Source organism: Peromyscus leucopus, chromosome 11, assembly GCF_004664715.2.
Source record: "Peromyscus leucopus breed LL Stock chromosome 11, UCI_PerLeu_2.1, whole genome shotgun sequence".
NCBI classification, from domain to species: domain Eukaryota; kingdom Metazoa; phylum Chordata; class Mammalia; order Rodentia; family Cricetidae; genus Peromyscus; species Peromyscus leucopus.
This window is the reverse complement of record NC_051072.1, coordinates 35242981-35315069: the sequence shown is the minus strand read 5'-3', so window position 1 is coordinate 35315069 and position 72089 is coordinate 35242981. Positions and strand designations below refer to the sequence as shown.

The following is a 72089-nucleotide window of genomic DNA, read 5'->3' as shown; positions in this document are numbered from 1 at the left end:
GATATTTTAGGCCATTGAGCCTAAGTAATTTGTTACAACAGCAATTAAAAGCTAATATTCTGCATAAAAATTATTCATCTTTAGAAGTAAAAATATGGAAAAATGTATGCTTCCAATAATAAGAAAATAGAAAGTGATTAATGTCACATGAGTAAATATATGTAATCAAGAGATACTTGATTTTTTAAATTGTGGAATATTGATGAGAAAACATGAAATTAAAAACCAAATATGCATACAAATATATACATATATATAAAAACACACACACACACACACACACACACACAATCTGCTTATCAGAGTTTTGCTTCAGAAAAGATGAGCTCCTCAAGCTGTTTCAAACAGAAAGGGTAGTATTAAAAAAGAATCAAATCCACACAGGATCATGGGAAACTGACCCTGGAGGAACGGCTCTACCTTGGTTAAAAAAATGGAGGGTCCGGTAGTCGCCAGCCCGAGGACACACATCGGACAAGGAATAGAGATGCGGTATCTCCCTCGTCCAATGCCCCTTCTCCCAGTCACCACAGTGTACTCGCTGGCATTTAAGTCTGACTACTACATTTTTTTCCTGCTGCCGTGTATGTAACATATTTCAAAGAAAACCTGAGGGAAATGCCCAAAAATACACCGCCGTTAAGAACAAAGGCGCTGAGGTTACACTACCTACATGTTAAATCCACCTCTACCTCACCGCTTGCTTCCTACTGTGACCTGTAAATCATTCTTAGTACTCAACAGCAGTGAGTGCTATTCCCTCCTCCCAAAGGGTGTCTGAGGACTGCGAGACATTGGAGGCCATGTAATCAGCAGGGGTGTGTGTGTGTGTGTGTGTGTGTGTGTGTGTGTGTGTGTGTATGTCATGAACAAAAAATAACTTAACACCAGATTGTTTTTACCTCGCCTTCCTGTACTTACCAAGTATTACTTACCATGTACTAATTTCCTCATTTAAAAAAAAAAAAAATGGGCTGGAGAGATGGATCAGCGGTTAAGAGCACTGACTGCTTTTCCAGAGAGGCCCCAGGTTCAATTCCCAGCACCGACATGGCAGCTCACAACTTTAACTCCAAGATCTTCGCATAGACATACATGCAGGCAAAATAGCAATGCAAATAAAATAAAAGTAAATATTTTTTTTTTAAAATCTCCCTTTAGAACAATCCAAACAGGTTGCTAACTTCATCCCTCCAAGTAAAATAATCATGATATGATGAAAATTTTTAAATTTTAGAACTCATTGCTCTCTATATCAGCAGTCATATATCTGCTTCCTGTTAAGAGGACTAATAAAGATAGACAATCTCCACATGAAAAGTCAGGAGTCCAAAGGCCCTGGGTATTTGTGTTCTGAAACCATTAATACATCTATACAGTAGACAGAACTGTCACTCTATTGCATTAACAACACTGCCAAGGCTTGACAACAATAAGATGGGACCCCAAAAGTTCTGGGGCATAAAATGAAACATTTATGATAATTAAAGGGGTGGTAGAGAAGAGAAGTCTTCAGTGAATTTGGTCAGCTAGCTTGACCCTTGAATGGTGTCATCTAAACCCACTCGCCCTTAGCGATGACTGCAGTTTATAGTTTGGTCCTTTTAGGAACACGAACTTCCCTGAAGGAATCAGTTTGACAGTTTGTCACTCAGTGCCCAGTTTCCCTTTGGAATGAGCAGCTGTGGATCTGGTGGCTTGTGCTGTTTTCATTGTCCCTTGCCGCACGGGGGACTCAGTTTCAGAGTGTCCCAAAGTGATAGAGTTTATAACGACCACCACCCTTTCCCAACCAGTTGGAAAACTTCCATACTGTCCGTCGGGTCTTGTTTCAAGTCTTCAGCCAGTTTGTAGGTTGGAAATACATCCATCAGCAAATGGTAATTCCACAGCAAACTACCGTTTTTTGGGTTTTTTGTTTTGTTTTCTCTTCTCCCCAGAGAGGAGAAAACCAGCCAAACACATGACCCTTTCAGGGTCATCAGTATAAAGCCCAATAGGAAGTGATTGTACTTTTGTTCTCAGATTCTACACACAAGAGTAAAGGAAGTGAGACCATTAATTTAGCAAGCATTAGAGATAAGGATCAAGCAGGAAATGACTTTTCATATGATGTCATCCAGGGCCGAGTAGGAGGAGAAGCAGACGGGGCATGTCCTTCGTCTGATCTCTAACAGATCTGCCCCAGCCTTCTGAGCGAAAGACGCCATGGTGGAGATAAGGAAATTATAAGTCACCTTGACACAGGTGGCTCCGCTGTGTGACTGTGGTTCAGGCAGTGCTCTAGACTGCCAGCAAGAAGGAATGGGAAAGGAAGAAGGGCAGGGAAGAGAGAGGAGAAAGGAAGAACTTCTTTTTAGTACCATGAACTTCAGCTGTAGATGCTGAATATTTCCGAGGCCTTTACATTCTGAATGAATAAGCTTGTGGTGTTTTGTTGTTGTGGGGAGGAGTCTTTTTCTTTGTGGTGTTTGGTAGAGCCTTTGTTGTTGTTTTGAGACAAGTTCTAACCATGTAGCCCAGACTGGCCTGAAACTCACAGTCCTCCACCCTCCTACCTCAGCCTCCTGAGTACTGAGGTCAGGAGTACTGAGTACTGAGCATATGAATCACCACGCTCCACTCTGGGAATCATCTTTTTGTTGTTGTTCTTAAGACAAGGTCCATTTATCGAAGACTGGACTCAAACTCACTAAGCCGCCAAGGCTGCCCTTGAACTTCTGATCCTCCTTCCCACCCCTTACCTCCTAAGTACCTGGGTTACAGGCATGCACCAACAGGACCAGCTCAATTTTAATGTGGTTATTTCTAGCGTAGAGACTATGAAGGGGGATATTCAGTGTAAATCAGTCGGGTGCCTCTGGGTATTAGGCATGAGAACACAGGAGAAAAGTGAATTGGGCTCAAATTCTACTTTGTGACTAGACAGGTATGGAGCCTTCTTCATCTACAAAATAGGTCAATTAATATCTAACCCACAAGTTTGGGTGAGTACTAGGCAGGCAGGGCATAGATGTGTCTAACGAAGATGGTACTTAAGTGTTTACAGTAACTTCCTTCATGACTGCTTACAAGAGAGTATTTTAAAAGATTTTAAAGGGTGGTATATACACAACGTGCAATTCTTACTATCTCATTCCTTTTCAAGTCTGTAGCTAAGTAACATTAAGTGAATTAATACTGCTATGTAACCAACACCCAGCCTCTTGCAAAACTGAAACCCTAAAGATCTCTGCCCATCAACAGTTCTTCTGACCTCCAGCCCCAGCAATTATTAGCTTCCTTCCTGTGCCTATAGATCAGACCAGTCTCGATACTTTATGTTACTCGCTGAAACTGCGTGATTGGCTTATTTCAGATAGCCTACTTTGGAGACTACTCTTAGAGGTTTGATAAAATTTTGTACTCAGGCAAAAGTTCAGGCTACTATGCTTTATATTGCATAATCATCTATTTGCTTAAAAACATAGACTAAAGGTGGCCTGTTATAACAGGACAGTATACAGCTGCAATGGGTGGATTTTCTACAAATATAACCATCAGCTCTTAACCACATGCTGTGTACTGGCACTTGTGTCTTAGCCCTTTTAATGATTCGTTAAGTTCCTGGATGGCAGGAAATGCCTAGCATGAGTAAGGTGTATGTTAAATATGAATGTACAAATCAGTAAATTAAAAAAATCAATGATTCAAATCCCAGTATGTATTGCTAGCAAAAACATTATCATAAACTATTCCCTAATCCTTGATTCCGTATATCTTTACTCATCAGCTGTTGGTACTCATACCATGTGAATTTAAATAAGTGTTAACTGAAGCAAAACACAGTCCTTTGAAAGACAAACACCGTTGACTTTGGGATCCTGGAGACATCTGTGCTCCATCAGCTTTTAGGGACACGGATGCATCAGATCTTATTAGTTTTCATATTCTGGGGCACTAAGTTACTCTTAACAGTACAAGTGACAGTGAATCAATGCCCACCTGGAGGGAAACAGGAATGGGACAGGGTGGCAGAGCTCTAGACCTTCATGAAAGCAACAGAAACTTCTGTGCCAATCTCCCACGGTTCTGCAAGTTCATTTCTAGTTGATTTATTTTTACAGAGAGCATCATACAAACATTCAAAGATTATGGTAAACTGAGTAATGACATCCCCAAAGATGTTTACATCCTAAACCTGAGAACCTGTGAATCTGTTACATTCACGGCAGGCAGCCACAAAGGTTGCCTGAGCAATAAGGGTTGCCCACCAGCTGACCTTACTAAGAGTCTCCTAGAGTATGTCTGTTGAGCCCAGTGTAGCCCAAGGGTCTTCTAAACGTGAACAACGATGACAGAAGGGACTGTGTCACAGCGATTCAAAATAGGAAAGACTCAGTCAGCCTGGGCTGTCAAGACAGAAGAGGTTTGGCACCAAGAAATGACGGCAGCATCACGACCCTACCGAAGCCAAAGAGCAGTGCCATCTTGTTGACACCTTGACCTCCATGGTAACTATTTTGGACGTGTGACATCCAGAACAATAAAGTACTGCATTTCTGTTTGTTTATGTAACTGAATTTGTGATCATTTTGTTATAGCAACAGTAGGCAACTAATGTAATGAGTAAGGCTCTTCACTGAGGCATCATTTGAAACAACAGCAACAAAAAAACTATAAGTAACTGTATTAGTTGTTTTCTATTGTCCTAACAAAGATGTTAGGCGTTTTGGAAGGAAACAGTTTGAGAGAATGAATATCCAAGTTTGGGCCACCCCGTCTGTTCCACTGCTGGTGAGGGACTGGTGATAAACAGCATCACGGTGGCAGAGACATATGTAGAAGGTCACTGGTGGAACAAGGAGCCAGAGAGAGCTGTAGAGCCAGGCTCACTTTCTTCAGAACAACTGCTCCCATGGAACCCAGTTGCTCCCAAGAACTAGAGTATGCCTTTTCAGAGATGGTGCCCCCACTGATCTACCCACCTTCTACTAGACCTCACTCATCTCTTACAGGTTCCACCCCTTTCCAACACCACAATGAGGACCACGCCTCCGGCACACTCAAGGCAGATCTGAACCACAGCGGTGGCTGGAAACCCCCCCAAACACACACACACACACACACACACACACACACACACACACACACACACACACACACACAGGAGCCTGCTAAAGCACTGTGCGGTGACAATGGATGCCGAGGACTTTGTACTTTGCTCAAGGGAGGGAGTAGCTCTTCGGGCCAACCAATTTGACCCAGAAGGGAGGGAGAGGAAGAAGGCTGCTGAGCTGTTCAGTCATTCTGCTTGGAACTCCATGGCAAATCGAACCTAACCGTGGATCTGTAGAACTTCTGAATCAACCCAGACTTGATTTCATTCTTACGGTAAGTCAATACGCCAGGCACTGTGCTAAACACGGGGAAATAAAGAGCAAAGGAGCAACATGAACCGAGGGGGAGAGAGTAGGGAAGAGATTATAAATGTGACAAATGTCAAAGCAGAGTAAAAGCTCTGGGGACAAGAGGAGGGACATCTAACCAAGTGAGACTGGGAAGACGGGCCAGGGACAGCTGCCAGTGGGAGGTAGTGCCTGAACCCCATCGCGAAGGAGGAGCAGGATCCAGCCAGACAAAGAGGACTTGGAAGGCCAGCACAGCAGAGGAAACCGCTTACAAAAGGCCAGCTGGCATGAGGTCCAATGTGGCCAGATGGGTGGGGTCGCACAAGGAGACCAGGAAATTCGACAAAGCTGCATGAAGGACCAGTACATATTATCGACTTCGTAAAACTCCCAGCAGCCCTCAGTCGTCCTCCTTTGTAATAAGAGAAGCACGGAACCCCCCATTGGGGGAGGGGTAAGAGAACATTCCAGAAAAAAAAAAAAAAAAAAAAACCATGATCCAACTTTTGGAAATCTCTGTCTTCCTGGCTATGTCTACTCTCCCCAAAGTCCCCACTTCCCAGGCAGGCTGGGGCTGCTTCTAGACTATGAAAACCCCCAAAGCATTAAAGAACGAGAAACATTTTGTGATGCGTAGAAATCATTCATTGTTAACAAATCACCTCCTCCAACCATGAACACAAACTGTAACACATAATTGTGCTATTCAGAACAGATCATAGACTAGACCACATTAACTCACAGTGTACTCCAGACATTGGGTCCTGGTCATAGAATGGAGAGTTAAATTTATATACTGAATGTTTTCTTCTTCTAATCCCTTCCCTGGCCAACTCTCTGTAAGGCCTCGCCCAGAGAGAACCTTGGAGCTGTAGAGAATGAGAAGGCCAAACAGTTTGTGGGGCCTGGCCCTGCTCATATTTATTTAAGGAAAATGAAGTTGTATTCAGAATTATTTGGGAGCTTTTTATAGTACACTGATGCCCAAGCCCACCCTCAAGTTACTGCCCTGATTGGTCTAGGTATCATAATATTTTTGAAAAGACTTTATTGTTTTTTAATTATGTATATGTGCATGTGTATCTGTGCACATGAGTGTACATGCCTGTGGAAGATCGACCATTCAGATTCCCCTTGAGCTGGAGTTACAGGCAGTTGTGAGCCTCCCAATGTTGGGTTCTAGGAACTGAACTCAGGTTCTCTACAAGAGCGAGCAGTGGACCATCTTAATCATTGAGCCATCCCTCCAGTCCAACAAAACAGCGTTTTGAAAGGTCCCGGTGATGTTGATGTAAAACTGGGTTCCAAAAATGACCACATCCAGAAGAGGGCACAAGAAAAAAGTGTAGTTTTGTTAGCCCGTTTGCAGGGTAAGTGATGAAAAAAAAAAAAATAGATGAACCAAAAGTACAAAGAGAGGTACAAGGAGTCACACAAAGGTTCACTTGGAGGAAACATACAGCCCAATAAGCAAGCAAACAGCCAAGGCCTCAATGCTACAGATAGCTGGGAAGCCAATGTCTGTGCACTGGGCAGTGGTAAGGAATCCAAGCAATCCTCAGTCTGTCCAAGTTGGCTAATTCAGTTTGCATTGTCAAGTGACAGCATCCTGACCAGGCAGTTATGAAGTCCTCAGAGTCGATGAGCAGGCCTGGACCTGCCATGGAGATCCCAGGGCTGACCAGAGTTTGGCACCTATGACAACTAGGCTGACCCAATTGCACCCAGAAGCAAGATTCTCAGGAAACTCAATCGAAAACTGAAAATAGATGTGGCACCCGGAAGGCTGGAAGGCAGTTTTCTGGGGTCAGGGCATTGTATTCGGAGACAGTGGTGAGGTGGTTCCAGAACTTATGAATAAGATGACCCTCCAGGAGCTGACTTATAAAGGCAGTGCCTAAGAGATCCTATCTAAGGGAATAAATGACTCACTGGACAAGGCAGTCAATAAATCACAACTAAATCAACAAAGGCTGGTGGTCACCAGTGATAACTCAGAGAGACAGGAAATATGCCCCAGCCTGCCAAGGAACTAAGGACATGGTACCCGGTCTAGGGACTCAACCCAGCTGCCCTCAGCTTCCCCGCTACACTCTTGGTATGGACCACCCCCACATTTGGAGGATCACAAAGCTTTCTGCCGGGTCTCCATCTTCCTGCCTTCGTCCACAGGCTCAGTGGCCATTGTTCCTGTTGCGCTAACCTTTCCCACTGAATCTTCAGAGCTCCCCATCTTATAGAGGGGATGCACTGAGCATCCCGACGGCTATTGCCCACTCTGCTCTTTCCTCACTCACCTCTAGGCTGACTCCTTCACTCAACCCTGCAAGACTGCCTGCCCCACCTCACCCCTCCTTCCTCACAATAACCACACAGGACCCCCCCACACACACACCATGCCCTGCCATCCTCCAATCATGCCAGGTGTGCACCTGCCCCAGGGCTTCTGCTTCTGCTGTACATGGTCTGCTGCAACATTCTGTCTCTGGTTATCCATGTGGCAAGCTCTCTAATCCTTCATTCAAGTTGGAAGTCCCGTCCTGACCAGCTCATAACAAAACCCTCACTACTCATCCTCTGTCTCTTCACTTCATGTTTTCCCTGGAACACGTGCCCTTTTCTAAATAGTGCCATTTATTTCACTAACAAATCCCCCCCGCCTCCACATACTAGGATGTCCAGTCTGGTGAGTTTTGCTCACTGCTGCATTCCCAATGCCCAGGACAGCACCCATAACACAATAGGTAGTCCATTATGTTGAATGAATAAAGTGCTTTTCCTCCACCCACGTGCAGGATATCTCTACTGTGTAGACAGATACCTTCATAAGCTTTTGAAACTAATTTACTTGAATGTGTGGTCCATGGGGGTAAACGTCCTTGATGAAATGATGGTTTCCCAAAGGGTTTGTCTACGGCATGTTGGTCTGAAGTCTTTTATATTAAGTTTGTTTATTAAGCAAAATAAGCAGCATGGCCAAGTGACTGTTTTTCAGGGAATTTGGGGGCTTCCAACTCCAGCAGCTCTGCTGATGCTGTTTCCCTGGGCCCCTTCTCAGAGGCTGGCTTCCCTCCTGATTCCTTAAGCCTCCCCGCCAGCTCTACAGAGTAGCAGCTTAGCAGACAAGGATTTGACAGTCAAAACCCAACAGCCATTCATGCATGGCTCAAAAGGGTGTGATGTGTGAGGGATCTGTCACTCTGCAGGGTCACAAATCTGCATCGGCAGGCAGGCTGGTGCACAGAGGCAGTACCCTGCGAAACAAAGCGCCTCTGTGGCCAGCCGGCCCACCATTCTCCTGGAAGCCGAACAGAGGTCTGTCTTTGTGAAAGATGGCCCTCACAGGAAGGCAACTGTGTGCTGGCAATGCTGGTGCCCAGGGCTCAAATGTCTCCATTTCATTTGTTCCCTAAAGTGCCATTTAGTATCATTCACCAACCTGGGGGGTCACTTGGGTTTTCTGTGATTAAGGCTGCCCATGCCTGCATCTACTGGCTTGTGTACAGCTGGGGTCTCGGGCAAGTACAAGACAGGGACAGGGGAAAGACTTGTCTTCAAGACAAGAACACGTCCTCCCTGGCATGTTGCATAGGCTCACCCGGAGCTTTCAGGTAAGTAGACAAGTGATTTAGACGGCTTTGTGAGCTGTGGCATCAGGTGGCTCATGTTCAAATCTCAGCTCTGCCTCTTTCTAGATCTCTTCTTTTCTAGGGGTGACAATAAGGCCCGGCTTCCTTGATCAAATTGTTTAGAAGGAAGAGTCCTATAGACAAAACTTGGAGGTAATGGCAGGAAGAAGAATCATGTCCATAGCAGACACCCCACATTCAGGTGGTAAGAAAAAGGACCCCTGGATCCACAGGTAAATGTTACATGCCATCATTGAAGTGTTAGTGCAGAGAAGGGGCCAGGCACTAAAGAAAGCATCATGAAAGGATCCACAGGATAGGAGCCAGGAGGGAATTTGATTAGAAAGACAAGTGGATAGCTCAGAGTATATAAAACAAGAGGCCATGGCCTGATCACAGCTGTCTTTACAGGCTGTGGTCCAGCTACTCCACCTGTGGCTAGGTCTCAACAAGAGGAAACCCAGCCAACAGATTAGCTTCTAGGTCTCAAAGGCGTTGGCATTGGGATGTAGCCCCATCCACCTCTTGGACATCCCTCTAAAATTTTTTTTTTTTTTTTGGTTTTTCGAGACAGGGTTTCTCTGTGTAGCTTTGCGCCTTTCCTGGAACTCACTTGGTAGACCAGGCTGGCCTCGAACTCAGAGATCCACCTGCCTCTGCCTCCCGAGTGCTGGGATTAAAGGCGTGTGCCACCACCGCCCGGCCCCTCTTAAATTTTGCTAGTCCCTCTGTTAACTTCAAATCTTATCTCCATCTATTTTTTCAAACACCAAACAAGTCAGTCATTCAAACACAAAAGATCCAACAGACCATACAATGAACAGTGTCTCCCATATTTGCCCCACGTCCTTGGCCCCAGAAGCAAATATGTTACCATTTTGGAGGCATTTATGAAATAATCTACACATGTATAATCATTTGTTTTACTTGTTGGAATAGCATGTGGAACATTGTCTGCCTCTATTTATTTATGTATTTATTATTATTTATTTATTTTACTTATTTACTTATTTATTTCCAGGGGAGATTGCTCTCTTATTTCACTTAATTTTCTTGGGAAATTCTATACTGGCATATAGGTTTCCTCTTATTTATTTGAGACAGGATTTCCTTATGTAGCCCCAGATGGCCTGGTGCTCTGTAGATGGGGCTAGCTTAGAATTTAGCAATCCCTCAACCTCTACCTCTTGATTACAGCCATGCTCCATCATCCTCTTTTTAAAATGACTGATACCTACATAGGTTTCGGTACTTTAGATACTGTGGAATTATATCATGAGATCATGTCAATGTAAGTATCTGAAAAGGTCAAGCTTTCCGTGGACTCTAGACTAACAGCCACTAACATTTCAATAAGCCTCTTTGCTCTAGAATCCCAGGTCTTACTTTCCCAAAAGCCCTGTGATTTATCCAAACAGATGTATGGAGTTAAGACCATACAGCCTTTGACTGCATGTTAGCACCTAGCCACTCCAGCTGGCTTGGAAGAGAATTCCCAGATGGGCCAGGTGACAGAAAACTGGTTTAAAATATTCTGTAACAAGCACACAGAGTCAATATTAGTTTTAGGTTGAACCTGATTTGCTAAATATCCTTGAATGTAGTTCAATTTTTTTTTAAGATTTTTTGTTCTCAGGGGAACTATTTTAAGTACAAAACAATTTTCTAAAACAGTAGGGCTGGACAACAGTAGAGCAACTATGTTACGTGATCTAACCTGATCTACACTAACACTGACCTTACCGAGGTACCAAGAAATCAGCTCCTTGGAGAAAGGCACTGCCCATCCAAATGCCTGGGTAGTGATGAGGTCAGTCAGGTACTGACACCGAGCAGGCTGCTCCTTTGGGTCTCAAGTTCATGCTGTGAGATGTAGAAGAGCACCTGCATGGGACCACTATTGATTTGGCAAGTCAAAACAGAATTCTGAGCTGCCTTCTACGTTTTTCTCCTGGCTAGAGCTATGGGACAACTTCCTAAGTACACTGGCACTCAGCTCTTAGAAAGCCAGGGGACGTGTACCGAAAGGGTGAAGGAGGAGTTGGACTCCAGCCCCCTTCATCAGTTCAGTGGGTCTGAGAGCGGTGGGAGTCAGGTTTGCAACTCATGGTTGCATCTATGAAGTTCAAGTTCAAGGACTGTCCAAGGGAGTTGCAAAAGTATCTCATCGAGTCTTGAGTAAGTTTGTGATCTTGTTCTGAGACCCATTCACAGCTATTCTGGGCACATGAGGCTATAGGGTACAGGCTAGATGCACTTCCTAGCTCAGGGTCATGTGATGATGTCCATCACCTAATTCTGGAATCAGTTGTCACTTCCCATGTCTGTTTAGAGGACAATTGCAAAATGACTAGGACTTTCCACAGTGGTCTTAACCAATAGGCTCCCAATGCCATGAATTCTAAGGAGGCCTAAAGCACAACTCAGGGCAAGGATAGGTTGGCCAACTGTCTGAGGTCATATGGGGTCTGGGGAATCCAGGAGTTGACCCAGGCCTCTGGCTCCAAAGTGTCATTCTTCAGATGTGCTGGTTCAGCTTGCACAGAGGCCTGTTAGCCCAGCTACCATGCGGGCCTGAGCGTCATTCCCTGGAGTGAATGAAACTGTGAGGCACAGGGGAAATATAACCACTTCAACCTCAGAGACCATTTCTGAGTGGACTAGTAAGTCACAAAGCAACAGAACACCCTCTCTTGAGTGCTTAAAGCCCCCTCAAAGGTAACTTCACAGGGACAGTTAATCTCGTCTTTAATGCGTGACTCAAATACTTGACCAGTGAGGACTGACTGTCCTTTAAGGCAGGTAGCTTTAGGACTGCCACAGGAAAGATGGCACACGGACATTAGGGATCAGTGCCTACTTAGAACTTGTGACCTCCATGAAGTTTACGGCCACAAACCAATCCTGATTAACTTCCCTGCGCCTCAGAGGCCTGGGACAAGTCAAACAGGCCTTCCTGTTTCCACTGTGGGTTTTTCCCACACAGCATCATCCTTCCATGGTCTATTTCTCAGTCACCAAAACTTATCACTAGAATGCTCTGTTGTTCCCACCTCTGTGACTAAGTAGTTAACTCACACTCTGACCATCTGGGATCAAATATCTAACCCACACTCAACCAAGGCCATTCTTATGGCATGTTGTGTCTATGCGGCAGGAGTGGGTGACATCAGTAAGCTCTGACTCGCTTCCCAGTCAGTCAAGACTTTAGTCAGTCAGTCCCGTCCACTAAGACAAAGCTGCTCCATACACACTTACCCTTCCCCGGCAGGAAAGGAGCAAAGTAGATTCTAAATGTTTCTTCTGCACGTTTATGTCATGGCCAAAGAATGCTAGGATTCTTATTCATCCAGCATTGGAGAGCTTGCAAGGCTTATAGAGAATGTTAAAAAGCTGAGAAATGTCACCTATTGAAACCAGTTAACATTAACAGCTTGAGCCAGATCCCAGGATGAGAGTCAATAGCAGCATCCCTCGGTTTATGTGATCTTGGAAAAGACCTCACCAGGGCTTTAAAGCACACGTAAACGGGACAGATGGACTCTTCCTCAGAGGCTTGCTGTGACAACCATCAGATGCAGCTCATGGTGAGAGGAGCCGGCCATGTCCTCCCTCCCCTTGCTGGAGTTTAAGAAAGGCAGGCTGGCATGGTGAGGGAAGGCAGGTTTAATGTGCAGACTACACATCACCAAGTCCCAAAGGAGCAAGCATAATCTCGGGCCTCAACCCGCCAGGTCCTTTGCACGCTGTTGTCTGGCTCGGGCAGGTCTGAGTTTGCCGCTTTCCAGTAACTAATGGAGACAGTTTGTAAGGCTTTTACTTCAACGCCTGTATGTTCAGTGTGGGATCCAAGTTATCTATCACCTCAAAGACCTCAGTTTACTGACAACACTCAGTGAGACCGCCTGAATGGCACATGGCTTGAAGTTAGTCCAATTAGAGTTCCATGAACAATCCAAGTGGCAAGTATCCTTGAAAGCTGAGGATGGAGAGCACATTCCAGTTTCTCCGTGTCTCATGTTAGTGAGAGCTTCCTTGATGGAGAAGAAAACACTTCCTATTAAAGTTGAGAATGAAGTAACCTTTGTTTATTTTTTGAAAGATAAACTGTCTGATCCGCACTATTCATAACATTCCGAGGTAAACAATATCTAACATTTCTCATCTAAATATAAATAATACCACATTGGACTTACTGGGTTAACCAAAGTCAAAGTTGGAAATGAGGAAAGTGGATAATGCCTGTGGCATTAAAGGCTCAGATAAGGTATTTGATTCTAAGAAAATTATAACCAACGGGGATGGAAATGCCTAGCAAGGAACTCAGTAGAGACTAACATGTAAAGGCTTACATATAAATGCTTACATGTTTGATTTGACACACTGAAATATTTTTCAGGTCCTTAGTTATGCAAGACATATAATGTAAGACAATTAAAAACCAGCATTTGAGAGTCTGCTGTATTGTTAGGAATAAACGCAAGACCATAATAGTAGCAGGGAAGCCTGGGAAAATCTCGTCACTACACTGTTCCAGCCAAAGTGCTCTGATTTGTTTCACTTGTGTGAACTGTGCCTTCAGATACAACTGCCTAGACACCTGTGCATGGCTGTACTACCCGTCTCACTGCGCCATGGCTACAGCCCATAAACAACTCACTGCCGGCAGTTAAAACAGTAAACCAGGCTCCAGGGCGCACGCCTCTGTGCTCTACACAATTACATATCAGGATTTCAAACTCAAAAGAGAAATAAAGACAAATGAGGGTTCGAAGGGCATGATAGTTTATTTAAAAAACAAAAACAACAAACAAAACAAAACAACAACAACAAAAAAGGTACCACACTGATCATGACGACCAGCATACACATAATGGCTTTTCTCTTGGGTATTAACATCGCAGTATTTTTAGATACTGAAATGTTTCAATAGGACCAAGAACGTTAGAGAATAAGAATCTTGGATGAATACGGACACTAATAACTCCTGTGCTTTACCCCACAGAAACCATTTAAAGTCCCATGAGTCAGTGGCATTATGCTATGTGGTTAGGACACAAACGTTCTCTTAGAAGGAGGCAGCGTGAACTTATACTTCCTTTACTTTAAGCTTTAGTTTTTGTCATTTAAGCTATGTCCACCCTGACTAAAGCACAACCACACAAGACACCTCAGGTAATTTCCTTGCTACTATTGCACAAGTTTAGTAATTTACTTAAAAAAAAAAAAATCAAACCACCATCAAAACAGAAAGGGAAATAAATGTGACTTTCAAATCATGTGAAAAGCAGAGAACGTACTTGTCCAGTACCAACTCAAACTTAAATTAAATGCTATCGTTATAACCTCCAAACTTCTGCAATAAAATTAATTTTTAAATACATATGGGCTTTCTTTATCTAACTGTACTTTGCAATCAACAAGAGGAAGTTGTTTTTTAAAAGAACACGGCTTCTGGTGACGGCCCCACGCGACTGTGGTAAAGACAACACCACGTGATGCCATGTCCAGCTCTAAGTTCCGAAGTGTAAGAATTTGACCAGAGATCAAAATTATCATAATCTGTTCTTAATAACTCAAACCATATGTGATTACTTCGTAGAGAATAAATGTGCTGTTGAGTAATTATCCCAGTAGCCTTTCCTTTCTTGACCTTTCTGCAAGCTGACCCTTTCATGTCAACGGCTCACCCCTTGGAGATTGGCCTCTGTACCCCATGTTGACATTTCAGTACCAGGGATTCTGGGGTAGCGTTAAGTGTAGTTCACAGGGACAGTAGATAATGGGTGCTTCAACCTTCAGTGACAGCTTTTACATCTGTAAACTCAAGAATCACATTATTTAGCTCAGCAACTACAAAATACATTGAGATTTGGGCACTTCAAGCCAGAATCTCCTTGTGCTTTTTAAACAAAGCTGCTTTTGAACTTTTTTTTTTTTTTTTTTTTTTGGTATTTATCAGTCATTTGTAGTTCCCTTATAATAATAAAAGACTATATTTAAAATAATTTTTAAGGTTAAATGTTCTGAGGGGGGCTTTATCAATATTTAGTTTTTAAAAACACAGTATAAATCAGTATTTCTTTTTCTTCAGTACTGGAATAGGAGAAATTATTTCTGGTCCCTCCTTAAATCAACCAACACATCTCATCGCGTAGAACACTGAAATTTACAGACATCCCTGAAATTTTTTGATTAAGTAAACGAGTGAATCACAGTGGAGTCTCATTCAGTTAACAGTGTAGATCCATTTAGAAACAAAACAAAAAGCTGAACATTAGAAGAAAATGTCAAGCTAAAAAAAAAAAAAAAAAAAAAAAAAAAAAAAGAAAAGACAGAAGGAAGCCCTCCCAAGAACTAAGAGTGGGTGTGCTGTCTGTCACTGTTTCTATACTTTATCTCCAACTGATCGGATTCCTCCTTCTCCATGTGCTCAGGGCATCTGCTGAAATCCGCGTGCCCAGTGTGCGGGACCCTTGAGTCGAGAGGCCATGCTACGACAGGCGTGAGAGGCCATGGGACACTGCCTCTCTCCCCATGAGACTTCACATCCACAGACGGCATCGCGTCTCTCTCCTCCGTGGCTGCCGGCGTCTTACCGGACGATGCTTCCTGTGATGGCCACGGAGTCTTCTGCCCGCCCGCCCGCCCCGAGAAACAGGAGATTTTCAACAGTTTGTCACCAACGCGCCGGCCTGTCACTCTCCATCAGAAAGGTGGGGGCTTCAACAGGGGTGGGACAGAAATGAAAACAACCAGTCTAAAGGCACAAAGTCGCATAGCTGCTCTAGTTGGAGTCTGTAAACAGAGAATAGGTTGAATTTAGGTAATCTCGATCTATGAGAATGAAAAGGCATCCACAGCAGGCTTTTATCCAGCCAGCTTCTTTGAGACTCTTCATGGGTTTTGAGGTCTACAAAGTATACACTGATATACCCATACTTCAGAAAGCAATAAGGCAAATAGTATAATCATTATCCAAAAGTTACAATGGTAGTGTAGGCATACATAGTATAATTTAGTTACAAAGTGTGGTACTGTTTCTGCTACATAGCCATATTAACTGTTTCTTTCCTACATAGTTATATATCCAGCTGGGGTTCAGTGGAACACAAATCCATCCCTGTACCACCACCTAGAGTTCGAAACAGCTCTTCTGATTCCGCTGCAGAAACTATCCTTGGACTGGAAACAAGGGCAAAGTCCTGTGTCCAGCCTCTAGACGCTGTCGTATTTGTGAAGAGCTTCTTCCAACTTCTGGGTCACTTTTTGGAAAAATATTATTTGTTGTTGTAAAAAATGCTGCATCTGTGATTTAAAGTCTCTCACTCGAATCTGATGGAAGTGATGAATCTCGGCCAACGTGGCGAAAGAAATGGTGTTACAGCGGTCTTGGATGCCGTCAGCTTTCTGGACTTCCATCTTGCCCTCTTCCACATGTCGCCTACTCTCCTTCACTTTGGTAAGAGCTCCTGCAGTCAGAGAGAGTAATAATTAAATACAGAGATGCACACGAACCCCAGTGACATCTAAGTATCGCACAGGAACTTAGGTCCTGTCAGTACTTGTCTGAACTATTTCAACATCCTTTGGAAAAAAAGTGGTCACTGTAAATACCAATTTAAAAAGCAGCCTGGCTTCTGGAAGCTATACCACGGCTCCAACTCCACTTTCCCAGCCAATGTCTTCCACACTGAGCAAGCCTCTGTCATACTTCGTGAGATGCTATACCTAACAAAAAGGTGTGACAAGCTGTTCTTTTACAGAAAAACCCCGAAGCTGCAGTGTTCAAGTTTACAATGTATGAGACTAAACACTCATGCCAAACCACACCTCAGAAAGGATGAAATCCCCTCTCCTGAGAAGAGCTCCCTAATGAGTTATTCTGTGGCGTCAGAACCCGTCCCTGAAGTATGTCAGTGCCAACTCAAGCTGGCTCTGGAAATCAAGCCCCGGTCGGGGAGGGGCTGGGGAGTGTTGCCAGTGGACAGTGAGGCTGTAGGGCACCTAAGCCCGTGCCGGGGTTCACCCAGAGACCGTGCCTGACAACAGGGTGATAATACGCATGTGTGCATATCCTGGAGCACCTTCTCCTGGAGACTACACATGGGCCACCAGCATCTCCAATGATTAGAATGTTACATCTTCTCCAGACTACTGGGCCAGCGGGTTTTCTGTTTGCTCTGATGACCGCTTCAGAAGGTCAACAAAAGAACCACAGCTTTTTATCTAAAAAACTTCTCCAGAGTGCTGCGGGGGGTGGGGTGGGGGTGGGGTAGGATCAGTCATTTTGGCAGGTGTCACACATGGGTGGACTCTTCCCCCAGAAACACGGGCCACACAGAAGGCGGGGGAGACAGGAAATGACGGTATCCACTGGTTCCCAGGCTTAAACAATGTCGACGCTCACATGGCCTGGACACGTTTTAGCAGCTGAAGAATGGAGATGGTCAAAGGCATCTAGAAAGCACGCTGCTGCTAAACACTCCAAGAGGCCGAGACTACAGGGTATGGGAGCCAGGAGCGGGAGCCAGCAACCTGTGACTGGGACACCTGGGGAGAAAGGCAGCCTATTCAGAGTGAGGGAGCTCACTTTTACCCTAGGAGACCATCCCTGCTTCTTAAGTCCTTCAAATCTGCAAATTAACAAAGCAAACTAGTATGAAACAAAGATTAAACAGTGTGCTTTTCAAAAAAATGCCATGCTAAAAATATTTGTGGAATAAAACCCAGGACCTCACATATACCAGGCAAATGATCCACCGCTGAGCTCCTGTGTGCCTCCCCCCCACCCCGCCCCCCACTTCAGCACTATACAAAGATGGGAAATGAAAAAATAAAAAAAAAAAACCACCAACAGCAAATTTTATGCAGAGAAATGCATGTCTGTGGAGGAATGCACATACCCACGTGTTTTTCATGTATTCATTCTAAATGAGATCTTTCACTGAAATGGGCAGAGGCCCAGAGCAGCAGGGCATTGCGCAGCAGGGGCAGACATCCATGCCTGAATCATCTGGCCCTGCCATGGGCATCATTCTGCCCCCTGCCACTGAGAGAAGGATGCTCTGCTGGGCAGAGAGGCAGCTAGGTCCCAGGGTCCCAGGGACAACACATGGTTTCAAGACTACCCCCGCCCAGCTAAGAGCTAAGGCAAGTACCAGACTTTTGACATTTCTCCTAGTCCGCAGTCCCAGTAAAGTCTTAATATTTGACTGTTCCATATTATGTTGTTGTTTTTTTTTTTTTTTTTGAGACTGGCTCTCACTATAAACTCCTAGCCGGCTTGGAACTCCCTCTGTAGACTTGGGGAGGGGCGAGCGTGAACTCACAGAGTTAGGTTTGCCTCTGCCTCCTGAGTATAGGAATTAAACATATGCATGTTGCCCGGCCCTTCCTGCTCTATATTAAAAAGGTTGCATCCACTTGCGTGCCTTTTGTAACATAGTGTCTTAGTTATTTTTATGCAGGGTTCCAGCTGACATGGAGAAAGACCAGAACACCGAGAAGCAACACTCTAGAAAAAAAATATTTCAAGAAACAACTATAGATATAAAAATCTATGTTTTAAAATGGCAGAGAGAGAAGAGGGAGAGGTCTTGGTGATTTGACTGTTTTTTCATTCAATTTCAAGCTAAGGTACCTCTGGAAGCCACAGTCCAGGGTTCAAACACAGAGACAAGCTCTACCACTGGCCACAGTGTGCTCCCGGGTCTGTACAGTGCACGCCCTCCTGCTCAGGGGCTGATGCAGTGTACAACGGTTGCTGTCTCACGGTAACGTTCTTCTGGCTCTTCAGCCGTGAAAGACTGAGTCACGGCCCAGGATGCATGAGTGCCCCCTAAGCTGAAGTCTAGGGAATTTGGAGCAGTTAGAAGGTTAAGGCTTCCACGTGTGAGTGTTCAAGGGGCCAAGGAAAAATTCAAGACCGAGTTTTCTGCCACGTGTAACTCTACTAAGTAGTAACAGGGCTGTTATATTTACAGCCCGTGTAAGGGCTTTAATTCACTTAAGGACTACTGATGGAGAGCCTAACATGCCTAACGTGTTGGCTTGGTGGAACAGGTAGAATCAAACGTGTACTCTAGCCCACCCTTTTGAGCTCACCAGGAAGCCATGTGGCAAGCGCACTCAGCCGCGAAGTGCAGAATTCTGCATGGGAGTCGGATGTGCCTGCCCAAAGGTAACACGGATTACGTCATGACAGAAAAGGCTGCAAGGGCCAGCTAGAGGCCATGTGCTGTGCCAAGGGAAGTGGGGGTATAAAAACGGGGCAGACTGGAAGTAGGCAGACAGCAAATGGTCACTACCAAAAACAGTCCTGATACATGCTAGGCACCGTGCGCACAGCCTCTAACCTTGCCACAACCTACGGCAGCTACTACCCCTACCCGAAGAACAGAGAAATTAGAGTTGCTCGCCATGTGATCCTGCGTCACCAGGTGACCCTGGAGAGGCTGAGGTGGGATCTGAATGAGTAACTGATTTCAAAGAAAACACCCCAAGCATGCAGAAAAGGAACAGGTGCCTGAACAGGCAAGAAAAGTGGGCTTGGGGAGCCAGTCATGCGGCAGGTCAGCCAATCCTTCCCTCTGGCCAGACTGCTGTCTCCTTTCTCACTTTCCTTACAGTAGCTGGGGGAGGGGACATGAAGGGAGGGAGGGAGAGACTATAAAGTTTGTATGAAAGTGTGGCGTACATGTATGGTAAATGCACACATGCAGATTCCGGGAAGATGTGGAAGTGCCCCGCTCTATCACTCTCCACCTTACTGTGACAGGATTAGCTCACAGAACTTGGTGCAAGGAGAGAGGCTCACAAGACCAGCGACCCTCCCATCTCCTCTCCTCCCAAACCACTGTGATCACCACCAAGTGAAGCCATACCCTGCTTTGTGAGTGGATTACCACCAGGTGAAGCCATACCCAGCTTTGGGAGTGGATTACCACCAGTGAAGCCATACCCAGCTCTGTGAGTGGATTACCACCAGGTGAAGCCATACCCAGCTTTGTGAGTGGATTACCACCAGGTGAAGCCATACCCTGCTTTGGGAGTGGATTACCACCAGGTGAAGCCATACCCAGCTTTGTGAGTGGATGCTGAGTTTGGATCTCACGCTTACTCGGCGAGCACTCTTACACAAAGAACCATTCCCCACCCCCTGGCCTTTGTTTCGCCATGTAATTCAAGAGGCATTCTGAATGTGAAAAAGAAGCTATTTGTTTATGTTTGAAAATTTTCCTTATACTAACCTAATTCAATTTACTAACCGAATCTGTAAAACCTTTTGTTTTTATCTTAAATACTGAAAAAATAAACACTGCAGTATTTGACAATCTAAAACAAACTCAGACTAGAGGGAGTTCCGTGTTTTTGTTTTCCTTTTCTTCTTTTTTCTCCATCTACTTGGATACCGTGAAAGACGGCATCCACTGTCAGTTCCAACCCAAAATATTAACACATAGCTGCTGTAGGAATGTATGTTTATCTGACGGGTAAACTGGAACATTCTGGCAAAAAAACACATCACTATTGTGAATTAAAGAGGACGGGACAGAGCACTGGAAGATGAATGCCAAGACTTTCAGTGTGACCCACTTAACGAAATTCAAGTTTGCTGCCACAGCACATCAAGACTGCAAGGCAGAGATGAGCAGGAGGTGTGTCTATGAAAAATGGGTCTCCTGTGCAAGGGCTCAAATCCTTCTGAGGGGTGACAAAGCACACATGCCTGATACATTGAGAACATATAGACAGTAGTACGTGACGGCATTAGATGGCACACTGTGAGCGTGCAAACAGAAAGACGAGTGGGGTCCGTCGTGTACCGTCAGGGGGTGACGCCTCCACCACGGTGGCCAAGGCAGGATTGTAAATCCCAGGCCACCTGGGACACACAGTAAGACCCTGTCTCAAACTGCACCACTCTGTCACTCATGATGTAGAGCAAATCTTTTTACATGACCTCTTGCTGTGGATATCGCTCTGTCTAAATAAAATGCTGATTGGCCAGCAGCCAGGCAGGAAGTATAGGCGGGACAAGCAGAGAAGAGAATTCTGGGAAGTGGAAGGCTGAGGCGGGGAGACGCTGCCAGCCGCCGCCATGAGAAGATAAGATACCAGTAAGCCACGAGCCACGTGGCAACTTAGAGACTAATAGAAATGGGTTAATTTAAGATATAAGAACAGTTAGCAAGAAGCCTGCCATGGCCATACAGTTTGTATGCAATATAAGTCTCTGTGTTTACTTGGTTGGGTCTGAGTGGCTGTGGGACTGGCGGGTGACAGAGATTTGTCCTGACTGTGGGCCAGGCAGGACCAGAAAAACTCTAGCTACAACCTCTTTTAAATCAAATACAGGTAACTTGATTTCTCCTAGAACTATTTTCAAAAGAAAGCAAGATGATTAAAAATAAAACAAACTGACAGTAGTAAATTGAAAAACTAAATAAAAGAAAACTACTAGCATTCTACACACATCCTTTGTGCAGGACCAGCAGCCAGGCTCTGCCTACAAAGTTCATAACCATAACTTTAGGGCCCTTCCCCATCCGATATGACATAAAAAGTTTCTTTTTCATAAAAACTAAATTTTTCTTCTTTGTACAAGAAAGCCATTAAAATTTTTTATTCTACAACCTCTAATGAACAAACAGGGAGCTGGTGTGTTTTCCATCTTAGGAAGATGACTAATTATTACAAAAGCTAGTTTTCTATCTCAAACTGGGAATGAATAGAACCCTGACAGATTTCAACAACCAAAGCCACATGGGGACAGAGAATGGCTTGTGAGGGTCCAGAAGCTTCCCTCTGCCCATCTCTCCTCAGTGAGCTCTGCTGAGTTCACCAGAGCAAATAAAAAGCACATTTCCCCAAGGGCAATGCTCTAAGAAGCATCAGTGGGAACTAACTAGTGTACTCGGGCTAGAAGTTGGGTTTTGTTACAAATTGCTCATTCCCACAGCTGACAGTTCTGAAGCTGGAAATTATCGGTGCAGTTCCCTACGCTTGGCACGTTTCACGGTTAACACGGTAAATATCAAAAGAAGAGCCGTGTTTGCAAATGTTTCAGTCAACTCTCCCATTAGGAGCGGGGAGCTGGGGAGGGAAGTGGGGCAGAGTCGGACCAACGCCGGCTTGCTCCGTCCCCGGTCACTTTCCGAATGCTTTGCAGGGCTCCAGGGACAACCGCAGAGGTGCATGCACGCGGCCAGCTGCAGTGCCCACACAGAGCAGGACAGCAACGCTGAAGCATTCCCTCCAACCCCAGAGGGCAGCGAAATAAAAGTGAAAACCGCTGCCCAGCCCAGAACAATGAAGGGACCACACATTTCCGTCAGGGAACCAATGGGAGACAGGCGAAGGCTTCAGAAGCTCTACTTAAGTGGTTCGTTTAGGAGGGACCTGGCCCCTCACAAATGTGAAGCGCCATGTTGCTTTCACAACCAACCGGGGAGATGAAAGAATGGAGGAAGAGATTACGTGATGAGGTCTAAGGTCAAGAGAGCACTATTCAACAAAAAGTCCCATAATGCCCATGGTTAGGGTGGCAGTTTCTAAGTGAAAGAAAAGGACATGCCGGTCAGATTAAAAAAAAAAATGGCTTATGAACAGTTCTCAAAGGGGTACAAACAGACGAGATACACCTGAAATAATTCTTAGTCATCAGGAAAACATAAATCCTAACTATAGTGAGAGTCCACCTCACCACAGTCAGAACGGATGTCACCAAGGTAAAAAGAACAAAAACAGCCAAGCAAGAGAAAAGCAGGAGCTGGAAGTTCACACAGTGTCAGTGGGAATGTAAATTAATGCAGACACTATGGGAGATCAGTATGCAGGGTCCTCAAAAACGAGCAAAAGAACTACCACGATTCACCTGCAGCATTTCTGGTGTTGATCAAAGGAATCTTAAGCCAGCACGCAACAGACACTTTCACCCCCATAATTATTACAGCATTGATCACCACAGCCAAATTCTGGAATCAGCCTAAAGGCAATGTGGCAGGTGTACACATGGGGTGTTACTTTGCCCTAAAGTACAAATTGGGGCTGCAGAGACGGCTCAATTAGTGAGGGGCGTGCTGGGCAAGCATGAGAACTTGAGTTCAATCCCTGGCACCCACTAAAAGCTAGACGTAGGGGAATACTCTGGTAACATGCCCCCCGCACTGCTGTGCCAGAGGGGCAGAAACAGGAGGGTCTCTGGGGCCAACTCTGGGGCTTGTTGGCTGAGCAATCTGGTCCAATCTGTGAGCTCCAGATTCAGTGAGAGATCTAAGGGAGGCACACACTGGCACACACATGCGCACACCCACCTACAGGCCCATACGGGAGAACTGCAAAATGATGTCAGCTGCAGGAAAATGCCATGTTATGTGAAATATAACCCTTAGACAAATACCCCATTTCTCTCATCTCAGTCTAGATTTTCTTTTTAAGAAGACATGAAAGCAGAAGGGGACTACTGGGGGGGGGAGGGGAAGAGGTCAGGAGGAAGGGGGAGGAGACCCAAGAGCACGAGGGCCGGGCTGTGCTCAAAGTCCACTCCAAACGTGTATGAAACGTCACGATGAAATCCACTGTTCCCATCCAACGAATTTGTGCTAATAAATAAGAAAACGCACAAGTGATTGGTGGGAACGATTTCTAAGGGGGCTTTACTGGGCTAAGGGACAGACATGAGTTAGCCCATGAGCGAGCAAACCAAGGGCTTACTTTAAAGGGGTCTACTACAGAGCCGGGTGTGCTCTTCGGAAGTACGGGAAGACTCGGGGCTCAGAGCCCTTGCTTCTTACAGGAAGGTGGTGCAAAGCAGTACAGACTCCTGAGTCACCCACAGGAAACGGCTCCTGACATGTCCTCCAAGCACAGGAAGGGGCCTGAAGGGAGAGGAACACTTGGGCAACATCCCCAAAAGGCAGAAGTAGCACAGGCTGTCCCAGAACACCAGCAGGGCCTTTAGCACATTCTAATGCTTCCTTCCTGTGAGGCGCTCTGTGGGGTGGGGGTGGGAGTGGAAGTGGGGTGCATGACAGGCATATTAAAAAGCATACATATTGAGAAGGATGTTTCTGGTGGGCACTCGGTTGACTTATTAAATTAGTCTGGCAAATTATCTGGAGTCCTCAACAGGACTAAAAGTACACTTGGCTAATAATTTATTTCTAAAGGAGCAGCAGGAACCCTAAGGTCGAGCTTCCACAGACATATGACCAACCCCACCCCATCACTCCAGGCCTGACAGACTGAGGAAAGTGAGCTACAATCCAGGCCCCGGTGGACAGGGCATAGCTGGTCCCAGGTTTCCTTATGTATCTGAAGTTGAAAGGTACGTGGAAGAGTTTATGGTATAATTCTAAAAATCTTCCAAGTAAGAGGTTGTCACCTGTCCAAAACATCCAGGGCTACTTGTTTCAAAGAAACCACCATTCCCACCTGTGGGCCAGCCTGGCCCTTGCCACCTGGAGACTACACAGGTGTCTGCAGGAGACTGCTAATAGCTTTGTGGACATAAACAGATAAGATGTGAGATGCGCTTCTCAAGCTAGCAAGCAAGCTCACGCCTGTATCCCAGCACCTGAGAGCAGAAACGGGAAGACACGATGAGCTCAAAGACACCAGAGCAATATAGTGAATTCCAGACCAGTCTAGGCTATAGAGACCAAGTAGTCTTGAAAAACCAAAAGGGATCCTTCACTTGGCACATTTTCAGAGTTAAGAGGAACTAAACCAATGTTTCTACTTTGCTGTTATGAACAAACTCCTAAACTCCCGTGCAGACTCTGTAACTGCAAAATTCAGCAAGGTGCATTCTCAAACCTACTCCCATCGACCCACCTCTGGAAGGAACTTTGTGCCCGTTGGGAACTCCAGAATCAGCTCTACAGACACCCAAGGTTCCGATTCACTTCCGCCCACTCCCTATCTTTGTGTGTGTTACCAGGGTAAGCACCCTGGGAAGTCTTACAATCCGCTCAGGCTGCAAAGAGCAAAGCTAGAGAGAATCACGTCTTTGCTCGTAATCCCGAACACACTCCTTTAATCAGGGGCATGTTATTCAGGTTTGCAATGAATATGAAATCAAGGAATTGAATTACTAACAAAGTTCATTAATATCATTACATTAAAGACTCAAATTTTATAAACGAATAATGATCAAGTCAGCCCCATCTGACAGAGTGCGGACAATGTCATTACGTCATTTCCCTGAGTCAAAAGCTAAGGCTCACCGAGCATTTCCACATTACTGCCTTTGCGGAGAGACCACGGGGGCCCTGTAGCTGGGGTCTTAGCACACAGGGACAACCCACCACCAGCTGAACTAAGTCAACAAGTGTCCTAGCAAACCTGCCTGTGCCCTGTGTCCTGCTCCACGAGGACGGACAACTTTCCTGCCACCAACTGACCCAGCAACAGAAAGAAGGAAAAACCCAGCTTCACGGGCTGTATACCGCCACGGGAGTTACCCCAACTCTGTTGGAAAGGTTGCTGGGGCTGGTGCAGGGCTTCCTCTTTACGCCCTCACCCCGATTCTCTCTCTGCACCTTGGCTCTGTCTTCCCATCCTCATCCAAATATCTTCCCAGTCGGTTTTGTCCGAGCCACTTACCCAAAAGGCCCAGGATCCAAAGGCTATGCTTTTTCCAAGGGGGTGGGGTGGTGGTGGTGGGTGGTGAAAACTCATTTGAGTTTGAAATCATGAATGTGCCAAAAACATCAAGTAAATTTCTGGTCTCCCTATGGGCTGTCTCAGAAAACAGAGCCTTGGTGTAAGAGGTAAAGCTGGATGGAGCACAGGGACCAGCAGTCTGGATGGATGGGCAGTTTATTTTCATTCCCGCTCCTACTACCAACGTTGAAAGAAAATGCTGATTTGGTCAAGGTGACCTACTTCCTTCTCCTCCCTTTCTGGTCCCCACACCCTCGTAGCCCCCCTCCTCCTCTCCAGCAGCCTCTCCCCGGCCCCCACCCCTCTTCTTCCTCCCTCAGGGTCTTCACCCACCTGATACACTTTCCCCTCTCTTCCAGTATTTACGCACTTGCCCCTCAAGGAAAAGGCTTCCAAAACAAAGGCCAATATCCACCTAACGGGGATGGGATGGCCACCGGGGTGGTGACAGTCACACATGCCATCAAGGACACCTGTTCTGTGCTACCCTCTCTGAAGGTTGCATGCTCTTCTCAGCTCTCACAGGGAAGCAATCACCATCCAGTTTTCAAAGGCTGGAAGGGAAAGCTTTAGGACACGGATGGCAGTACCAGTGAGAGCTGGCTGCACGTGAACCCGGGCAGTTTGCTTGCCCACATCAAGCAGGAGCATCCCCAAAGTGCCTGAGAGTTCCACTCAGTCAAGTCACACTAGGCTCGGAGCACACTGATGAACTCTGCCGGGTACAATACAGAGCCAGTGAAAACAAGCATTTCATTTACTTGTTTGGGTTTGAGACACAGTCCCACTAGGTGGCCCTGACGACCCTTGAATTCACAATCCCCTAACTCAACCTCTCAAGGTTCCATGATCACTATACCTGGCCGCAAACCACTTTTTCTGAAGGGCTTAAATGCTGCTAAAGCCAAGTACCAGTAACTTTCAAAGGTAAATTCATTGGAATTCACTTTCAACTCGTAACTGAATTAAATGACGAGAAGTCTGGAGCTATTTTCAGACAGTCGAGACAAGAATGAGTGACAGAAAAACCTGGCTGCTTGTTAATGGGGGAACAAAAAAAAATCATTTAAAGAACTCCATTGTCTAAGCTCATTTTGGTCCTGAAAATAAAATAAGTTGCTTGTTCTTGGTAAAAATCCTTGCTATACCCTGAAGAACCAGTGAGGACAGCTTTCCTCCAGTCACTAAGGTCCCCGGCAGAATGACGTCCAAGCTGGGCGAGAACATCAAGGTGACTGACGTACCCTCACTCACCGGATGCTCAGTTTGCCTTGTTCCCCAAATGAAGCCTGAAGCCATGCATCTCTTGCAGCTTATTGGCTAAAAACAAAATGTTTGTGGCTGGAATTTCATAAACGTTCTTATGATGCTTCAGCTCCCAAGAAATACTGAACCTGGGTGGGGACCAGCTCAGCGGGGAGGCGCACTCAGCAAGCAAAGCCCTGTGGTTGGTCTCCAGAACCAAGGAGTAGATGTTCAAACACTGGATGACAAAATAGGTCCAAGGCATCCCGTAAACACCGAATACCTGTACTTCAAAGAGAGGGTATGAGGGTGGAAATGCTGACTGGCTTCTATCTCAGCAAAGACAGATGAAGACTTAAAATCGGAGCATAAGAAAGACAAAGCACATATTTTTTCTTTTCTTTTTTCTTTTTGGTCTGGAGCTGAGGACCGAACCCAGGGTCTTGTGCTTGCTAGGCAAGTGCTCTACCTCTGAGCTAAATCCCCGACCCTTATTTCTTTTCTTAAATATTTTCTGGCCACAAAATCCCACTGAGCAATGCCAGCAAGCTGCCAACACTTGCATTTAGCAGACCCTTCACAACCAACACCAGGAGTCATAGCAGAGAAAAGGGGACCTGGGAAGTACTTAGAACTGGAATAACATCTTGGTGTCTTTTGTTCTGCTAAGATAAAATGAAGGTTTGGGCTAAAATCCAATGGACCCAGGCTGCTAACAGAAGACCCTCCCACGGGGCAGGACCGGGGCAGGACCAGGGCAGAACCAGGCCAGGCCTAGTGAGAGTGGTACCACAGCTTGAGTAACCATGCCATGAGGGCGGCCGCTACACGCCACCCGATGATTGTGTGGAGCAGTTCTTAATCAGCCGGCTTGAACAGAACCCCCCCCCAGCACCCTCATCTCCCCCGTGACTCCCCTGCATCCCTGTGCTGGCGGGGACCAGGAGTCCATGGCTTTACTCTTTACCCTGGCATGTCTGAACTTCCTTGGGTAACGGCACAAGAACAACCAACCAATCAGAGCCAGAACACAAGACCTAGAAAATACCGACTCCAAAGATATACTCCAAATACAAGTCTTGAAGCACAAGAACACTGCCATGGCCCATGCTGTTACCTGTACTGGCTAAGAATATTCTATTGCCGGGTGGTGGTGGCGGCGGCGGCGGCGGCGCACGCCTTTAATCCCAGCACTTGGGAGGCAGAGCCAGGCGGATCTCTGTGAGTTCGAGGCCAGCCTGGTCTACAAAGCGAGTTCCAGGAAAGGCGCAAAGCTACCTGTCTCGAAAAACCAAAAAAGAAAAAAAAAAAAAGAATATTCCATTGTACACAACAGGAATTGAGTCCCCTGTGAATATAAAGGCAACCCCCCCCCCCCCCCCCCCGCCCTACACACATACACACACCCATCCCCACTCCTGGAAGGCCCTGCTGGTCTCTGTCAAGAGCTGGTATCATTTATGCTGCCAGGCCTTAAGAGGAGGGGCTTCTCTGTTGATTTATTTTTAGCGAGAGCCTCCTTTTATCTTTGTAGATCAAAAGAAACTGCAGTTTTTCCTTTAATTAAAATAACCAAGGTGGCCATAGTGATACATGCCTGTCATCCCAGCGCTTAGGCCGAGGCAGGAAGACATCCATAAATTCAAGGCAAACCTGGGCTACAGATGGGGACCTGCCCGAAAACACAAACAAAACAAACAGAAGGCAGAGGCCTGGACCACAGGATTCCCACAATTCCTTTCAGCCTCACCCCTGTCTCCTCGGCCCGCTCCTCCTCTCCGCCCGTGTATTTCTATTACTGGCCTCACCATTTCCTATCACCAAACGTAACACCCAGGGGTAACACTAAGACAGACACCCAGCACCTGGTCAAATGCCGCCGCTCTAGCTAGCAGCCATCTCAAGTTCACCTGCTCTTTTCCAAAGCCACACCCGCAGACCTACTCAACAGCCTCCTCATCTCTGCATGCGTCGGCAGAGCTTTCTGGGCCTACAGTCAGCACCAGGAAGTATGCCGGGATCTCACGCTTCAACTTCCATGGCTCAGTGCCCACCTGTAAAGTGGCAAAATCAGAGGTTTAAACTGGTACAGTGTATATAAATATACAGAAGTGCCACGCCTGGTACATGGCAAAAGCCTTCAAAATCTGCTAGCTACTTTGAAGATGAGCAAGATGCCACTACTTAGTTAAAAACCCTTTACCAGCTGCTAACTGCCTACAGAATCGATTGCCTAGTCAGTATTCACACCGGTCTCAAGGTCAAACATGAATTCAAATCCTGCCCTGGTTTGTCAGCTGGGTGACCTAGGACACGCCCAACTTCTCAGCCTCAGTTGTGAGGATCACCCTCAGGAGATGACGCCCTCTGGGGGGAAGTTAGCTCACTGTCCTGGATTAAAGAGCATCACCCAATCCTTATCCACCGGGAAACAGTCTTCGCACTGTGATTAGTGAATCGATGTCAGATGTGAGGTCACACTGGCCAGAGCAGGCAAGGACCAAGGGCGCATAGAGCCCGATGGCCGGCCAGTCAGTTACACCCAGGGATAATGCCATGTCACGATGGGTACAGACTGGAGTGACCACCTGTAGCCAAGCCACCCTGAGGCAGGCCAGCAACCAGGAACGGAAGTGGTCTCCGTGGAGGGGCAAGGGTTCTGCCAACACCTTCATTTCCGAGAGCCAGTCTGCAGAACTGTAATGGGACACCCTGCTGCTGCTGTGTGAGTCACCCAGACTGCGATGACCTGTTAGAGCAGTCCTGGCAAACTAACACAGGAGGTAACACCAATGCCTAAAGACATTAAACACCGTGTGATCCCATTAAAGACAGATGTGAATCACCTGGTCAAAGAACTATGATGTCATGCTCACCAGAATGTCTGGAACAGGGAAAGCCACACAGCAAACTCAATAACCAGCAGCAACCGCCACTTGTACCTCCACTCCACTAGCCTGCCTGTCCTTAACAAGAGGCTCGCAAACACTTTCTTTGAAGGCTAGACAGTAAATATTTTAGGCTTTGCAGATCAACGGGCAACACTGGGGTTATTATGCAGGCACTTACAGAACCATTAAACACATAAAAACCATCCTTAGCTCAAGTGCTGCAAACAAGCCCCTTTGTACACCTGGCCCACAGGCTGCAGCTAGCAGACCTCTGTTTAAAGCCATCCCCCAAGACCCATGCCGGTGGCGCCACAGTTCACCGTCTACAGGTCGTTTTGTCTCCTTTATCTACTTCTGCCGACAGAAGGTCCTGTCCCTTCTTCTCCATCCCATGACACTGCGTCCATTCAGGATTTTACCACGTCGTTTCAATTGTTTCAAAAGCTTCCCACACCACACACCTGTCCACCGGAAGTGTTAACGTGGCCACATTAGTACCCACCTTCTATAACATTTCCCTCACCACCCACAACAGCGGCTGTAAACCCAGAAGCATTTCATAAGTACTTGTTGAAGACCAATACTGTTCAGACAGTATGCATTTGACATTCAGGTTCAACAACAGACTGGGGGCAGGGAGCTGATTCTGAGAGGCAGCCTGAACTGATTTTTGCATACACAGCTCCTTTGGTCTGGGAAGTTCCCACCCTGCTTGCAAATTTACCACTGCTTTCAAAACTCATCTTAGGATGAAACTGCGCAATTACGGATACCTTCTCCTGAACTTGCCATGGGTATACCATGACTGTGTGTGTCACACTGTATTCACAGCTAGTCAGACTCCTTCATGGACTTCTGTGCTGGAACCAACGGGTCAGCTATTATGTGCTTATCACACCTACCCTAAACCATATCCAAGATGAGTGTGTTGCATCCATGTTCTTCCAAAAGTCAAATATGAATCTTTCAAAGCAGAAACCAAGTACCCTCCACCCAAGCCTCAAATGCAAACTGACAACCCCCTCCACCTTCTCAATTCTCATATACTTATTCTGAGATGAATTTGCCCTTTGTCTGGATCCTCTGTACACACATCCTACCCCCCCGCCCCCCAGAACTGTGACTTCCATGAGGTACCACCTGCTCAGCACCCAAGCTCCAAGAATCCAAGTCCATCGGTAATGTCAACGCACATACTGAGGTTCTTGTGCTTCAAATTAAGCAGAAAGGACCCCAGAAAACTACTACTAAAACCTACCAGAAAAGACGTGTGTGTGTGTGTGTGTGTGTGTGTGTGTGTGTGTGTGTGTGTGTGTGTGTTAACTTTATCTCTACACATTGAAACACCAAGCAGTCCAGATAAAGAAATACTATGAGGTATATATTCCTTTTCCTTCCTCTGATGAATTTTAGAAAGTCGGATCATAGCCACATAAATCTAAGAATTTAAAATCACTCACATATTAATGACTTCATCCATAAAGTATATGAAGATCCTATCTTTAGATCCTGTACACTTTTAAATGGGAAAACAAAAGCATCCTGTAAGTCACGTAAGACATCTCTCTTGAAGTCAGCCAAGTAGTTTACTAATGAGTGCCTGCTTCATTAACGAGACAAACATGTATTAAGCACTTACTACAAATACATAAAGCAGTGTAGCTATATGATGCAGGATCACAAAAGGGAGACAGTAAATACCAGCCAACAACTAAGCCCTACATAGGGTGACTGCTTAAATGATGTATTCTGACTAGAAGGCTCCAAGCACTAGGTCCAGATCGGGGGTTTGGCTGCCTGCGCTTGTGTTGGAGAGATGCAGATCCCAGCCCAGGAGCCCAATGTATCTACCAGGCTTAAAAAGTCCCAGCTTGATGGTCAGGCCCCAAACCTGCAGACTGTACCTTCAACACAGATCTCTCTGTGGGCTGGGACCCCTCCTGATCGGTCACCTCTACTCCCCTTCCCCTGTCTCCGCCACCACCTCTGACTGTTTTCCTGTTTGTACCTGCTCTGACCTCCAAGCCATTTTTCTCAACACAGCTGGGAAAGGTCTAAAATGGATGCCATCCCTTCACTCAAAATCCCGAAAGAGCTTCGATCTCGCTTGAACTTTGAATACGTGTCCTGACAGTGACCTACAAAGCCTTACCAATCTGCTCTTCTGTGAGGACCTCTCCTACTGGGATGCCTTAGATGCAACCTTTGACCTCCTGACTGTTCTTCCACCTTCCTAGTCCACAGCCACCCAGGGCCTTGTTACAGACGAACCCTCTGCCTGACCAGTCCTCTCCAGTAACACCTGCTCTGATGACTCCCTTCCCTCCATGGCGCTACATAAATCCCTCCTTCTCGGTGAGGTCCACATTGACGGTCCATCTCCCTGCTCCACCCCGCTCCCTGCTGCACTTCTGAATGCATATCATACATATCTGCTGCGCATTATGGCTTGCTGTGTTTATCTTTCATTGTGTCTCCACCCTGCTAGAATGTAAGCTACACAAGGGCGGCAATCATTTGGGTCACTGATGGAATGTTGGCGGTGCTTAGGCTGTGCTATCTATTTAAATATTTATGCAATAAAAATCGAGTTTGTTTTTTAGAGGGTACTATGAATAAACTTGATGATATTGCCTTTCTCCCAACTCCCGTCATCCAATCCACTAAATAATGCATAGGGAAAAATCAAATCACATCATAAGTTACAAGGTTCTAAGAAAAGGGGTAGAAATGGCATGGTTGGTTAAAAGTATTCACACTGAAGTCTAATCGGATCATACACCCACTGTGATTGCTAATTCGACTGTCAATTTGTCTACATTAAGTATATTAGTGACGTACACCTTTGGGAATGTCTGTGAGGGGCCAATAAGGAAGATAACTGAGGACCACCCAGAGGCTGGTGGGGTCTCACACTGAAGAGAGGGGCGGGGGGAGAAAGCTCGGGAGCAGAAGCAGATGAGGAGTCCCACCTGGACACTCCGGCCACCAGGGAACCACCTGCCATGATGTCTTCTCTCCCAGGAGGGGCATGCCACTTTCCAACCAGAGTCAAAGCAAATCCACCGCCCCGGAGCTGCTTTTGAGCAGGTATTTGGGTCACAACACGAAAAGCAAACTAACTTGATTTTCTTTTATTTTGGGAAAGGAGGCTGCGTTCAGAGTTCAAAATAAAGTTCGCTTTGCAGGCGGAAGAAAAAATAGCATGCCAGCTGATCGCGTTTGCAGCCCCATTCATCACGTCTCTCATCTAGGTCCTAGAATTGGCACCATGCGATCACCACAAGGTAGCTTCAGAACACGGGGAGACCCCCACAGGCAGCCAGGAGGCCAGGTACTTCCCTTCTAGAAGCATCTCATGAATTAAGCCAGGGATACGTGTTTACTGATCTGAACTAAATGTTCTTAACTTTGTCAGATGATAAAGGATTTTCAAGCTCCCAGCTTGCAGTCACATGGGCAGACAAAACACTATTGAAACCAGCCTGAAACAATGTCTAAATGTTTACTGCACTCTTGAGTTGTTTTACTTTCAGTATGAAATAATAACGTTGTTTAACAAAATAAGAATCGCCTAAACAAAGCAGTATCTAGGAAATCCAGAACTTCATCTTTACAGATGTGGAGAATGATGCTCAGAAATGTTGACGCACTCTGTCCCTGCACAAAATTAATTTGGTGTGGGAGGAAGAGATGATGAGAGAATTTACATAAACTGTCTAGTGTGCACAACATACTGATCGCTCCAGGGAATATCTCGATTTGCCCCTCTGATGCCAGCAATGACTGCCGGTACTCAATACAGGATAACCTGATTCAAACAGAATACCCCAGGGTTGTACTAATGATTCCTCCAGCTTCTGTACTCATGCCTGCGATTCTGGTGGTTCCAGGCTGCTGGGAGGGACAGTGTCCGTACTAGAACTGTGTTTCCGTGGAGACTGACTCCCACTTTAAAAGCACCTGCCTGTTCTCAATGCCAAACATTTGGTAAGTAGCTACTAAGCACTATAAAGTGTAATCCTCAGAGTGACCTTAGGGAAGTGCTCCCACTTTGCACTGAAGATTATGGATTATTGTTCAAAGTTACTCCCACTCACCCACGCACCAGCCCAACAGACTCCACGCTGGTCCACAGATGGGCCCGGCGCCACAGCCATGAAGCAGCACACAGGACCTCTTAGCCCAACCACCTAACTGCCCTGTGCCACAGGTACACTATGAGCACGCCCCCTTCCCATGATCCTCCGGACTCTCAGCAACCTGGCACACAACCACACTGCCACAGCAGGATGACCACCCTTTATCACTGGTCCAGAACTCACTGAGGATCAAAGCATGCTATCTGTGCTTCCAGTAAAATCTAGAATGTGCTGTCTAAACACCAGCTGCCAGATGTAGACAGAAGTTTCTCTGGTCCCATCCGGACCACGGTCCCTCCGCTGCTTATAAAATAATCACTCAGAGGCTTAATATTAATTACAAACTGTATGGCCTATGGCTCCGGCACATTATTAACCAGCTCTTATAACTTAATTCAACCCACTCTTATTATTCTATGTCTTGTCACGTGGCTTTGTGGCTTGCCGGTACTTTTACATCTTTCAGCTCCCGGTGGCGGCTCGCAGCATCTCTCCTGACCTTTTTCTTCCTGTCTCTTCAGTTTGAATGTACCGCCTCACCTTAGTCTGCCTATTCTGCCTCGCCATTGGCCAAACAGCTTTATCTATCAACCAGTCAGCGCAGCACATATTCACAGTGTAGAGAAAGGCATCCAACAGCAGCCAAATGGTTCAGGCTATGTCTTCTGGATACAATCTCATTAAATTGTCAATAAATCTCAGTCATCTGACCACTTTATTGGTGATGATCATGTATCATGGGCTTCAGAGATGATGCAATTCAATATTAAACTCTGGTTTAAAAATATTAGAAATACAGCAGATTTTTATAGAGCTGCCAAAAAGGAACCTAAGTTTAAGGGAAGTTTCCTGTTTCCTAGTGAATCACAGAATTTCTCCTGCTTGGAAATCATAAGGTGATCTGACAGGGTGTCATTTCCCAACAAGAAGGGAAGTCCAATGAAGCCCAGGGTGGAACTGGGAAGGAAAGTCCCCTCGGTTCCGCTGCGATTGGCAGGACAATCTGGGCTCCCCAGTGAGGCAGACACGACTGCAGAGCTCAGAGTCTAGAAACCACCAGCAGGGAGAAGAGAGAAGCATCCATCTAGCCATCTGAGCAGGACGGTCACGGACTAGTCACGGACCAGCCACATTTAAGCTTTAACCAAGCAACTGACTCCTCGCCTTCAGAAATCCCAGAGGTTACCTTAGAGCCACTAAGAAAAGTGCAAACTGGGACGAATGTTACATCTAGAAATGAAGTCAACAGCTGAGGTGGAGGGAGGAGGGGAGAAATGCTCCAGCTGAGTTCAGACAAAAAAGACCGACTGGCCTCCATGTCTGGCCCAGGGGTTTCAAAAGGATGAACTTGCAAACAGCTCTCCTCCTTAGCCCTTCCTCTTTATTCTGGGCACCACCTTCTTCAGGCTATTTTTAGCACAGGAGAACAGGGCACTGAATGGAAGCCGGGCAGCAAGGCCTCACCTTGTCTGCCCTGCTGGGACTCTGGCTATCTTTAATTAATGTCTGAGGGACACAAGACTTACCCTCCTCAGGGTGTTGAAAGACAGCACAATGGTGAAATTCTACCCAGTAGGGCTGGCAGGCCAGCTTCTAGCCATCAGGCCTCAGGTCCTGGGGCTATTTTTTTTGTTGTTGTTGAAAAGGCAGGGCCATCTGGACCATTTAGAGAGCAAAGAAATAGAGTCTGCACCATCAAGTGAAGAATACAGAAATCGGACTGTCTATTTATCTGGTCCTGCTTCACAGGGGACAAATGAGGTCTCATCCAACAGACATGCTGTCATTATTGAAAGTTCCATTGAACAGCACTGCCCAGCACGCTGTGGCTTCAGAGGCCCCTTTCCTAAGATTCTCCCCAAAATGAGTTATCTTTCAGTGTGGAATATGGTTTGAGGCCTTTTCCTCGGAATAAAGAAACTGCTCTATGTGGCTTCCTCCAGTCCTCTAGTTCATATTTATAAACAAAGATGAACACAAGGGAACTCTTCATTTTGCTGTTATGGTCTTTCCTACTGTAATCCTCAAGAGATAAACATAAAACTTTCAAACCCTGAGTTGCAGCCATCCAGTTGTGGCTTTATTAAACTGGAGAAGCTCATCACATCTTTGGAAACCAAACTGAGCATGCTGGGAGTCCCCTACTAAATACTCTCCCACGGACTGCTTCAAAGTCCCTGGGCTTCCGCTGTATCAAAGCACACTGCAGGCAAGAACCATAGACAGAGAGAAGATAAAATGTTACCAATGAGGGAAACAAAATCAGAGCCACAGGGTTTCCAGGTCAGTGACAGACCTGAGCGTACACATTGCCTGCAGAGGCTCTGAAGAGCTGAAAGAACTCCTCCTGTTAAGTCAAGCAAAGTATGGCTGCAATCTGTGCACATTCTAAATGTCCATCCAACGTTCCTTACTACAGGCTACAGCAACCCCCTCACCCTCCGCTCCACTCCATTAAACTAAGTAGGTCTATTTATCCAAGAGTCCATTAGTTGATTTAAAAACACAATTCTAGAATTATCTTTCAGCTGATGGAACCATATGGCTCTCTTCACTTTGGCTCCAAGTACTAAACTAAAACCTTTATGAGCCTAAGCAAAAGCCAGCCCATCACATTTAACGCATACCCACCCCCATTCTGTAGTGGGGGTCCCCACCAGGATGGCTCAGATTCCCAAAGGAGGCCAGTGGGTGTACTGAGACATGGCGATGACCAGTTAATAGTGCTCACAGGGTGAACAGCTGGGAGGATTGCAAGAGCGATCCAGCAGAACCTGTTTCCCCTCCCACTTTTTATCAATTAAGCTCACAAGGGAAGTAAGCATTGCCACAAAATTACGGAAGGAAAAGAAAACTACTAGAAAAACACACCGAAAGGTAACTAACTTTCCGGAATCTCAGGAGAGGAGTTACTGAAGTCAACAGACAGTGCTGTTGAAACTCTGAACCACGATGGCCACCTCGGTGTCTATTGCCCAATCTTCTGGTCACAACTCACTTAAGCACTTGTTACTTATAACCGTTTGAATGAGGAACTGAAGTTTCCATCAGATTGCATGTTAATTTCCCACGCATGTAAAATGTCAAAGCAACAAAAACCTGCGTTTCCTTTAAACAAGGAGAGCACCAGAGGTGAGACACTTGTTGTGAATGTCCAACTATAAAACTTCTTCCTAAACTGAGGTTAAAAACTTGGGATCACCTACAGCAAAAGACTGGGAGGCCGCTTGAGGTTTTCTTGTGTTTTTTTTTTTGCAGTTGCTATTCTCAAGTCAGCTGAGCCCTTTGATGTGATTGTACTTTGAGATTTTAGATGAAAAACAAAACAAAACAAAAAACTCAAGCAGCTCAAGCAGTAAACAGACTCCCAAGTGCTCAGACTGAAAAAAAAAAACCCCAAGAGTCATTGCAACAGCAACTCCATCACTGAGGAGAGGGAGGGTCAGCTGACCTTTACATCACCAAGTCCCCAGCACGCTCAAAAAGCTTCCCCCAGGCCAGGGGGTTAGGATTTGAATCTCAGCTGCACCTCTAATACTAGCATCCTTAAGAGATACTGGTGGTAAGCCAACGTTGGCCCTATGCATTGGACACTACATCTTTAAATGTCAGCATTCCAGAAGAAGTCATCTAGAGACTCAAGCTCCCTGTGCATTACACACCAAGGTGACAGAAGAAAAAACATCACAACCAACCAACCTACCAACCAATCAATCAATCGTGTTCCCGAAGTAATGCCTACAGATGTTTACCCTGTAGAACCGTTTAAGCCACCTGAAACATCAGTTTGAAAAGAACGGATTTCCAGGTCCCAAGCAACAGGAGACAATCCATGTGCTTTATGGTCTAGGGGGAAAAAAAAACCCTCCATGGCTGACTAGACTCACTGCCTATTGGAGCAGTCCTCGGGACAAACACAGCTTTTCTGATACTCAGTTTCCACAGCAGGGCTCGCAAAAGGCCGGAAAGACAGTAGAACCAGTGAATGAACCCACACAGAGGTGGAGCAGACACCTGCCCGCCCCCACCACCTAGGAGGCAGTCAGTCAGTATGTGGTCCTGCAATCCTCCAAGTACTGTCAACATTCTGTACCAACCCACAGAAATCCATCAGTAGGCAGCCGGCTGCGTGGGACCCACTGAAGTATTATTGCCATAGGATTTAAATGGTAAGATGTTGCATGTCAGTTTCACTCCCACCAGCCCAGAAGGGTAAGGATTCATAACAAACTTAAAAATAAAACAGAAAGAATGTAGATGCGGGTTCAATACAGGCCAGCAGCAATATTATTGCTCAAAGAGTCAGTTCAGTCTTAGACTGTATTTATGAACTACAAATTGTCAAGAAAGTTGCTGTTCGCTCAGGAAACTAGTACCACCGATATGCACAGTACTACGTTCCGCAGCAGCCAGAAGGGACTCAAGACCTTTGAACTTCCCCATCCCCCCACCCTATTAAGAGTCAGACTGGGACTGACTTGTCACACTGGGAAGAGGAAGGAAAAAGGGCTGAAAGGAAGGAGATGGCAAAGAGACTGATGTCCCCAAATGTCTCAGGGCCTGACATGATGGGGAACAGATTTGTTCTGCTTGCTTCCAGCGAACCAGAAAGAAGAACTGAGTTGAACCCAAGAAAGAACAAGTCAAAGATCAGGGATGTTCCCAAATGCTCTGTTCCCCCGCCCCCACGGCAGGGAAGTGAACAGGTCACCCCCACCCGAGGCCAAACGTGGCTATCCATGCAGCCTTCCACCAGCCCAGGATGCTACATGAGGTGACTGCCTGCCTGCTGCCACCTCCCCCACAGTGGACCTCCAGAGGCAAGGCCACATTCCTAACAGCAACACCTCCCCATCTCTCTCCATCAATAGAGCCATTATATGGGAGGGCCCGCTGGCGAGGAACCTCAGGTCAGGCAGGCATGGCTGCTGCAGTCTACAAAAAAGGATTTGCAGAGTCGGTGTTTTCACAAAAGCGGGTACCACCACCAACTACTAAAAGCAGCACACTCTGGCGCTGGGGCGGCTAACTCACTGCTCTCAGACGTGATACTCCTAGCGTCCCTGCATCCTAAAGAACAGCCCAAATGTCAGCTGGTTAAGAAATTCCGAACTCAAGGAGAGCTGGGTTCCTGAAGGTAGAGAGCCTCTTGGGGCATTTCATAAGAAGCTGACACAGGAAGTCCCTGGGCTGCCCCAGCTTTGTGAACAGGGTTGGTTGGCCAAACCCCCCAGCCACAGCAGGAACTGAGTGGAAAGCCTGACTTACCTTTATTCCCAGGCATCCATTATTCCTATTCTCCTATCTCTGCCAGCACTGCGGTGCTCAAAGGGATGCCTAGCCTGGTTTAGGTCCCCATGCTAATTCTGCCCCCTGTCCACACGATTATATAGACCAGAGCAGCTGATTTCCCTGCCCACTCAAATTCTGAAATGACAACAACACATTGAGCACCCTCTCTGACTAGAAGGAGCAATCGAGCAATCCACTGAAAACTCTCTAAGGAAGTCCCAACAGTCCAGAGCCCTAAGGGTCCCCAGACATGGAGAATGAACCGGAACCGGAACCCAGAGAGGGGGACGCCTATCAAAGTCACTGCTTTCAGCCTGAACAAAACATCCCATGCCACCAGCTCTACAGGCCAGGCTTTACCTTTCTGCACATGGATGATGTCTGGGAAGTTGGCCAGGTGGCCCTGATACAGTGCTAACAGGTCCATGACTGGGTCCAGGTCCTGCCTGGGCTGCTCAGCGAAGAGTTCGCCTATGGCGTCGTAGGCATCTCCGGTGAAGGCGATGGCCTGGTTCAGACCCACCGAGAAGGCCTGCTGATCCAGCTCAAAGGCTTGGCTGAGGCCTCGGAAGGACTGGCCCACCTTCTGATACTCCTTCTTGAAGCCGGTCACCTGCTTGCGCGCAAACTCGTTGGCAGTGTGGTTGAGCTGCAGCGCGCTGTCGTCCATCTTCTTGGTGAAGCACTTGAAGCCATCGATCTTGCTCTCCACCTCCTGCAGGTCCAGGGCGGCGGCAGGGGGTGTGCTCAGAGTGAGGAAGAAGTTAGCGCCCACCATCTCATCCTTCTCAGCCTTTCGCTTACCCTGTTTCCAGGCCTTCTCGTCCGTGCTGCTGGGGCAGGTCAGGAAATGCTGGAAGACGTCGCACTGCGCCAGCACTGGGTGGCTGGCCATGTGGTTCATCCACCAGATCAGGCCCTTCCTGCGCTTGGAGATGAAGTCCTCCTCGAAGCGCCCGGTTGCCTGCTTCTCAGGCAGGTGGGGCACCGAGATGACAGGGAACTTCTCGGCCAGGCGCGCGTACAGCCAGTCGAAATGCTTATAGCGCCTGTGCACGGGCACCTGGGTGTGCGTGGGCACCAGCTTGTAAGAGATGTAGCTCTTCATGCCCTTGAACTTGGTCTGCTTGGTGGGGTCGTCGATGGTGCACTGGAAAGGGTAGGGGTTCTCCTGCCACTCGGGGCCGTAGGGCCCCAGCACCACGCACAGCTTGTCCCCGTCCTTCACGAAGCCCGACGCCTCGCCCAGCACGAAGGCCTCCCCGCCCGACTTGACGAAGGTGGAGAAGCGATTGAGGTTGCGGCTCACCGTGGCCGAGCTCTTGGCTCCAGACGCTTGATGCGGCGGCGGCGCCGAGCCACCCCGTGAGCCCAGCGACAGATCGGAGCGTGTGGACAGGCGGTAGCGACCAGGCGCGCCGCCGCCGCCGCCGCCAGCCGAGGACGAGCCGTCGAGGTCGGGGTAGGCGCCGCTGCCCAGCGCGCCCGGCTCGTCGGCCACCGTGGAGCTATCGTCCCACTCGTCGTCCCAGTCATCGTCGCTGCCCTGGCTGGCCTGGTAGCCGCCGTACAGCTGCTGCGGCGACGGCTGCAGGGCGCCCCCGCCGTACGGGAAGCCGGCGCCCGACGGCTGGAAGGAACTCGGCGGCGCCTGCGGCTGCAGCAGCGGCTGGAAAGCGGCGGGCGGAGCGGCGGGCAGAGGCTCGAAGCCACCGGGCGGCACGTTGGCGTAGCGGGCCGGGACTCCGGGGCCGCCGTCGGCCGGAGGGCCGGGCTCGGGCGTGCGGATCACCTGCACGTACGAGGCCGGGAAGAGGCCGCGATCGCCGCGGCTGTTGATCCCTTCGAGCCAGCCCTCGATGTCCTGCTCGCTGCACAGGCTCAACACCTCGTGCTCCCGCAGAGAAATCTCGCCGGGGTTCTCCGACCTGAAGTCGTAGAGTGCCCGGGCGCGCAGCGCCATGGTCCCGAGCCCGGAGCCGCCCCGAGCCCGGGCCGGCCCGAGGGCCCCGCGGTCAGCACCCTGTGCGCCCCTGTGCGCCGAGGGGAGCTCCGAGGGCCGTGCACACTCGGCTTCCCGCTCCGCTCGCGCCCTCCGCGCCGATCCGCTCTGCGCGCAGCCAGGACTGCGGCTCCGGGCCGCTGCCGCCGCCGGCTGGGGGCGGGGCCCGGGCCTCCCACGTCCCCAGCGGCGCTAATCCATTGCCGAGAGCCGCGTGCCAGACCAGAGCAAGCGATGGCCGAGCAGCCGCGCTGGCGCCGGCGCCCGGCGCCGACTCCGCGGCCGCCGCTGCCCCCTCGTGGCGGGTGTGGAAACACTGGCGGGCTTTAGGTGGACCGCGCTGCGGGTGGGTTTGGTTTTTCGTTTTCTTTTTCAGAAGTGAATCCTCTGACATTGTTTCGGTGTTTCCAGTCCAAAGACACTTCTTAGAAAGTGAGTGTTTGCATCCACGATGACCGTTCCCTCTCTGACGGTTCGGAGTGAATGCTCTTAAAATGACTTTAACCCCACGCGTGTGATAAAAAGCTTGCACAATGAGGATTAGCTTTTGCAGTGATAAGGATGTCCTTGCCAAGGGTGTGTTCACTGCAGGTACAGCTCTTTTCTTTCCTGTACTCTCTGATCTTGTTGGCGAGGAGATGAGACGGGAAGGTCCTTGTTTGTCAAGAGGCCAGGGTGGTGTAGCGAGAGAGGAGCTGAAAAGTTTCCAGTAAGTGTATGCAGAAAACTAGCACTCGTGAGAGCTCGACTTCAGAGCCAGGCTGCAGGTGCCAGGCTGGATTCTGACATTGAGTAGCTGTATGACCTTGAGCGAGTCGCTGGCATTGCATTTAACTCCTAGGGTTGTGTGGATTCCGTGATAACGTCATCCTTATCTTACGGGTGAAGGAAATGATGTATGCGGAAAGCACTGTTCAGTTGTTGCTGCTGCTGTTCTTGTTGTCTGGGGAAGCACAAATCTCTGACCTCTTTCCTAAAGAGAATAAGAATCCTAACATTGCAGTTACAGGTGTGGTACACAATAGGGAAGGTCCCTATGTTCACACCTTTACATTTCCTCCTAGGTCATTGACCATTCCTCTCCTCAATAAAAGCTCACTTCCTGAGATTTTTATCAAATCCAGTCTCCTATAGTTGCCTTGTTTCGTATCTTTTCCTTCAGTATATCACTTGCCCAAGGCTTACTTTCTCATACTCTCCTTAACTGAGTCTAGTCTATTCCTTTGAAGAAAACCCTAATTGGAGCTCTTTAGTCACATGTCATTAATTTCAGCCTGTCCTCTAACCCTTTCTATGACAGTCTGGGAATCCGATCAGAAGAATATTCCACTATTCTAAGCACTGTGGTAATCTAAGCTTCTTGTTGTAAGCCCCTGGCCCAGTACACCAGACTCGCACTGTGCCTCCTCATGCAAAACCATAACTCAATCTAATTCTGAAGTGCAGCTTTTTCTGGATATGATGATTCTCATGGAGAGCAATCATTGGGATTCTCCTTCACCACTTGGCATGATCAGAAACATGAAGCCAACACTAAACTGCTTATATGATGTAGTAACTCAAGAGATGTTCATCTAGTCTACAATGTGTCAGACAAAACACAGTAGATTCACTCTACTGCTCTTTTAGATTCAAGAGTTAGTTACATAGTTTCAGGCTTACCTCAGGTATAACAATTCCAGGAGTTTACATGAAGCTCTTACAGGAGACTTGAACAACTGTGGAAGCAATAACTAAGGACCTCCATGGTGTTGAGTCTATTGATAGTCCAAGTGCACACACATCTGTAAGAGCTCAGCTTGACAGAGCAGCGCTAAGGACTTTATGCTTTTCAGACATAAGGGTTTGGGAGAGAGGTTAACAAACTGTCATGATGCTTGGTTCTGTGGTCAGAATGGCAGGAAACACTCTACCCCAGAGGGTCATGGATATAGCAGGAATGTGCTTAAGCATTAATAACTTACAATCATTCACCCAGGGGAGTGAATATAGCAATGCATTTACAAGAGATATGTCTAGAAGATGGTTTCTTAAACTGTGGGTTACAACCCCATATAGAGGCCACATAACTGAACGTGAGGGTCATGACAAACTTGGCAACAGTAAAAATTTCCCGAACAGGCAGCAAACAGAAATAGCTAATTCACAATCAAGTACATAACGGGTCTGAAGTGCTTCTAGCAGCACTCAGCCGTGTTGCATGTTCAACTTCACGGCAGGCATGGTTCTGCAGACACCGTAAGTGCACTTTGCAGGGCACCCGCCATCAGACATGCAAGCCAAAGAATGCTACGCCCTGGGCCGCAGCTGTGATTTAAGACCACTGGGTCTTAAAGCGGCGGTGTTTTTTAGTGTGCATATGAAGTTCTTTGCTCTTATAGGACCATGATAGAAAGGAGAATAGCTTCACGCTGTCCTTTCTCACCACGCATGTGTCAAATCCTCTTTAGTCTGTGTTCGCGTGTTTGATTTTACAACTGCTCTTCAAGTTGCTGACTTAAGTTTACAAAAATTTGTGAAGTGAATTTTGGCTTGGGGTTAGGATAGAATTGTTGGCAATTTATGAGATGACCTTAAATATACTTCTGGCATTTTTTGTACTATATATTTATGGGAAATGATGTTCTCAAGCATTGATGATTATAAAAACAAATGTCAATCAACTCTGAAAGACATTGAAGATGCTGTGCCTTCCAGTACCAAATTTTCATTCAAGATGTACTGCTTCTTTAAAAACAGAAAAGCACACTTATCTCGATAGTATGCAATTTTTGTCTTTATTTCATGGTGAAATTATATGCATAGAAAATAATTGTCTGAAATAATTGATTTATTGTCAGTAAACGTTTGGTTTTTTATAATGATTATATATAGCTATGTATATCTAAGGTTATATAATTTTTTCTTGAATAAAAAAGTCATAAATGGAAAAAAGTTGAGAAGCCTTACTCTAGAACAGTGGTTCTCAACCTTCCTAGACCCTTTAATACAGTTCCTCATGTTGTGCTGACCCTAACCATAAAATTATTTTGTTACTACTTTATAGCTATAATTTTACTACTGTTATGAAGTATAATGTAAATCTAATATTCAGGATATGGACCCACAGGTTAAGAACTGCTGCTCTAAAAAATAGAACATAATGCTTAATTCAGTTCATATAGTCACTGTAGCGATCAACAGTTTCTATTTTGTTACATTTTTATATTTAAAATTCTTTAAGGGACACCAGATGGTCCTAAACATATATATTTTCTCACTTTCTACAGTGGCTGGAGAGACCCAAAGTTCCTAGCTCTTGGCTACCTCTTCCACTGGGTGGCCACACTCTTTACTCTTCTTGGGACTAACCTTGGCTTTGCCTTTGCTGTTCACTTGCTTGGACCCCACCTACCCTAGAGGTCCACCAGGCTGCACCTTTTCCTCAGAATCAGCCTGGTTCCACCAAGCCTTTTTAAAAATTTATTTATTTATTTATTTATTTATTTATTTATTTATTTATTTATTTATTTATTTATTTATTTATTTGCTGCTTTGAAGACCCAAAAAGCGAGATAGAGAGTGGAGGAAAAAAGCCTTGGTTGGGCTAAGTCATTGAAACAGCAGGGGTCTTTGTTGACACAGCTGGCATTAATTATCTCACTAACCCAGTCTCCCTCCCTCCATCCCACCATCCAGAGCCTGATCTCATTTTTCCTGTAGCACTCACTACCCAACATAAACACATCTCTGTCTATTAATTATCTCCCCCTATTACAAGGTAAACCACGTCAGGCGGTGGTGTTTTTCTGGACACCGCGGGCATAAGCAATGACCAAAACAGAGTTGGCAACCAGCAAATGTGTGCTTGATGACTGGATGAGAAAATGCCCACTTGTTTCCTCCCCGGATGATGTCAGCTCTGGGTCCTCCTGGTTTTGGCCGCCGCTGCATCCCGCTCAAACTTAATATTTCAAAGGGCAACTGAACAATGCGTCTCATCAAGTCGACAAACTTAATGCTGACTCATCCACCCAGAGCACCACTGCGAACTTTCTGAGACGACTGGAAATGCCATTGAGTTGGCTGAATGGGTCATTCTGTTTTATATAACACTGTATTTATACAATTACCTGAAACCATGCGTATAATATGTCAAGCGTTACACAAGTGATTTTATAAGCGCTTCCACCTGCATCGTGTTAGTCCCTGCCTCTTTCCCAGTGGCTTCTCGGGTACAGAACCCACACTGCTCTCAACCACAGACAGGTGTTTGGCTAAGGCATGTGGTTGGTGAGTGGCCCAGAAGCTACTCAGCTGTCTTGAGAACTTCCATTCCCTGAGTCACTGGCCCGTGCTTTGCTGGTTCCTCAAAATCACTGTTATTATTAAAAGGGCTGGCCACCTACTGGAAACTGTGTCTGAGGTCTGCTAGAAGGCTTGGATTCAGGAGCAGAGCAGGGTGGAGGAAGGCCACTGACTCTGTCCCTGGGCCTACTTGGTGACACTTGGAACTAGAACCTTACTGGGACAATTTTTTTAATCATCTTTCTTCACTATGATATATACCCTGCGTACTAAATTAAATACTCATCAAATGGGTAAATAAATAGACAGAGTTTTCCAACTCTTACTCCTCAAAAATAGGAATTTTATAAAAATCCACTTCAGAGCCAGGTGTGGTCATACCTGTCTTTAATCCCAGCACTCAGGAGGCAGAGGCAACCAGATCTCTGTGAGTTCCAGGCAGGCCTGGTCTACATAGCAAGTTCCAGGACAGCCAGGACTACACAGAGAGCCTGTCTCAAACACAAAATGAATCCACCTCAGGAGCTGGAGAGGTGCTTTGGGGGTTAATAGTACTGGCTATCCTTCCAGAGGACCTAGGTTCAAATCCCAGCACCCACACGACAGCGCATTACTGTCTGTAACTTTAGTTCTATGGGATCTGATGGTTTCTTCTGGCCTCTGTGGTCACCATGCATACAAGTGATGCCCAGACAGGCATACAGGCAAAATACCCATGTACATAAAATAAAACCTATTTAAATCTCCCTCCTTGGGTCAGATCAGGATTTAATGAAATAGTAACTTCATATGACTACTAGTAATAGTAGAGGCAGTCCAGCTTCTTATTAAAGTCAGCTTCTAAGATTCAACAGTTTATTCCTAAGGCGAAGCCGGAGTGTTCACCTGGATGGATTTCCCCTCACACTTGACTTCTATAATGTTCATTTCCTCTGCAGCCGTATTTACAGTTGAGAACACACAATTCTCTAAAAGGTTATCCACCACTGTGGGAGCAATTCTTCATTTTCATACCTGGGCCTCCTTCACACACAGTTCATTTTTGCTTCAAAATAAAATCAAGAACCCAAATGCTTCTATTCCTCAAACATGTGTTTTGCTAAAGCATGTGGTCACATGACTGACCAGTGCGTTCTTTTGGAGATACTTCCTCATTTTCCCTTTAGGGGTTCGTCGCCTTTTGAATCGGGGCTTCCAGTTTTCTTCTCACTGTTAACATAATCACATTCCTATGGTCTAGAAAGAATGCTCTACATTTTTTTTCCAATGGGAAGTCACGAATTGTTAAACGACACCTGAATCTGGTTTAGTGTTTGGTTTGATCAACATGTCTCTACCCTGACATACAGTAATTTGACCAGAACTTTGGGGGTGGTGGTGGTGGTGGTGGTTGTGATTATTTTCTCTTTATGTTTGTCTGTTTAAGACAGGGTCTTATGTAGCCCAGAACAACCTCAAGTTCCTGATCCTCCTGCCTCTACTTCCCAAGTGCTGGGGTTACAGACATCCACTTCTATGTCTGGCCAATCATAGGCTTCTTCTTGTGCAAAGAAACAAGCATTCAGCAGAAATCATCCTTTGCATTTTGAACATTGATCCTTCCTGATTTTGCTGTGATGCTGGGCAGCAGCAGGGAGTCTTGGTGCTTAGTCAGTCAGTGGTCATAAGAGGAAAGTATCTAGCCTGTACTCTAAGGTGGGTTGCTATGCTATGGTATTCCATGAAAGATGCATACTAAATACATCTCCAACTTATGATTATTTTTAATTAACCCTAGCATAAGTGGAGCAGCATCTGTGTTGGAGATTCTTTTGTTCCAAAGCACAATTGCAACTTCCTAAGCTAAGGGGGCACCAGAATACACAGTCACACTGTCAGCATCTTTGCATAGTGGTTATTAGCTTGCCTCGGCACCTGGGGTATGTTCTCTCTAGAGAATCACAGTCTCCACTTACCCTCAGTGTCTTACCCCCACTTATCTTACGTATCTGCTCTGCTATCCCCACAGCATCACCATGGGTAAGAGTAGTCATCCCCACAGCATCACCAAGGATAAAGGGCAGTCATCCCCACAGCATCACCAAGGATAAAGAGCAGTCATCCCCACAGCATCACCAAGGATAAAGAGCAGTCATCCCCACAGCATCACCAAGAATAAAGGTTGCTAATTGATGGAGACAGTCCTGGCACACTATGGGTGGTACCGCCACTAGGCAGGGGGTCCTGTGTTGTATAAGAAAAACAGCTGAGCAGAAGTGAAGAACAGCCACAGGTCCTGACCCTGCTCCTGCTTGAGTTCCCTCAGCCATGGACTGGGATTGGGATGCATACACCAAATAAACCCTTTCCTCCCCTAGTTGCTTCTAGTCATGATTTTATCACAGCAACAGAAACCAAATTAAGACACCATAGATGTACATCATAGGAGCACATAAAACACCAGCTGCTGATTTTATAAAACATTTTCCTGAGGCCAAGAGCTGGTCGGTGGAGGTCTGGGATTAAACCCAGGTCTAAAACTGCCAGATGGCAAGTTTTTGTCCGTAGTGCCCATTGCTCTACCCTCCCCTGTAACAGGAATACCACAACACCACCACACTCCCCTCCAGTTACAGGAGGAAGAGCAGAGGTGTCTGAGGCTTTCCTCATTAGCTTGAGTAGACATGCCATCCCTTAGGATTTGAGACTTAACACCTAAGGCAGTACCCCAGTTCCACCTGATGCTTACGAATGTAACTCAAGGAAGGGAGGAATGATTTTGTCTCACCCTCGGAACATTCAGTCCACCATGGCAGGAGGGCACAGTGGCAGGAATGTAAGTCATGGTCACACCGCATCCGCAGGAAGCAGGGAGAGATGCACTCTGGTGCTCAGTTCACTTTCTTCTTATCACTTAGTCTGTGACTCTACCCTGTGCATTGGTACCACCCACATCCAGGATGTGACTTCCCACCTCACTTAATCCAGTCTAGAAACTCCTTCACAGACACGCCCAGATGTTTTCATTCCTGGTGATTCTGCATCCAGTCCAACTGACAAAATTAACCATCCTCTGTCTAAAAGAAGCATATTATACATTGTCCTGGAATTTACTTTTTAAGTTTATGCTATGTCTTAATAGTTCCGTGTCAGCATACAGTGTAAAGGAAGAAAGATCATTTTCTCCTAATCCTCAGTGGTGCCAACTCTAAGGGAGCTTTATATGAAAAGGATAACATGAGAAAACGAACAGAAGTTTTTTGTTTTTTTTTTGATATATATATTCCCCATGTTCATGGACGATAACCCACAGAAATGAGGAAGTATCTAGAGTAGATCCAAGATAGTTCCTTCAACATCAAGGATTGCAGCCAGAAGGTTTCTGTGGTCCTGCCCAGCCCTGCGGTCAGGACTAATCTCTCCCACCCATGTCCAGCAGCCACTTGATCCCAAGTAAACACCCAGAGGCTTATATTACTTACAAACTGTATGGACTATAGATCAGGCTCCTTGCTAGCTAGCTCTTACAACCTGACTCAGCCCGTTTCTATTAATCTATGCATTGCCACGTGGCTTCGTGGCTTACCAGTATTTTCACATCTTGCTTCTCCTGGCAGCGTCTGCCCCACTCTCCTTTCTTCTCCTTTCTCTCCAGTTTGAATGTCCCGCCTCACCTTATTCTGCCTCACCATTGGCCAGACAGGTTTACTTATCAACCAATCAGAGCAACACATATTCACAGCGAATAGAAAGACATCCCACAGCAAAGGTTAAATAAAATCATTTGCTGAAACAAAGGCTGAGCCGTGTGGGGAAAGATTTGGTAGCACAGGATAAAGCACCATTGATGAAGACCCTAGTAACTTAAGGGCCCTTCACTTCACCGAGACCTCCTTGACAGGAAGAAACTCACCAGAATTTATCAAAACGTATGTTCCTACTAATGGACATGTCTATTATCTTGAGTCAGCTATTTTTCTGAATTGTCTTATTGTTCCTGTTAATGAAGGAGAACAATTATGGCAACACGCTGCAACAAAATCTATGCGAGCATGGCCTCTGAGTATACCATTGCCTTCCGGTTTCCCATAACAGTTCCGGTATCAGGGTCCCCCCATAGATCTGTTTGTCAGCCATCTTGTTGCCTCTTATCCATGACTTTATTTCCCGGCTACTCTAGGGAAGCTCAAACTTTCAGTAATCGAATCTGCTGCAACAACAAATAATCGGCAAATTAATAGACAAGGCATGCAATTTCACTAACAAAAGCAAAGCGTGTTGGGTACATACCTGTAATCCCAGCTACTGGTAAAGCTAGAGCAAGAGAATCTTGAGTGTGAGGCTAGCCTAGCCGGAACAACACAGCCACACCCAGTCTCAAAACAAAATAAAATTATATACTCACATGTACAAATACCCGAGTGCCATATAAACCATAAAACTCAAGGAGGAGCCCAAAGGTGGCTTAGATCGCCAGGGATACACTGCTAATCTCTAGGCTGTCTCGCTGTCCTCAGGCTTCCATCTGCTCCCATTGCCTGCTTAACAAAGCATGTGCATGACATCATTCAAGTGGCGTAATGATTTCTGCTTTCCTGGCTGAAAGCTGACCGATGAGCATATCTTCTCAAAGCCATAATTATAAGGGTGAGTTTCACAGACTGATACAGCACAGGCTGGGTGGGGGCACTGTGAGTGCCCCTATCTTAAAAAGAACTTGGAAACGACTCTTGCCTTTCCTGATTTCTTCTTATCACTGAGCCTCTCCAAAGTGCCCCTTAGCTATAGCTACTGCTTTTCTTAGATACCTACTTATGGCTGGGCACTGAGCCCTTTCAAAAGCACGCCCTGCTATGAGCTCAGAGTTTCTTATGGTGGGAGGCATCTATCTGAGCGTGGCTCAGCTACATGCTGAGCTCATGGTAGTCTAGGGCTGCAGGGATCAGCTGGTGGTGTGCTCATCCAAAGGCACACCAATGAGGAGAAGCAGCCCGTCAGTGGGGACAGAACTTGTCCCTTGAGGCTAGGGCACCAAGCTCCCTGTTTCCCTGCTGGTTGTTGTTTGGGGGGGGGGGCTGTGATCTTGAAGGAGCTATCTCTAGTCCCTTGCTGCATGGGTCTCCCACAAAGCAAGCAAGGAAGTCTTTCCAACCAGTTGAGACAGTCTTTTATGACAAAATGTGATCAACAGGGTGACGTCTGATCATATTTGCCATTGTTTTTCAGTTTAGAAGCAAGTAACAGGTTCTACCAGCACCCGGGGGACAGGATTATACAAGGGCTTGGCTCACAGGGGTTGCTTATTGTGTCTACCACACTGCCTACAGGGTGACCAGATGGCCTTGAATGCACAACGAATCACCATCACGTCCAAGCATAGCTGATTCTTTTCAAGACAATCTGGGCTTGGTAGATTGGGTTTAGCTATAGGAAGAGCAAAATGTCTAGCAAGTCCTTACTAAAGTATTAATAGGATGTTCCAGGCTGAGGCAGGAGGGAGGCTCACAGAAACCTGGGGCAAACAGGAGAGCAGCCCTCACTTGAAGGTCAGAAGCCAGCGAACTCCACACAGAGGGCCCTGTCAAAAGATCAGAAGGGTTGGAACCACGGACACGACACCAAGTTCGCACACCGAGGGTTTGAAAATAAGTGCTCCAGTTATACGACGTGAGGTCTTTGATCCTCTCCCTCCTCTCCGCTTCTCCATCCTGGCTGGTTTCAAAGGGGCGCTCTCTCCTGGGAAGGCGGAGAGAGTGAGGAGAAGCAGCCCGTTCCTTGTTTCACTCGGTGCAGCAGTGTGGTGAGGCCAGAAGCCACTTTTATAGTTTCTTCTCGTCAGCGCTGCGTCCAAGTTCTCCTTCTCTGTCCTCTTTGAAGTGGCCGGCTGGAGACTCCAAACTGTGGAGACCGGTTAAATCCCACAGCTCCGGGAGGTCCTTATTCCCACCTCAGCTTCAGCTCCCCTTTTGCCTCTTTAGCATCACCCCCCCCCCCGGGGGGAGTTTTACACTTTGTAGTTTCAGCTTTCCGATACAGATGAAATCTCCAATACCTATCTCCAGCCTTGGTTGGAGATAAAGGATGAAAGAACACATTCCTGCTTTCAGCCATGCCCCTTCCCGTCGGCGGCCTAGCCAAGGTCAAGTTTCAGTTTTACACCACTGTCCCTTCATGTTTCGATAATGTCTAGTCTGTGAAACAGGAACCAACGGACTCTTCCTTGATATAAATCAGCGACTAGTACAGAATCGTGAGAGTCTGGTCATTCTTTTCTTTATATCCAAACTCCTGGCTGGTTTGTTCAAGTGTTTTGGTTTGAGATACAGTCACACTGTGTAGTGTTCTGGTGGAAGTTCCACCTCAACCTCCTTCCCCATCCCTCTCTCTCCAAACCTGCCTCATCTCAGAAAGCCCACCAAACACGGCTCCAGAGGTGTTCAAGACCACTCCCACAGGGGAAACTGCCCCCCAGAAAACAGACACGCAGCTTTTCAATCTCCCTTCCCCATCTCCTCTCTGGGGGCTGGAAAATCATCCGGGAGTGTTTTACCCATTAAACCTGGGCTTTTTCTTAATTTGGTTTGATTCAGTCTGATTTGCATTGCTGCATTGACAGAGAGTCTTATCAGGGTACAAAAACTTTTCATGTAGCTCAAGCTGACTCCAGACTCACAATTCTCCTGCCTCCACCTCCCACATGTTAGGATTGTATGGGTGTGCCATCGGACCTGGCTTAGCGTGCCTAGCTTTTCCAACCTTCCATCAACCAGACTTCCCTGTCTTCCAGCTTCCCAGAGCCTCCTAAGCCTATCTAAGCCTTCCTTCTGGTCAGCTTGTCTGCTCATTGGCTGCTTTCACAAGAGACCCCACCTGGCCCTCTAGTACTTTGGACTGAGAAGTTGCAAAGCAGGATGATGTAACATAATAGGGATCAGACTGCCCGGGTTCAAACCCAGCTGGCTCTGAGTCTCACTGGCTGTCTGACTCTATTAGTTGTGTTCCTCGTTGCTGTGATTGGAAACATGTTGAGCACAGCTTTAAGGATGAAAGTTTTGTTTTGGCTTACAGCATGAGGGGATACAGTTCATCATGGCGGGAAAAGCCTGGCAGCGGGAATGTGAGGTGGCTGGTCACACTGCATCCACAAGGAAACAGAGATGAATGCTGGTTCTCAGCTTCCTTTTTATTTGTCCTAAGATCGCAGGCCACAGAATGGTGCTACCCATATTTAGGGTGGATCTTTCCACCTCAGTTTAACCCACTCTAGAAACTTCCTCAAAGACGTGGCCAGAGATTTGTCTCCCAGGTGACTGTAGAGCCTGTCAAGTTGACAATCGGTATCAGCCATCATGTGACATTGGTCAAGTTGCTGTTTTCTGTGTTTCAGTATCATCAGCTGTAAAACGGAGGAAATAGGATTTTTAAAGAGTGAGTATGCACACATATACACACACACACACCCTACAGAACATACAAATACCACACACATACACCCCCACACATATCACAGAACCACTACACACACACACACACACACACACCCCACAGTACAAACAAATACAACACACATACACCCACACACATATCACACAACCACACCACACACACACACACACACACAGCCCCTCCCCCACCCCACCCAAAGCACACATATACCACACTCACAAACCACCCCCTTCTCTCTCTCTCTCTCTCTGTGTCTCTGTCTCTGTCTCTGTCTCTCTGTCTCTGTCTCTCTCTCTCTCTCTCTCTCTCTCTCTCACACACACACACACACACACACACACACACAATGTGCCTACAGCATTCTTGGCAATTGGGCCATACAATTAGAAAAACAGATGTTGGGGAATTGTTCACCAATTTCACTGCCATAACTTAGCTATGAAACCGTATCTCGTGAAATAGGACTAGGAGGTACTCATTTTGACCAGTGTTTTATATTTTATTATAATTATATATTACTATAAATTATTGTAAATCTTAGAAAACTATCTGTTTCCGATTTTTTTCTCTCCTTCTCCTTAGCCAAATTCTATTGTACTCTTCAAGAACCAGCTGAAGTATTCAAGTTACTCCCAGACCGAGTTCTGGCCAGGTAGAGAGCCGTAGCATCCCACTGGTGGGTGGAACACAGGTTATTCCTTACTATTGACAGAATTGAAGTGTAAGTTTACTACACAGTGAGGGACAAACCCACCTAGGGTCATTGGAAAAGGCTTTGTCTTCTCTTCATGGGGTGCTCTCAAAGTACTGTCCATTGCTGATACATCACCCTGCTTCTCTGGTAAGCATAAGAACAGGGAGAGGAGAAGCCAGAGGAAGGAAGCGTTCTCTTCCTAAAAACCAATACGCAGGGTAAGGGCCCATTTCTACATAGACTCTTCCACACACAGACTCTAACCTTTTGAATCAACATACATAGAATGCCCATAAGAGTGGCTCATTGATAAGCCCCTGTTCAAATCACTCTCTATTAGATGCACTGTGGAGCCACTGGTATTAACACTGCTGTTTTATACTCAAGAACATGGTCCACACTGTCAGTAAATGCTAAAGCTGTGATTGAAGTCCAGTCTGGGGTCAGAGTGTCTGCCTTTGAACACCACATTACACCGTCCTGACTGAATTTTAAGGGCAGCAGTGCTGGTGAAGAGGAAATTGTAAGGGTCAGAAACTGGACACAAACCAGCTTGATAACATCTAGTTAAGGGAAGTGTTTAAGTCACAGCTAGAGCATAGACAGCATCATCAGAGACAGTCCCATGACCTGTTTGGAGGGAGGGGACAGGGTCTTGCAATGTAAACCAGGCAGGGCTTGAATTCTCAATCCTCCTGCCTCAGTCTCCCATGTGCCAGGATTACAGGAATACACCATTGTGCCAGACATAACCAACTCTCAGAGTTCAGAAATCCTGGGAGGGAGCAGTTGGGTGAGCCTGCATGTGCACAGAAAAAGTCTTTCCGTCTCACAGTCTACTGAAATCTTTTTTAAGTAGTGGGGATTGAGGTCAGGACCTCACACACGCTAGCAAGTGCCGTACCACTCAACGATCCCCCCAAATCCCTTTTCACTTTTTATGTTGAGAGAGTCTCATGAAGTCGCCCAGGCTGACCTTGAATTAGAATGTCTCCTCCTGTCTCGGTGTCCAGAATAGTTGGGAAGAATCACCAGGCCCAGCTGAAATAATTTCGTCATGGAAAACCCAATCGCTTGTGCAAAAGTAGTCACAGGACTCATGTTTATTTGGCAAAAAGTGTCTGTGGCTTTGATCCTGAAGTTGCTGATGTAAATGTTTATCTAATGAAAGGATAAGAAAGCCTTTTTGTGCTTCATTGTTTCATGGGATAGTAAAAAGGTACTACCAAGCCCTGTCTAGATATGAATATTTGGTTTCCTAACTTTCTATTTCATTTCTGTGATTAATTTTAGTCTGAATTCCAGACAGGAAATTGTAAAAAGAAATCAGGGTCTCTAAATTGTTTCATCTGTTTCCCACTAGGGGGCACTATGTCTTCTTTTATCGTTGAACCAAACCCAAGTTTGCTGTTTCCTAAAGGTCTGTGTCAGGGAGGGACCAAGTCTGTCAGGCGGTTGCTCTCTCCCACAAGCTCATCATCTCAAAACCATCTAAAGCAGAAGATTTCTGATTAATCCCACGGATGTGCTGTATTTGAGGTGACTGTCACTGATGTAGGGTTTCCTGTGGGTCAGGGTCTCATTCTGTGAATTAAATTATTCTCAGTTCATAGGTGAGGGAGGTGTAGCTCAGGAAAACGTACCTCCCTCGGCATCGCACAGCTACCAGATGATGTCAGGCTGTGAAGCTAGAATGGATGTGGAAGAGAAAAGGGCAGTTTTTTAATGGTGCCAGTTCACTGATTTCTTGACTCAAGAAATGCCTCATGGGAGTTTTAATTTTTCATAAGCCATTTGGACGTTCCATTTGATGATGGGAGGTCAAAAGGACTCAAAGATAAATAATAGCAACAACACTAAATGTAATTTCTAGCTAAACTAGAAGAACAGCTGTCTATGGTTGTCCTCTAACCTAATTTGTCCCCAGATGTCACATTGATGTGAATGTAATTAGTGGGAACATTTAGAAGGCCAGTATGACAGCTTACTTAATAAAAAGCTGTGTTTCTGACTTAGACGTTATCTACCAACTTTTCTTTCATTATCAATACATACATGGGTATGCTTAGGAAGGGGCTTTTTTTACATGTAGCATCTGGGAGTGGGTCTTGATACTATGACTTACGACATGGAGTTGTGCAAGGATCATGTCCCATTTTCCCATGGACATGGCGGCTCATGACTAGAACTCCAGCTGACAGGCAATTTCTTTACTAATGCTATGAAATGTGAATGCAGGAAGCTATTCTCTCTGTTTTGGAATCTGAGAGGAAGAAAGTGCATGAGAATTCATATAGCCTGGATATCCATCTCATACACTCATTTGAGCTGAATCAGACTTCGGACACTTTCCACCTAGAACAGTACTTCCCAACTTGTGGGTGGCAACTCTTTGTGGGTCCAACGACCCTCTCACAGGTGTTGAATGTCAGATATCCTGCATATCAGACATTTACATTATAATTCATAACAAGTAGCAAAATTACAGTCATGAAGTAGCAACGAAAATAATTTTATGGTTGTGGGGTCACCACAACATGAGGAACTGTACTAAAGGGCCCAGCATTAGAAAGGTTGAGGACCACTGGTCTAGAAGTTGCCATCAAGTATTTGGATTTCCCTTCTCCTCTGGGATCTTGGAGCAGCTGTTGTTCCTTGAAAGGGTCTGCTAATGCAGATTTAGCTTTTTAATTATGATTTAATTCTAATGGCAATTAAGTTAGCTAGTTCTATTAACTCAAAAGCATCCATGAGAGCAATAGCACAAAAGAACTTTCGAATTTGCTAGCAGAACAGCCCAGCATTATGCAGAACAATCCTCCCAGGATATCGGTGCATGGGGTAAAAACCTGTGCACATGGAAGGCTTGGTGGAACTGTGGGTCCTTCACTGGCTTTGTAGGGTGTCAGCGCCCTCTCCTGGACAACCTGTGTACCTGCAAGCTTTCATTTTGGTAGATAATAATATGAAGTAGCAGTTACCCTGGGGGACTCTACATCTGTTTCGAAAACCCCAAAGAAAATGATCACAAGTGTATAGGGGAGACAATATTTTACCACAGTCTTATGTGGTTTTCAGTTCAAACTGACATGATGCAGATTAACAGGAAAAAAGCATGCAAATGGACCAAATGTACATATTGTGGGAGTCCTTCCTCCTAAGCAGATGAAAACGCAAAGACAGAAGTGAATTCTTCTATACTGAAAAGGACAGAGAATATCATTTGAAAGCATGAGAAGGCAAAGGGGCTTGTACATACCTTTAATCCCAGGACTGGGAAGGCAGAGGCTGGCAGATGTCTGAGTCTGAGGCCATCTGATCTACAGAGCAACTTCCGGAACAGCCAAGCTCAGGCAGTGAAGGAAACCTTGGAAAACAGAAAACGTAGTTGAACGAGGCAGCCATGCTCCAGCCCCGGCAAACAGCAGAACTTGGCAGCCTTGGCCATGTGGTTCTGGCTTTAGCATCAGGGATAGAAGAAAGGCGTTATGGACTCTCCTTCCACAACTTAGGTAAGCCACTGAGACCAAGCATGTGTCAGGGGTGTCCCCGAATAGAGGACCATTTCATGAAGCTGTGAAGTTGAAGCCTGGATTGCCTTGGAGAACCCAAGATGTTGGAGATGCCAGAGCTGTGGGATACCTGCCGAAGAAAGCTGCTAACAGGGAGTAGAGCTCAAGAGAAAGAAGTGTGTTGGAGTCAACAAAGCTGAACGGAGTTGGAGTTCTGGAGAGTGTTGTGACATCAGATATGGAGATGCAGAGTTTGGTATTTGCTCAGCTGGTTTTCGGTCTTGCTTTTGTCCAGTGTTTCCTCACTATGCTCCCTTCCCTGCATTTTGGAATGGCTATGCATAGCCTGTGCCAATATATATGTTGGAAGTGTGCTCTGTTTTTTTATTTGATTTTACAGGGGATTACAGTTAAAAGATTGCATGAATCTCAGAAGAGGCTTTGAACTTTGAAACATTGTGGAGAATGTGATAGACTATGGGGACTTTTGAAGTTAGACTGAATGCATTTTTGTACGATATGGCTAGGAGCCTTTGGGGGCCAGGAGGCAGAATGTGGTGGCTTGAAAGAAAATGGCCCCCAAAGGGAGCGGCACTATTAGGAGGTGTGGCTTGTTGAAGTGGGTGTGGCCTTATTGGAGGAAGTGTGTCTCTGTGGAGGTAGGCTTTGAGGTCTCTTATGCTCAAGCCACACTCAGTGTCCCAGTTCACTGTTTGTTGCCTTTGTATCAAGGTGTAGAATTCTCCAGCACCATGTCTGCCTGCGGACCAACACATTCCCAGATGCCATGCTTCCCACCATGCTGATAATGGACTAAACCTCTGAAACTGTAACTTCCATTTTCCTTTATAAGAGTTGCCATGGTCATGGTATCTCTTCACAACAATAGAAACCCTAACTAAGACACCATCCTTGGCCGGGCGGTGGTGGCGCACGCCTTTAATCCCAGCACTCGGGAGGCAGAGCCAGGCGGATCTCTGTGAGTTCAAGGCCAGCCTGGGCTACCAAGTGAGTTCCAGGAAAGGCTCAAAGCTACACAGAGAAACCCTGTCTTGAAAAACCAAAAAAAAAAAAAAAAAAAAGACACCATCCTTAGAATTCAGTATTATACCCAAGCAATCATGGTGTATTTGAGATTTCTAGAAGGGAGCTCACCTGTGTGCATATCTCATCCTTAGCTGTGGAACCCCTTTCATTCCCAGCCTTCTATACCCTTCTTCCTGTCTTGGGAGGCTAGCCTGTTTGTATGGCATCAACTGCAGCAGTTCTATTATATCCCGAAGGCCATGGCTCCTGATGCCCAGAATTTTCCTCTAAGGTTGCTCCACTCTCCAAGTACTTGATCATCCCTTCAGGCCTGAGTGTGTGAAGTCCATGTTGGTACCCCTCAACCCTGACCACAATTCTCAGTTCTCAAGAACTGTTGATCAGGCTTCTGCCACTCCCCCAAAGGATGCCAGATCTCTCCCTAGAACCCAGCTGAGAGCTTCAGTAAACATGGACTGATCACTCCCCCGATTGCTCCCCATCATAATCTCTCCCTTAACTTCATAGTTTTATTCTCATAAATGGACAGGGAAGTCAGAAAATAAAACCCAGAAACATCGCCATTGGAGAGGTGACTCTTAGTAAAGATGAGAGAATATAAAATATGGAGCAAGGCTCCAGGTTTCTCAAACTCAAATGCTGAACTTGCCAGTTCCTGAAGCACCTTTCCTGAGACCAGAGGAACCTCAAAGGAAACACTTTGGAGAGAAAGCTGGACGGGCTGCCCAGACCTACCTCTAGGAATAAAGGAGTTAGTCTTCCAGCTTCTACTAACATAACCTAGAAACGGCCTCCAGCTCTTCTCCTTGGAGTTACCCCGACTGAAGGGACAGCCTTGGTGGCTTCTTCGAGGGCATCCTGCCAGCACCCAGTGATATTTCAGTTAATCTGATAGAAGACCTGACGTCCTCAGACCAACAAGGGCCAGCTTCAATTCGTTATCATGTGTCACATAACAAACGACAATGGAACTAGACCCTTAAAACAAACACGCATCAATTTCCAGTGCCGTGGGTCCGGGTCCAGGTTCTGTCTTGGGGCTTTTTTTTTTGTTGGTTTTTTGAGACAGGGTTTCTCTGTGTAACAGCTGTAGCTGTCCTGGAACTCACTCTGTAGACCAGGCTGGCCTCGAACTCGCAGAGATCCGCCTGCTTTGCCTCCTGAGTGCTGGGATCAAAGGCGTGTGCCACCGCCGCCTGGCTTTTCAGGGGGCTTCACATGTAAAGCTGTCACACAATGCCGGAGTCAAGGGACTTGGCTCCTTTTGCTGGTCCGTCTTGTTGCTACCCGGGCCTCTTCACAAGCTTGCTAACTTTATGGTAATAACTGCTGGGGCAAAGTCCCATTTTCCAAGGAAAGTGGACTTCCTTACTGATCTCTTGCCCAACGTTATAATTTCTTGGGGTCACTTTTAGTTGTCATAATAGTTGCTGCTAGCTGTGTAAATACAACAACTTCCTGTCCTCAGGATTCAAAATTTCAACTTTAGCTTCAAGGCCGCTGTGTGGCTCTCTCCTTCTCCTCCCCACTCCTGTAGCAGATAATATGTGGTCTGGTTCCCACATACCTACCTTCCCACCACATCTCCTGCTGGTGATGGCCATGAGGAAAGAATGGAAGAGCAGTGCTTGGTGAGACTGAGATTTTTGTGCTCAGCGTGGACAGCTGATAGTGGACAACGTCATCGGACGGGAGACTGGCTTCCAAGTGGAAAGTTCCTGGTGAGGGATTCACCTCAACTGCAAGCTCAGGTCCTGATCTGGCAGCCTGATGTCCATGTCTTTGGATTTTTGTTTGTTTGTTTGTTTCTCGAGACAGGGTTTCTCTGTGTAGCTTTGCGCCTTTCCTGGAACTCACTCTGTAGCCCAGGCTGGCCTCGAACTCACAGAGGTCTGCCTGCCTCTGCCTCCCCAGTGCTGGGATTAAAGGCGTGCCACCACCACCCGGCTGTGTGCCACATTTTGGCTCCAAAGCTGTCACATTCTGAGACAAGATCAAAGCCCCACATGTGACCTATTCACAATCAACTCCCAGGACTTTCAGACTTATGTAGCCTCCATCTTCCAACCCCCCTTGGAAGCTATGATTTAGTGGGCAGTCTTGACCTCCTGCTCCTCCTGGCAGTCCCTGGTGCATGCCATCTATTTGACGGGCGCTTTCTACTCTGATAATGTAGGAACTATGCTACTCTCCAGACAAGAGTGGTGTGTGAGAGACCCATGGGTCTGAGGACAAGAAGCAGCCAGCCCCATCTCCAGCCCCTGCCCCCGCCCCAGCCCCGCCCCAGCCCCAGGCCCAGGCCCAGCCCCTGCCCCTGCCCTTGTTTGGGGGATTAAACGGTCCTAGATGAGTATCTGGGTCATGTTTCCATCTCCAGTCTCACTCCAGACTCTCCTTCACACAGCGGCTGGAGTTCCCGTTCTAAAACCCAAAGCTCACCACGCCATAGCTTTGTGGACAGCTCTCCTATGGTCCCCATTCCTTCAGCAGCTCGGGAAGCAGTGCTTGGAAGACAAGCTGGTGAGGGGGCTGGAGTCTGAGCACACAGGACCTTGACTCTGAACATCTACTGTGTTCTATGTCAGCAATGTTGCTCCTTTGAAAACAAATCCCTGAGCACCTACTGTCTACAAGGACGCAATGATGACAAGTCACAGTCTTGGACCTTAAGCTGCAGAGCATGGCTGGATCATGTCACAGCCATGTACCCTCAGCCCAGGAGGAAAGACAAGGCTCTTTCTCCTACACATACAAGGTAGGGTTTTCCAGTAGGCCCTCTACCCCTTATGATGGCTTTCTATTCATGAACATCCTTTTCTAAACCCATGGAACAAATACCTTGGGATCAAAAGGTCATTGTTTCTATTTCATCACAACAGCAAGCAGTGTGCTCAGACATGGTGAGTGCTCAGACATGGTGAGTGCTCAGTCACGGTGAGTGCTCAGACATGGTGAGTGCTCAGTCACGGTGAGTGCTCAGTCACGGTGAGTGCTCAGACATGGTGAGTGCTCAGTCACGGTGAGTGCTCAGTCACGGTGAGTGCTCAGATGTGAGTGCTCAGACACGGTGAGTGCTCAGACATGGTGAGTGCTCAGACATGGTGAGTGCTCAGACACAGTGAGTGCTCAGACACGGTGAGTGCTCAGTCACGGGGAGTGCTCAGACATGGTGAGTGCTCAGACATGGTGAGTGCTCAGTCATGGTGAGTGCTCTGATGTGAGTGCTCAGACATGGTGAGTGCTCAGTCACGGTGAGTGCTCAGTCACGGTGAGTGCTCAGTCACGGTGAGTGCTCAGACATGGTGAGTGCTCAGTCACGGTGAGTGCTCAGATGTGAGTGCTCAGACATGGTGAGTGCTCAGACATGGTGAGTGCTCAGACATGGTGAGTGCTCAGACATGGTGAGTGCTCAGACACGGTGAGTGCTCAGACATGGTGAGTGCTCAGACATGGTGAGTGCTCAGTCACGGTGAGTGCTCAGATGTGAGTGCTCAGACATGGTGAGTGCTCAGTCATGGTGAGTGCTCAGACATGGTGAGTGCTCAGTCACGGTGAGTGCTCAGTCACGGTGAGTGCTCAGACGTGAGTGCTCAGACGTGAGTGCTCAGTCATGGTGAGTGCTCAGACATGGTGAGTGCTCAGACATGGTGAGTGCTCAGACACGGTGAGTGCTCAGACATGAGTGCTCAGACCTGGTGAGTGCTCAGACATGGTGAGTGCTCAGACATGGTGAGTGCTCAGACATGGTGAGTGCTCAGTCACGGTGAGTGCTCAGACATGGTGAGTGCTCAGTCACGGTGAGTGCTCAGTCACATGAGTGCTCAGTCATGGTGAGTGCTCAGACGTGGTGAGTGCTCAGACATGGTGAGTGCTCAGACATGGTGAGTGCTCAGACGTGAGTGCTCAGTCATGGTGAGTGCTCAGTCATGGTGAGTGCTCAGTCACGGTGAGTGCTCAGACATGGTGAGTGCTCAGACATGGTGAGTGCTCAGTCACATGAGTGCTCAGTCACGGTGAGTGCTCAGACATGGTGAGTGCTCAGTCACATGAGTGCTCAGACATGGTGAGTGCTCAGACATGGTGAGTGCTCAGACATGGTGAGTGCTCAGTCACGTGAGTGCTCAGTCACATGAGTGCTCAGTCACGGTGAGTGCTCAGACATGGTGAGTGCTCAGACATGGTGAGTGCTCAGACATGGTGAGTGCTCAGTCACATGAGTGCTCAGACATGGTGAGTGCTCAGACACGGTGAGTGCTCAGACATGGTGAGTGCTCAGTCACGTGAGTGCTCAGTCACATGAGTGCTCAGTCACGGTGAGTGCTCAGACATGGTGAGTGCTCAGACATGGTGAGTGCTCAGACATGGTGAGTGCTCAGTCACATGAGTGCTCAGACATGGTGAGTGCTCAGACACGGTGAGTGCTCAGACATGGTGAGTGCTCAGACATGGTGAGTGCTCAGTCATGGTGAGTGCTCAGACATGGTGAGTGCTCAGTCATGGTGAGTGCTCAGACACGGTGAGTGCTCAGACATGGTGAGTGCTCAGTCACATGAGTGCTCAGACACGGTGAGTGCTCAGACACATGAGTGCTCAGTCACGGTGAGTGCTCAGACATGGTGAGTGCTCAGACATGGTGAGTGCTCAGACATGGTGAGTGCTCAGTCACATGAGTGCTCAGACACGGTGAGTGCTCAGACATGGTGAGTGCTCAGTCATGGTGAGTGCTCAGACATGGTGAGTGCTCAGACATGAGTGCTCAGACATGGTGAGTGCTCAGACATGGTGAGTGCTCAGACATGAGTGCTCAGACATGGTGAGTGCTCAGACATGGTGAGTGCTCAGTCACGGTGAGTGCTCAGATGTAACAGTTGCTGACTGAAAGCAAAAAAAGAATGGGTTTTTTAGTCTTTCTACGTAGCTGCTTACGAGGCTCCTAGATTCCCTACTCCCTTCATTTCTTAATAATATCTCAGTTCCATGATTTGCGTCCGAGTGAATTGGGATAGAGTTTTTCAGGTTTTCAGCGTGTTTGTTACTTTCAGGTTTTTAGTGTGGTCTTACAGACCTATCAATCAGTCATCAAGTGTTTCTGGAAGCAGGACTCGTCCCTCGGGAAAGTAAAGAGACAACTGATCCGTTCTCTGTGTGGCTTCTGGAAATAAAATGAATCTGTAGTCTTTGATGGCTGTCTTGGCAGAGATTTGTTGGACAGTGTTCTAGCATCATCGTTTACCAAGGACACTGGCATACCCAAAGACCACCTGAAGATAAAAAAAGAATGCTCTTTTACTGGAACAGTGAGGGGGTGAGGTGGAGTCTGTGCTTGGTCCAGAATGGCACCTCCTCACTTCGATGGTAAGTTTTGAGCGGGAACATGAGGGAGAAGCCCTGATAGGTTGATCTCCTCTGCAGTAGAATCCCTCAACCCTGCCCTTCAAAGTGGTAGGATGCTTCCCCGAAGTCTTGCTGTTACTTCCTCAAGGTCTCCTCTTACCTGACAGTTATCTGCAGCAGACTAGGCCATCACATGCAATGATTTTTACTCAATTCAAACCCTTCAGTTCTAAAGCTTCCCCACCCCACCCCCACACAAAGTGGAGTCTCCACATAAGCTTAAGAGCATATGGCTCTTATGATTTGATTTTTAATATTTACTCTAAAATCTCTTTTACATACTCTCTTCATCTCTTCGCTTGCTCAGGTAGTTAGGATCTTGCTAGTCACTGACTACGACCCCATTTGCTTTATTTGAATTTTCATTCTCCTCCAACCATTGCTAGTTAAAAAGCAATAGCAGCGTAATAAGCAGCTACAGACCCCAGATGCTCTTCCCTCCATGTCTGTACCAATAGATTATCTCCCCAGGTTATGTGCTGGATCACATGATCAGCCACCCTCACTGGCCTGGGACAAGGGACTTTCCAAAGGCTGGCCAGAAGAGCATTGTTGGTCACTAACGGCAGCTGTCTGGAATAACGGGGGCTTTAGAACAGGAAACCAAGGAGTGGATGCTGGAGAGAAAGTGAAGAAACGGGAAACAGATTGGCAAGAACACAGGCTAAAAGGAGTCATTCAGAGAAGAAGAAAATACCGCAAAGATCAAAGTAACAGAGACAGAGCCCTGGACAAATAACACCTTTGAAACCTAGTTTAAAATATCTGAGAACAGGCTGGAGAGATGGCTCAGAGGTTAAGAGCACTGACTGCTCTTCCAGAGGTCCTGAGCTCAATTCCCAGCAACCACATGGTGGCTCACAACCGCCTGTAATGAGATCTGGTGCCCTCTTCTGGCATGCAAGGACACATGCAAGCAGAACACTGTATACATAATAAATAAATAAATAAATAAATAAATAAATAAATAAATAAATAAAATATCTGAGAGCAATCTTGGACAGAGTGAATGTAAGAATAAACAGAAGGAAAGAACCACGTGTGTTGAACTGATGAGAAGTGGGTAGGAGGTCACCTGGAAACATATCCTTCCATGTGAGGCTATTTCTTTTCTTTTTTTGGGGGGGGGTCACTTCTCTTTCCTGGAGTATGTATAAAGCATAGTCTTGTATAACGTTTGGAGAAAAGATGGACATAAGTAAATCAGTTAAAAATAATTGTATGGAAAGACTCTTCCCTTAGCCCTCAACTAGAGAGTTGCCATCTCTAAAAGATTGCCAGACCAGCCTCTGTTCAGTCTGGTTCTTTGGCGTCACTGGAAGGGGCGTGCCCTGCAGTTAACCGATAGCTAACGAAGCGTGTAAATGATTTACAGAGCCCCACTGAAGTACTTGGCGGTGACTGACCCCAGTGCTTTATTCTATTTCCCTTCTTCCTCTCTACCTGTCATCAAGGAAGGATAGAAGTTATTCCTTGTCCTGCAAAAGACGGGCTGAGTGGGCTTTTTCAGTCAGTCCAGCTGTAAGGTAAGTAGGCTTCAATAGGGTTGGTCTCCTCAGAAACTCATGCTGGAGTATGACTGCCATTGTGGTGCTGTTGGAAGGTGGGACCTTTAAGAGGTGATTGGGTCCTCAGGAGGGGTGGACGGCTTTCAAGATGAACGGAAGCATCAGAAGGGCTTCCTCTGTAAGTGATGACGGGTGTCTTCCACGTTTGTCAGTCAGCTCTAATAATCAAACCCTGTGTTGTTGTGAATCACTGATGCTTCACACCCCTATAGCCAATCATCTGTACCCCCTATTTCCACCCAAGAAGGGCATTCCTTATCAGTTAAGTAGACCCACCTTCTCTCTCATTGGAGCCATATCTTCCACAAAGAGCACCCCACCACAGCCTCCTGCTTTTCACACAGTCTCCTCCTCAATGGGACATGAACATTTTAAGGACCCTGCTTATGCTTAGCTGAGCATTGTAGAATGTTCGATAATCCTGGTTCCCAGGTGCCCCAAGGGTTGTAGCAATCTCTGATGGAGAACCAGTACCAATCTTGTCCTGTTGCGAATACCGTCAATCAAATATGGCTCAAGGGCCTGCTACCTCCGGTGAAACCAGAATCTACTGATGGGACCTGAAAATCTCTGTATAGCCAATATTCCTTGCCTGAAGTGTTTGAATATACATTAACAAGATGTCCAGGGAATAGGACCTAGTTCCGTGAAATTAATTTCCATTTATAGATACCTTAGACATAAAGCCTGAAGGTAATTTTATGCACTATTTTCAGTGTACCGATATTCTAACAGCAACTGTCACATCTGGACAGCTGTAGCATTTTCCACCTGTGATGCCATGTCAGAACTCAAAACTTTGCAGATTGTAGAGCAGTTTGTTCAGATTAGTGAGGCTCAGCCTGAATTTACATGAGACCGAAGGACTGTTTCAAGAAGAAAAAGGAGAAAGCAAGAAAACTCCGCCCCCTCATTCGTTCCCTAATCTGTCAACCGCCTATTGTCATCCAGAAGTTTGCTATAGCCTGAGGTTCCAGCGTTAGGCCACAAAACTTACGTCACAGGATGAGATGGACAGATAGAAAAATCAAGTTTGCTCAGTTTTGATTCTAACTAGAAATGGTCCGTGTAGAAATATTGTTTCCAAAAAGTGAACGTGACTTAAATGATCCTTTATCCTTGGCAAGAAGAATTATCTATACTTCATTTCTGGTTATGGGAAAGCTTCTCATCCCTCCAAAGTTGCACTTTTGAAGCAATCTATGAAGCATAGTATTTCATAGGGCAATGTGTAGTGGGTTTTTTGTTGTTGTTTTTTTGGCTTTTCAAGACAGGTTTCTCTATGTAGCCCTGGCTGTCCTGGAACTTGCTCTGTAGACCAGGCTGGCCTGGAACTCACAGAGATCTGCCTGCCTCTGACTTTTGAGTGCTGTGATTAAGGACATGTGTCACCACCACCCAGCTATATTTTTAAAATTGTACTTAAAAACAAAATTAAAAATAAGATCATGAAAATTTAGAAATATGCTACTCATCTCAGCCTCATTTAATATATTTAAATAAAATAGAGTGAATAGAGTGGGGATGTGTTTTGTCAATCTATGTAGAAAACGTATTTATGAAAACATTCTCAAAAACATTTGAACGACACAAAGTGATAGGTCATATTTACTGAATTCATACTATGTGTTTTATGCCAAGCGTTTGACATCTTGTATGAAGGCCGAATGTCCTAGTTTGTGTGTGATATCCCAACTTTAGCTCTGTGAAGTCTCGTGTCCTGAGAAATCCCTTAGGGTGAGCCAGGCTTACTGATCCCTCTGTATCTGCATCTCATCTCATCCTCAGAACAAGTATCAATAAAATGTATGCTGTGTACATGTGTTGAAATATCACGTGGTACTACATAAATGTATAAAATAATTACACTTCATACAAATTTTAAATAATTCAATGAAAATGTCAACGACCCTGATTTAGCCATTATAATACTATGTAAGTATCAAATGATCACTGTGTCTCACAAATTTGTACAATTGAAATATAATAATGACCAAAACAGTCCCCAAGTGCACGGCATAGGTACTGTAGCTGACCCCATCCTGCAGATGGGAAAATTAGGTGAGCAAGCTGCCCCAAATCTTCCAGCCTAGAGAATGGCAAGCTTGGATCTCAAATTCCTGTTGGTTTACATTCGTTTGCTTCCAAAGTCTACGTCCCTAATTATTCCAGTCTTGGCCATGAAGCCATGGGTCTCCTTATTTTATTGTCATCCCTGGGATCAAGTTATTCTATGGAATTCATTCCAAAAGAACTATTTCAAATCTTCTGTCAAATTGAAAACAAAACAGTTACACAAGAAACTGGTTCTATCTCATTCAATAACAACAGACCATTGAAGGCACACTGGGTTTCCCAGAGCTTTGAAATGTTATTTTGAGAAATGGAAGGTGCTGACCTTGGAGAGAAAACACAAGAAGACAGAGAAACCTGACCCTGTAAAGATCAGCGTTTAGAGGGACGGGAGATGCCAGCCAGCAGCTTGAAGAGCAGAACAACGAGATGCAGTGTGTCACGGGGTGCCCGGATGGGCAGTCCATCTCTCCAAAGCCACGGAGGCAGTAAAGGACCACTCGTATCCCGGCGTGTTGGTCGAAGACAAGCACACGGCAGCCTGCCCTGGAGAGGAGGACAGACAACTACCTGTCTCTTGGTGAGCTGGGGTCTAAGGACGTTCTGGCATCTTTAACCCGTCTCTCCTTTGTACTGCATTGGAAATAATGAGAGCCGGAGTTACGTCACTATTTCCAAAGCCCTTTTACGTTCAGCCTCTTGAGTCTGGAAGTGGTTCACCCGGCTACTGTGAATCTGCCGGAGTTTCTTCAAATATGAGTGCGATCACAAGAGCATGAAAACAAAGCAATTCGCTGTTTTGTCCCACGGACCAGCTCTAGAAACGAGAAAAGTTTGCTAACTCTGCCGAGGGAAAAGAGCAGAGTCTGAAATATATTGAAGGCCTTCTGCACTCTATTTTAAGAGGTGGCAACCGGGGAGGGGAGGGGAGACGGGAGAAGAGCTACTTTTAGCCATAGCTGTTACCGCGGGGGTAAGAGCCTTTGCAAGGAGGGAGGGAGAATCCCAGATTGATTTGCCGGGAACTCGTTTCCACTTTCATTCCGCGAGTGGCCACATCTCACAGGGAAATTCAGCCCCCGGGAAGATCTGTACTGCTCTGACACTTGGCAAGGATACATCCAACAGAAGCAGAGAAAAATAAAAGACACAGACAGTTTCGACAACCCACATGACAACTCTGTAGACCCAAACAGGACAGAAGCAGAAAGCGGTGCGTGGGTCTTGTGCTGCTGTCTACAACTGGGATGTTCCCAAAGGGTCCGTGCGCTAAGGGCTCAGCTTCCAGGCTGGGATCCGTTCGAAGAAGAAATGGGGCCTCACGAGAGGTTTTTGGTACCTGGAGGAATTCCTTGGAGAAGACAGTAAAACACTGTCCCTCTTTCTCTCTCATGCCTGCCTATGGGGAGAACAGTTTGCGCCACTGTGTATCAGAGCCATGATGTGGGCACAACAACCAACCAGCTACAGAGCGAAACCTCCAAAACTATGAGCCAACGAATCTTGTGTCTTTCTAAATTGATTTGCTCAGGCTTTTTGTTACACTAAAAGAAATCTTAACGCACCCTGTGTACCAGCTAGCTTCCTTCCAAGTGGAAATGGCCAGTGTCAAAGGGAGTTTGGATTTTTGCATAATAAAGAAATACAAAATTCTAGGGACAGGAATCATGCTTACTGTGGGAGACAGGAAGCAGCGGTGCATGGAGCCCTGTCTGCTCAGGGAAGGAAGCATAGGCCTCTGGGTTCTCTAAGAAGAAAGAAAAAGTCACTGCGCCTCATGCCTATTTGATGACTGAATCTTTGATGTTGGCAAAGTCACTTAAAGGCAGGATTTCTAAAGTCTCTATGTGAAAAACCAGGGCAAAAACAATCGTTCAAACTCAGGGGGGTAAAGCTAGTTTGTAGTTGAAGAGGAGACAAATATCCTCTTACACAAAATAAACCTAAACCCCAGATTTCCTAAGGACTCAAAGCAACTTAATGCTGAGAAAATCAGAAACATCCATGCTTGGAACTTGATATTCTTCAGTTGGAATTTATGTATGGAATACTCTGATAGAGATGTTGAAAATGGCCATGTGTAGGATGCTCAAGGAATTACATAAGGGGATATGTCCACTTAAAAAGAATACAAGAAACAAGTGGCACAAATAAGGGTAGCTGGGTAGAGAAAAGAACCCTATTAGCCCCCAGGCATGGCAAAGCACGCATAAGAAATGTCATAAACTTAATGCAACAGGAACAAGACCTGCCTCTGCCTGTGCACTATTTCCCACAGTGCTATAGTTCAAAAGCGTCAAGTCCAAAATCGAGGTGCGTCAATGTGACGGAATTAAGGGGTGGGGCCTTTAAGAAGAGACCAGTTTGTTTGTTTTTTTTTTTTTTTTCAGCCAGGCGGTGGTGGTCGGTGGTGGTGCACGCCTTTAATCCCAGCACTCGGGAGGCAGAGCCAGGCGGATCTCTGTGAGTTCGAGGCTAGCCTGGATCTCCAAAGCGAGATCCAGGAAAGGCGCAAAGCTACACAGAGAAACCCTGTCTCGAAAAACCAAAAAAAAAAAAAAAAAAAAAAAAAAAAAGAAGAGACCAGGCCATGAGGCTGCTTCCTCATACAACAGAGCGGGTTGCTGTATCTTTCCCTCCTGCCTTCCACCACATGTGGACACACCAAGACCCACACAGGTGCCAGTGCTGTAGACTGCCCAACACCCCAAACTGTGAGAGATCAATTTCTGTTCTCTATAAATTGCCCAGTCTTGGTTATTCTGTGATGGCATCAGAAATGGGCTGATAACACTGGACATGCAAAATTTCAAGTTTCACCATGTCCAGGGTTGCTGAGGATTTAGGAAACATTATATACTTATGGATATATATTTATAAAATAAGTACAGTAAACAGGAAGAATACAAAAGTTCTAGTCACACTCAGGATAAAGATAGAAAATTTAGATAATTTTAACTATTTAAAATTTTATACCTTTGGTATTTGCCTTAAAAATTTATATTAACCTATAAATGATCAGGAAATATTTAAACTTTAATATCTTGAAGATCAGTAGCAAACAAAACGAGGTTGAACAGAAACTTTGAAAAATAAGTGAAGCATCATAAACATAGACACAGAGAGAGAAATCTAAATATTTAATTCTTATAAGTAAATGGATTAAATTCATCTACTATGGAACAGATAATTAGGTTATGTTCTTTAAGTCAATCATATACTGCTGCTTCTGAGACACTCTTAAAACACAAAATGACCAGGCTGGGTCCTGTGGGGTCCCGTGCACTGTCTGCTTGGCATGTGGAGGCCTTAGGTTCAGTCCCCAGCAGTGAACAAAAAATAAATAAACCGAAACTCCTGAAAACCACACTACCACACTGAACACACAGCAAAACGATACAGTGGCAATAATACACTTGAAAGTGGTATTTCACTTAAAACAGACTAACGCAGGGTTGGGGATTTAGCTCAGTGGCAAGGCCCTGGGTTCGATCCTCAGCTCCAAAAAAGAAAACAGATTAACGCTAAAAGCTTCCAAAAGGAAGCAGGCTTCCATAATAATTTAAGAAACAATCCAATACAGAGAAACTATCAATTTTTAACATAACCTGGAAATATATGGAAAAAAATGTTGGATCCCAATTGCCTTTTTGTGTAGACTTTAATATGCCAATCTATGTTTCTACTGATCACCAAGAATAAAAAACATATAGAACACAGGGTGTCTGACTGACAGATCACAAAGAATGGTGTCATGGGGACTCGTGTGCCTCACCACACTGGTTGCCTCTTACCTTTGTCCTTCAGGCTAGGAAGCATCCATTAGCAGGGCGGCGTTTGTGCACACACAGTCCATTCAACGCACAGGAAACGTAACCATCAGTCACAAGGAGCCATCTATTTTTTTCAGATTTAAAACACTGCTTCTGGCATCTTGTGGGAACATCTAGCCAACTAGTTGGCTAAAACAGAGACTTCCTGTCCAAATGTAGTATGTGAGAATCCAGCCTGGTACTGCATACCTGTATCATACCTGTTTGCCCAGCCTGATAGGCTGAGAGAGGAATATTCTGAGTGCGTAACAAGTCCCTATGCAAAAAAGGAAAGGAAAGAAAGGTTATAAATTACAAGTGAATACTGCTAACCAATGTTTTAATCTTATTTCCGCCCTATTATTTAGTAGCTGCTAAAGAGAGCAATGGCTATCGGTGAAAAGTAGATCTTTGTTAAGCTTGAAGTTTTTTTAAACTCAAGGTTATATCTCCTTTGTTTCTGAAAGTCAGTTTTGACATGCTAAGTTCTACTAACAGCAGTTTTCATATCATGAATAGGAACATCAATAAGAACACTTCAGATCACTAATAAGAACAATAGGGCCACTCGGTGGTGGCGCACACCTTTAATCCCAGCACTGGGGAGGCAGAGGCAGGCGGATCTCTGTGAGTTCGAGGCCAGCCTGGGCTACAGAGTGAGATTCAGAACAGGCACCAAAGCTACACAGAGAAACTCTGTCTGGGGGGGGTGACAATAGGGATCCCGCTCCACTGAAATTTTAAAATAATTTCTTCTCTATAGTTGTTTACTGTCTAGATTGTAGTTCAACACCTAGGTCTTCCACAGATGGGGATCCCCACCCCCTGTCCCCACCAGAGAATATTTTAAGCAGCAGCAGCAGCTGTGCATTTACAGGAATCTGTTTCTGGAACAAGAGGCTGTGGCTATACCAGATGCTTAAGACCAATAGACAGGATGAAAGTGTTGTCCAAGTCCCTGACCGAGGCCATTTTTCTTCTTCCTCACATCCAAATTTTTCCCAGGAAGGGTCAA

General features: G+C 46.3%; 1 protein-coding gene across 1 annotated transcript; it reads right to left on the bottom strand.

The window, feature by feature from the left end:
- Positions 1-13787: 13787 nt before the first annotated feature.
- Snx18 (sorting nexin 18) lies at positions 13788-41401 on the bottom strand. Its single transcript, XM_028884543.2, has 2 exons — positions 39621-41401; positions 13788-16491 (listed from the first exon to the last, which is right to left on the bottom strand). Exons 1-2 carry the CDS (start codon positions 41221-41223, stop codon positions 16238-16240), a joined length of 1857 nt encoding a protein of 618 aa, XP_028740376.1. The 5' UTR covers positions 41224-41401; the 3' UTR covers positions 13788-16237.
- Positions 41402-72089: the final 30688 nt, after the last annotated feature.

Bases quoted from the DNA above. Each gene is read 5' to 3' on its own strand.
- Snx18 (XM_028884543.2), bottom strand. From the start codon at position 41,223: ATGGCGCTGCGCGCCCGGGCACTCTACGACTTCAGGTCGGAGAACCCC. The intron at 16,492-39,620 runs GTAAAGCCTGGC...CTCTGACTGCAG, and splicing joins CATCATCCATGTGCAGAAAG to GAGCTCTTACCAAAGTGAAG.